The sequence below is a fragment of the Nomascus leucogenys genome, chromosome 9 (genome assembly GCF_006542625.1).
Source record: "Nomascus leucogenys isolate Asia chromosome 9, Asia_NLE_v1, whole genome shotgun sequence".
Lineage (NCBI taxonomy): Eukaryota > Metazoa > Chordata > Mammalia > Primates > Hylobatidae > Nomascus > Nomascus leucogenys.
Genome location: NC_044389.1, coordinates 831,762 through 903,850, shown reverse-complemented (window position 1 = coordinate 903,850; position 72,089 = coordinate 831,762). Strand labels below are relative to the sequence as shown.

General features: G+C 36.3%; 2 long non-coding RNA genes across 2 annotated transcripts; one reads left to right on the top strand and one right to left on the bottom strand.

Annotated features, from left to right (window-relative positions):
* Positions 1-3,554: 3,554 nt before the first annotated feature.
* LOC105738778 lies at positions 3,555-17,187 on the bottom strand. Its single transcript, XR_001114630.2, has 2 exons — positions 17,076-17,187; positions 3,555-5,552 (listed from the first exon to the last, which is right to left on the bottom strand). It is a non-coding gene; the product is annotated as an uncharacterized LOC105738778 (long non-coding RNA).
* A 22,214-nt stretch (positions 17,188-39,401) lies between these two features.
* LOC115836702 lies at positions 39,402-51,095 on the top strand. Its single transcript, XR_004031721.1, has 4 exons — positions 39,402-39,471; positions 48,325-48,369; positions 50,310-50,414; positions 50,787-51,095. It is a non-coding gene; the product is annotated as an uncharacterized LOC115836702 (long non-coding RNA).
* Positions 51,096-72,089: the final 20,994 nt, after the last annotated feature.

Sequence of the window (72,089 nt, the reverse complement as noted above, 5' to 3'; positions counted from 1 at the left end):
AGAAGCACTATACATTTCAAAAATAAGACTGAGGTGTATAAGGAAACAGCTGGAACCTGCTGTTTGGTGAGCCAATCAGAATGCTTTGCATTGTAAAGGAAGAAGGATTCTCCAAGAGAAAATCCACATTCCTGCACGTCATGGCAAGTACTGTGTATAAGAAGCTGTATGCACTGCCCAAAGAAAGAGGAAAAATCTCAGGGGCTTCCACTCATTCCTGAACAATCTACAAAGCATGAGAATGATAGTTGCTATTGTTGTTTCTTTCTTCTTCCCTCCATCCCTCCCTCCCTCTCTCCTTCCTCTCTTCCTTCATTCCTTCCTTCTTTTTTTCCTTTCTTTCCTTTGATTTGTTCATTCATTTGCTTTTAGACGCACTGTTAGAGATCAGTTATAGAATTAGTTAATAGAATTGATATTCAATTAATAGAATCAATATAAACTAATGAAAACTACATTTCACACTTAAAATAAGTTCAACAAAATTATATATGATTTTGTAAGATTTTGATATAAAATTTTATATTTGCTCATCAAAGAGTAGGTAAAAAGAAAGTACTTTATGTTTATGTTTCTCTTTTTCTTATCTAATGAGCTCTGCGAAAGATTTTGTATGTATCTTAGTCTTGTCCCACATTATCTTTGCTGACTCTTGCTTTTTTATCTCAAGGTCTTTCCTCAGACTCTGCTCATGAACTTGCTCAAAGTTCAATTTAAGAGTCTACCGTAGAGATTTGCATCCTTTGATTCCATCCAGCATTAGTCATCTGCTTTAATCACCACATGACAATGCTTTGCCACTGGTTGCTCAAAGCTGTGTCTCTTCTGACCAACCTGGTGTTTGGGCTGTTCCCCTTTGATTTGCACAATTCATTAAAATTCTATATTCTACAGTAATGTTGAGAGTAAGTTTTAAATTCCTTTTGCTAAGAAGTATAACTTCAAAATCACAAGTATCTCACCATTATGTGTTACTGAATAACAACAGAATTTGACTTCGATTGATGTGAGTTGGAAAAAAAAATCAGCATTTTACAGAATCAGCAGGAGGCCTCGTAACATATGCTTTATGTTACATAGCTGAGAACAAAAGCCTAAATCATACACAGAATTTATCTGATGAGGAAACATAAATATTTCAGTTTGCACTGTGGGCCCTGATGCTCTGAGAACTGTCACTGTAACATAGACTCATGACTTTACACTTCTCTGGCCCCAGTGAGCTCCCAATTCCACTTGTGGAACAGGTGAATGTGATTATTAGAGTTTCAATGCCTAGTGCGAAGAAGGATGGAAAAATGAGCATCTCTAGTTTTCTGTTTCTATAATATAAGGTTGATTCTGCTCCCTCTAAGACTCAGATCTCTTAATACTATTCCAAATATAGGCAGAGAATTCAAATACTGAGCAGTCAAAAAAAAATGACAAATGTCTACTACAGCATCTGAGTTGAAAATTCTTGCCATATTGTACAGAATCAAAAATGCCAATACACTGCCAGACTACCCAGTTTCCCAAGTAGCATAAACATGGATTCTTATTTAGCCATGTTCTTGGCCAGTTTCCCATGGGACACACACACGCATACACACACACATAACACAAGGAAACTGAAATCGCAAAGATACTTGCTCCTAAACTGCAACTGGAGCACGAATTTGTCTGAATGCTTAACTATTCCATGAAAAATAAAATATGACTAGATATTAATCACTTGGGAGTATTTTTAGTATGATTTTTGTTCATCTTGTTTTTTCGCTTGCTGATGACAGTTTTGTATGCCACTTCAGGTTAATTTTGAAAAATAAATACTGGATTAAATGCATTAATATACTCTTATAACCATATCCCTGGAAAGGGTTTTATTATTGTTGAATAAAATCAACAGAAATATAATGAGTTTATGAGTTATAACCTATGCAAAATACAAGGCACTTTTTTTAAATATGAAAAGCTTAAATTATTAGACATAACTAAGCAAGAGTATACAGTTTTAGTATACATAAACTAGAAGTGTTACAATTTTATATCCATGAGGTAGGATATTGAATCATGAGCCCATATAAAAAGGAAAACTCAATTATCATTTTCATTTTCTCCTTTTGTAAATATTCACATGGTACACTAAATTGTCAGACATTTTGTTTTATTTTGTTTTAATTAAGGGATGTAGTCTCATTCTTTAATTTAATTGTGTTAAGCAAACCAAATAGTTGAAATAAATCTAATGCACCATTGTCCAAAACCTCTACTGTTATATAGTACACCAGCACACTCTATTGGACACATAGGATAATAAATGTGGTCTCCAAAGCAACCTTTTAATGTCATTAAATTCTGCTAAGTATTCTTTTTTATACTTACTTTATAGAATAAGCAGAAATTACATGATATTCATGGAGAAATTCAGGATTTTGATATAGACGAGAATAAAAAATGTAAAAATTATTGCCATTTTCGACATACATACAGCTTGACCCAATCAACTGCGGGACAATGGGATGAGGATTGAGAAATGCCTTCAGATCAGGAATCATCCTGCAGAGCAGACAGATCAAAACTAAGAAATTACCCATTCAACCAACATTTTTTGAGCGCCCACTATCTGTAAGATGGGCTAATCCTGTGTATACAAAAATGGCCAAGACATAGGTCTGCCCTAGCACTCTAAAAAAATTGTTAGAGCCAAAATATTTATAAAGTATTTCTGGTCCTACATGAGCAAAATATGGATACAGCTCAATTTTTAGATGTCCAGTGCCGTAATTCTTGGTATTGTGAGGAATTTAAAATTTTGTTTTCAGAAGTAAGATAGAGAAGGTGCCAATTTAAGACCATGGACTCTGGGGCACTTGTACCCACATCTGCCTGTGATTTTCTTTGGTATTTTAAGTAAAATGATTCTAGACTCATTTAATTATCTATAGATTGTAAATGTCACTTAGGATGACAGTAAAACTGAGTTTTTTAGTGCTTATAATGTGCTAAGCTTTTTTCTAAGGGCTTAGAATGTGTTTTCTCATTTCATCCTCACAGCAACCCTATCAAATATTACTATTTTTTCCCACTTTGCTGATGAAAAGACTGAGGCATGAAGAACTTAAACAAGTATCTGAAGATTACACAGCTTTTTAAAATAAATGACAAAGTTCGGGTTCAAACCCAGGGTGTGTGATAGGAGGGCTCTTTCTCTTAGGGTATATCACAGGATATTTCTGTGATCAATTTATTTCATTCAAATGTGGGAAGGATAGCGAATGCTCCGCAGCAGCTTTCAGGCTTTTAGAATATCAGGGATCTATACAGAAAAGGGGGCATCTGATTGTCTGTGGCTGAGGACTCATTATAATAACCCAAACTAATTGGTTTGTAACTTGTAGCCATTTGAGTGATTCTCTTACGATATGTCAGTAAGATCAAGATTGCTGGGACAAAAATGGATATGTTGCAGCCAATGATAATCATGTTTCCGCCCTCAGTCGTCACCATGTGTACCATATTTTATACATATTTTCTTACTCTCAGGCATATACATCATTAAAATAAATAAAATAGTCGATATCCTCATTTTTAATAAAAAAGAAAAAGGATATTTTAGTAACTACCATAATAAGTCAAATGAACTCTAATTCAGCATCAATATAGAATGAAGTGCTATAGTTCATCTGCATTCTTATTAATAAATTCTGTATGATTCACATGCCTATTAATTTAGGTCTTGTATTCATCTAATTTGCTTACTTGTCCTGCCTATGATTGCAAAAATGTTGATGGTTTGGATTTTATTTTATGAGTCAGTTACTTATGCAACAGTACCAAATGTTAAATGTGGAAATTAAATGCCCTATAGTCAAAATAATGATAATTATTAACAATACAAAATAAACTGCCAAAAGATGCTTACTCTAATGACAAATATGCTCGCTTTAATAGAAACAAGTTGTTTCCTAAGCAGCTGTCACTCCTAACTCATTGAAACTGAAATGATTATGACCTGACACAAATTAGAAATTCATACACACACACTTATAATATTGTAAGCATAAGGCATCTCAGCAACAATTCAACTTATAAAACCTGCATTACACTCTTTTAATTAGGCAATTAAGAAAGATACAAATGGGTACAAAAATTAGAAAAAAATTATGGCAGAACATACATGTCATTATCTTGGAAGATTAAAACTAACCAAATGGCAATAGTTTCTGTTTTGAAGTGTCTTTTGGGTGAAATCATTAATAAACATGTTAAACCACTAGTTCCATGATGATAGAGAAAGTAATATTTCTGGATTTAAATATGAACATGATTATAATTATTCAGCCTTGACTTCAGTTCTGACAAAGGAAAAAAAATGATATATAAGCTATGACTCTCATGTTTTACAGCAAATCTCTAGGCTCAGTCGAAATGGTTCAAATCAAAATCCCTTATAATTCAGAGTGCAGATGAGGAGTTGTTTACACTAATCAATAACTATTATTTGAAGAATGTTGCAACTGGGATCTTAAGGAATCTTAAGACTCATTCATTCTTGGGAAAACTTTTGGTGGGTCTATAGTGCCCGAACATTCCGTGGGAATATCAAACTTGAATTAGTGAATGTTGTATTTTTTCTCACTCAATATTAAAATTAAAGCACTGATATGGTTCAATTTATGTCATGCTAAAAACAATGAATTCTAAACAAACTTTTCTGATGTTACTTGCAGATAAAAATACATTGCAGAATATGTGATTGATTAACACAAAGCTGGAGAAGAAGTTACATTTGGGATATAGACCAAGGAAAGGGATGTATTAGTGAGGAGTACACAGAAGGCTCAAAAGATACTGAGAGTGGGTGCTATATTTGTTAATTTTAGCAGTGGTCATATAGGTGCTCGTTTCATCCTAATTTTTAAAAATTGTTCATGTGCAATTATCTGTATTATATTCTATGTATAGCATAGTCCAAATTTTAAAAATTAAAGACAAATGATTTTTAAAACTGCTGGATGAGTTCGTCATCCTACATATACTTTTGTTAGCTTATCTATTTATGTTCAATAATTACAGTGCTAAATTATTTCATAAGTTTTTTGATGCAATGAAATACCTTAGGTTTACTAAATTTTAGTTCTTAATTTGTTTTAGTTAGAATAAAATACTGCTTCAAGTAAAAGAAGAAAAAAATAATAGTTGATTAAAAATATGAAGGTTTATTTATCTCACATTTAAAAATGTCTTGTAGGCAGGCAATCCAGGAGTGACATGATAGCATTGCTCAAAAAATTCCTTGGGGACACAGGCTTTTTCCAGCTTTCTATACCAGTAACTCTAGTGGACTATGGCCTTTCCCCTCGTAATATGAGATGGAGTTTCAGCAGCCAATACAAGTTCCAAGAAACTGGATAAAATGCACAGATGAAGAAGAAAGGGGGAGGTGCAATATATTTGTATTCAGATTCCACAGGCCAGATCTCAGCCACATGGCCATATCTTCCTGCAAGGCAGGCCAAGAATGAAGTCTTCATTCTGAGTGGCCATGTGCCCAGCTAAACATCTTGTTACTGTGGAGGAAAAGAAACCACACTGAAAAGTACTGAGCAGGCTGAGAAGCGAGGCAATCTTAATCAGAAGAAATAGTGTCTTTCTAATGATTCTGTTTACATTTTAAAACATCCTCTTTTAATTTCAAGTTTATCAAATTAGAAGCTTCTTCTGTTGATCTTTGTCTTTTATCTCTTTAGATATTCAAGTTCACAGACTGAATATGTTTGTAACGACCATTCAGTAAACCCTGTTCTTTCCAAAAATACTAAATTATGTTTTAACATAATACATTAAAATAAAAATATAAATTAAATCAATGTGTTGTCAACTTTTGTTAAATTATAATTTCTGTAAGTTAAAGACTACTACTTGGATGAATAAAATTGCCAGTTTCCTATCATTGATTTGTTAACTATATTGAGTATTTTATTGTACTTCATATTGGTCATATGAAGGTAAATTTTAATATAAAAATACTAAACATAAGTTACAAGTGAAATTTTTTTTTCTACTATTATCATCATTTGACTTTCATAACACATTAAAACACTTTTTAAGTTCTATATTTCTTTTAGTAGTTCATCTAAAACAGCATATCAGAATGTTAATTTTAGAACATTTCAAAGTAAAAATGCTTTTCCTTATCCATTTACATATCTGAGCCAAAATTCTAAAATATTTTTAAAATACCCATTTAATAGAGTGTGCTTCTTTCTGAGTTTACTTATAACCACTGAATGCATCATCTTAAAAATAAACAACCAAAGAAAAATGTTGACTCATCCCTCTTTCTGAACTTCAAATTCTAGTGATAAATCAAATCCCGTTTTGCAAGCAACGTTTTAACTTTTCTCACCCATGTCAACAAAGTACTATATATAATGAACAATATTTGATAGTCAAACCAGAAAAAACAATGAGCAAATAGAAACTATAAGAAACAAAAATATAATAGAAATGCATTTGCTTTTAGAAATGGCTGTATCTGGCTGTTCCATAAACTGACAACTCTTGATTAGCAAAGGGAAAAATGTCATAGGTGTAAGTGGTGATATATAGATGTGATATAGAAATCTTCTCAAACATGAAGTGCTCCCATACAAGTTGAATCAGCAAACATTTTATTGACAAACCCTCATGGGAAACCTGCTCAGAAAGTCCTGATGCTGAATTCTGCAGCACCGCTAGCTAGCACCTGACTTGGAGATTCCCTATCTGGTGTCAAAGTCTCCCATTCTGAGATTGGGATTTTGTTGTTGTTGTTGTTGTTGTTGTTGTTTTTTTTTTTGAGACGGAGTCTCGCTCTGTCGCCCAGGCTGGAGGGCAGTGGCGCGATCTCGGCTCACTGCAAGCTCCGCCTCCCGGGTTCACGCCATTCTCCTGCCTCAGCCTCTCCGAGTAGCTGGGACTACAGGCGCCCGCCACCACGCCCGGCTAATTTTTTGTATTTTTAGTAGAGACGGGGTTTCACCGTGGTCTCGATCTCCTGACCTCGTGATCCGCCCGCCTCGGCCTCCCAAAGTGCTGGGATTACAAGCGTGAGCCACCGCGCCCGGCCGGGGATTTTTTTATGGGTACTCAGCTTTCTATCAGATTCAGCACAAAGAAATGGTTAGGAGTTGCTTATCCAAATGGAAGAGTACATAGAGCTAAAAACAACTTCTTTTTTGTGTGTGTCTTTACTTTTTGTCCCTCTCCCTTTGTGTTATTTCAGATGACCTCCCTAGGCTTGAATACCCCACAGGGGGTCACAACTTGGAATGTCTGTCCACAGCCTGGCATGGTGACAACACCTGCTCTGCACTTGGCAGGGTGGCTGTATGTAACAGCGGTTTACCACTAGGGCTATTCAGTCAGGGTGGTTGGGTTCAAATCCTAGCTCAGGTTAATTAACCTCTCAGTGCTCCATTAATCATTTGTATCATTAGTATGATTATGGAGGTGATGTATGGAAACAGGTAATATTTGCAAAGTATCGTGTATCAAGTGCTCAAAAATATGTATCATCATATATTTTACATTATATAGAGGTATTATAAATATATGCATAAAGATGACATTTTAAGAAGGGAATTGGGTAAGGGCATTGGAAATTAAAATTGCTCAATGCCAAAATACTAGGAAGAAGAAAGAGAGTCATTTAAATGTCGATCAATCTCTTGAAAAATGTTATGATACTATGGTGCTGTTTACTCTTTGTTCCACCCTTGATGATTCTGATTACCTGCCAGGTCTGAGTTGTAATCCTAGGTCTATATATAATTTTTAGTTTTCCAAGCAATAATATATAGCCAAATTGGAGAATGCCTTGATCAGAATATCCTCATCAGTGATCAATATTTCTGATTATAACCCACCCTCCTTCCTTCCTTCCTTCCTTCCTTCCTTCCTTCCTTCCTTCCCTCCCTCCCTCCCTCCCTCCCTTCCTTCTTTTTTTTTGACAGGGTCTCACTCTGTTTCTCAGGCTGAGTATTAGTGGTGCAATAATAGCTCACTGTAGCTTCGAATTCCTGGATTCAAGCACCGTCATGCCTCAGCCTTTCGAGTAGCTAAGACTACAGTCATGTGCCGCCATGCCTGGCTAATTTTTTTATTTTTATTTTTTCTAGAGGCAGGGTCTCACTATGTTTCCCAGGATGGTCTCAAACTCCTGGGTTCAAGCAATTCTTGAGCTTTGCCCTCCCAAAATGCTTGGATTACAGGCTTGAGCCATTGTGCCCAGCCTCCACCCACCTCTTCAACTTTTTATTTCACTACTACCCTCTCTTCTCATCCTACCTTGTTGTTCTCTAAACACACCATACATATATATATATAGGAAATATATATATATACACATATATATGTAGGATATATATATATATACATATATATATGTATATATATATATATATATGTGAGTTTGCATGAGCTACTACTTCTACTTAAATAGGCTTCCCCGGAGTGCCTCTTCTACTGGCAAAGGCTTGCTCCTGTTTTAGTACCCAGATCAACCGTTCTGCCCTTCCCATGCTGAGCAAGATCAGTGGATCTCTTCTATGAATTCCCCAAGACTGCTGCAGCTCCAATCCCACCTCATGTGAAGGTCTTAGGTCCCCAGAAGGTCACTAGACTATGAGTTCCTTAATGACAGAAGTTTACATATTTTGTTTTCTCCAGTGGCTTTAGCACACTGCATAATGCAAAGTAGATACCTAAAGAATGATGGCAATGACTGAAAAAACTCAAGCTGCATACAGAAGGCTGAGGCACATGTAAGTATCTTTGTTCAAGGGCTTGACTCTGAGAATAAGATACTGTTAATGTAAAATATTATAGAAACTCAGAAGAAAGAGCAATGAATGTTGCTCTATTCGCACACAAGGACATACCAAGATATTTCTTGTATAGAAACACTGTTTTATATTGCAAAGAAACCACAAAAATTTGAAATCTGATTTTTGCTTCATTAAATCTGCAATCAAAGTGGGGCAACAAGACAAGTACTGTGCAATTAAGAGATGAAATTAAGAGGTTTATGGAAGTCTAGTGATGGGGAAATCATACAAAGCTACATGAACATAAGCAAAGATAACTTTCTTGAGAAGGTAAGACTAGCTCTTGATGTCAAAAAAGACAGTGTTTGTACAGAGTAGGGGAAAAACAGATGGTTTTTTAGAAGTGTGAAGTAACGGGAGGAATAGGGAGGCTGGTGTGTTAGTTAGGAAACTGTTGAAACAGAGCCCAGATTACATGTTAGGAAGTAGTGGGAAATAATGGGAGATCGGTAGGTTGGGCCAGATTATAATGAAGCTTTTAAAGTAACTAGGAACTAAAAGTTTGAGATTTTTCTGCTAACTGAAGCAAATGATTGATTGATGAAAAAAACACTGTGTTGATTAAATGTTGACCATTATAATTTTCAGTGCAACAGCTGCTACTGAAATTGCAGTAATTCAAAATGAAAAATAGACACTGTTGTTCTAAAATAGCTTGGACTATTTGGAACCCTGTAGCATGAGTTTATGCTATGTCGTTTTGCTAAGAACATGATGGGGTGCAGGGTTTTCTTTTTTCATTTTATCGTAATTACTTGTTCTAAGGATGGTGAATTCAAACTGAGCAACAATTTCACAGCCAGAGTTGGAGTGTGGGTTGTATAAAGTTGTCGAAGCACTTTCCAAAGGTATAAAAACTCCTCTCAACTACCTAATTACAATTTCTAACTGAAATGGTATTTAAAATATCTAACTTGCTTAAATTATTTATCTGTTAAAATGCATGTATTATAAACTCATTATTTACATTGTATTATTTGCTCACAGTTTTTCTCCTGAAAACTAAGTCCTTAAGTTTGACAGTAGGTATTTCCCCTCAAGATAAATATTTTAAAAACTAACCATACTATGCAAACTACTGAGGTAGGAATAATCCATGAATATAATTTACATCGCAACTCATAGTTACTTATTTTTTATTGCCCAAGATAAACAATTTATTTCAAGACCATCATTTTATCTTCTTTTGGATTAGTAATATCTATAACATCAAATAAATCAAGTTGCAGTTCAACATTACTATTCTAGGCATCCTTGTTTATTACTAACACATCATCTCTCTGTACCTCTAATTTATTTTAGGTTACTTTGTCATATCGAGACATTTGGACATCATCCCATAGTAGGTATTTGAAAACCGGGAGACACTGAAAAACCTCAAGCTGTATTTTGGAAAGATAACGCTGGTAGAAGTAGGAGGATAAATTAGAGGGCAAGGGAAGAGACTTGAAGAAAAGGGGACCAGCTATAGGATAAATGGGAGGAGCTGGCTGTGTGAGGAATAGAATAAACAGATTGAGGAAGCATTTTAGAGGTTGAATGGAACTTGTTACTCTACAAGAATTAACAGGTACATAATAAAATGACCTATCAGTGTTACAGTCACAGACATGCTTAGTTAGGTTGAAAATGGAGCTCTGGGTACTCCAAGGAGGCAATGGCAGAAGGTTTGCAGAAACAGGTTGCTATAGCAACAGTAGCCTGTCAAGTGCAAATAGAGCCCATTCTCCCTGCCAGTGACCAATAGAGATTTTCAGAAGGCCAAGATGTAATTAGCACGCTAGACCAACTGCTACTTTGATATGGAAAAGTGATCATCCAATGGATAAGGACCCTACACTTTCAAATATTTATGGTACTGAAACCAGACAATATTTATCCAAATTTAGACTCCTTATCCCTTCTACTCCCGGCAAGTATAGCTCTTTAACATCTTTGTGGTCCATATTCCTCATCTATACGGCAGAATAATAACTGTGACTATAAACGCATGACACTTTGAAGGTGCATGGCACACATTAAGTGAAATGCAAATATTAGTCATTATGATTATCGCTGTTATCCTCATCATCACATAAGTGGGTAGCACAATGCAATGCTTAAAAGCATGAACTCTGAAAGCAGAATGCTTGTGTTTTGTTGTTGTTGTTCTTGTTGCTTAAAAATATAGCACTTTGTAGCTGTGTGAATTTGGGCAACTTATTGAAACTGTCTGCATTTCGGTTTCCTCACCTACAAAATGAGAAATAATACCTGCACCTACTTCACAGAGCTGTTATGTGGGTTAAATGAATTCATATTTGTAAAGTGCTTAAGGTAGTGTCTGGCACATAGTGAATATTAGAGTATTTGTTAAATAAACAAGTAGATGAAAATGTTTGTGTTAAATTCCTCTTAGTGGTTTTGATGCTTCCATAATAGCTAGTCTTTTTTAGTAGCTTTTAAAATCTAAACTTGCTTTTATGCTTTTCCACGGCTTTCAAATTTAAAGAAAGCAAAAAGGGGCCAGGCGTGGTGGCACAGGCCTGTAATCCCAGCACTTTGGGAGGCCGAGGCGGACAGATCAAGAAGTCAGGAGTTCGAGACCAGCCTGGCCAACGTGGTGAAACCTCGTCTCTACTAAAAATACAAAAATTAGTCAGGTGTGGTGACACGTGCCTGTAATCTCAACTACTCAGGAGGCTGAGGCAGGAGAATCGCTTGAACCTGGGAGGCAGTGGTTGCAGTGAGCCAACATTGCACCAGTGCACTCCAGCCTGGGCGACAGAGCGAGACTCTGTCTCAAATTAAAAAAAGAAAGAAAGAAAGAAAGAAAAACAAAAAATCAGAAAGTAAAATGAAAAACACTGAACTAAAATTTATTGCATTTCTACTTCATTGCAGGCCTTCTCAGAGGCATTATATTATCTCATTTAATCCTCACAAAACCCACATGAGCTACAGATGAGAAAAGAGAATAAGAAAATGGAAACAATCCAAATAAATTCCCACAGGTGGTAAATGTTAAATCTAGAATTTAATCCACATATCATTAATTCTAACATTTTCTTTAAATTATTATTATTATTATTATTTTGAGACAGAGTCTCGCTTTGTCGCCCAGGCTTGAGTGCAGTGGTGCAATCTCGGCTTACTGCAACTTCCGCCTCCCAGGTTCAGGTGATTCTCCTGCCTCAGCCTCCCAAGTAGCTGGGATTATAGGCACCCACCACTACAATTGGCTAATTTTTTGTATTTTTAGTAGAAACGGGGTTTCGCCATGTTGGCCAGGCTGGTGTTGAACTCCTGACCTCGTGATCTGTCCACCTCAGCCTCCCAAAGTGCTGAGATTACAGGCGTGAGTCACTGTGCCTGGCCAATATTCTTTAAATTATTATTGCACAGTATTTCTTACATAAGTTTAAAGTAAATAATAGTTATTCCAAATAATTATTGATTATGATAATGTGATAAATAATTTTATTACTTTATTTTTATGAAACCTTATGTCTTTAACAGTTAATGTTTTTCTAAACATAGTAATATTTATTAAATTATCAACCTGTTACATCACTCCTGGGTGAGATATAGCATTCTGCTTAAAAGACAAACTAATGGTTAATTTATGGTTGATTGACTCATTAATGATGGGTTCAATGGAGAATATATTCTATCCCATGATTTAAGAGCCCACTATAATATTTAAATATAGGTAATTTTTATTAAGACAATATCATTTCCTTTTTCAGACTACAGTACACTAATCTTTATCTTTTAAAAATCATTTCTAATATTTTAGATTTATTGGGTTTTGAGATTATGGTAAGATTCCTTTATAACCTTCAGCAAAAATGCCTATTAAAGACGTTTTAAAAAAACTGTTGTCTACGCCCAACTTATGAATTTATCATCTATGAAGCAAAAACGTAGACTCCACCATGAACTGAAGATGAGTTAGGCCGAGGTGGGTGGATCACAAGGTCAGGAGTTCAAGACCAGCCTGGCCAAAATAGTGAAACCCCATCTCTACTAAAAATACAAAAATTAGCTGGGTGTGGTGGCGGGTGCCTGTAATCCTAGCTGCTCGAGAGGCTGAGGCAGAGAATTGCTTGAACCCAGGAGGCAGAGGTTGCAGTGAGCCGAGATCATGTCACTGTACTCCAGTTTGGGTGGCAGAGTGAGACTCTGTTTCAAAAAAAAAAAAAAAAAAGAAATACACAAAATCCATCATTGCAGTTTTCATTCTTACCTAATTTACACTTAATACAAATGACTTCGTGTGTTATTTTCTAGTTAATTTTCAGTTCAGCATTCTGTTAAATTATATTTATTGCTAGCACATCCACAAGTACACAGAAGCAGTGATTTCTGCATCAGGGTTTAAAGGAAAACAAAAACACATTCTCAGATAGCAAAAAAGAAAAACAATTACTGCTGTTAGTCACTCCTCAAGGACAAAAGAGAAAATCGCAGTGAATTTAGGTGTGGATGAAAAGGTGAAATGAGCTTCTTTTTTTGTCGCTGCTGTGGATTAGTTACAAAGCAACTTTAAATGGATTCAGACAGAATAGATGGAAATAAATCTAATAAATTGTATTGGAATTCATTGAGTGGAATGCCATAGTGTGTTTTCTCTTTACATATTCAAGTAACTCATCATGTCCATTTCCTCATTTTAGAACACCTGTCTAAGATGTTTTCACCTACAAATTCATTAGTGGGGAGCTAATTTTTTCTGTTCATACCATCTGTATATACCCTTAAAATTAATGTATTCGTAAAATTGTTTTCAACAAGTGAGAACAACAGCAAATCTTCAAAGGCAATTAACCTTTTAAACTCATCTAAACAAGTGCATGATTTAATGTACACATGTTTATAAGTCAACTATCATTCTTTGGTTTGTTTGTTTGTTTTGTTTTGAGACACAGTCTCGCTCTGTCGCCCAGGCTGGAGTGCAGTGGTGCCATCTCCTCTTACTGCAAGCACCACCTCCTGGGTTCACTCCACTCTCCTGCCTCAGCCTCTGGAGTAGCTGGGAGTAGCTGTGACTACAGATGCCTGCCATCATGCCCAGCTAATTTTTTGTATTTTTAGTAGAGACAGGGTTTCACCGTGTTAGCCAGGATGGTCTCGATCTCCTGACCTCATGATCTGCCCACCTCGCCTCCCAAAGTGCTGGGATTACAGGTGTGAGCCACCGTGCCCGGCCTAAGTCAACTATCATTCTGAAAAAACAGAGCATCTCTCAGTCCCCACAAAAATAACCCACACCCCAGTTTAATATATGTGTAAGCTAGTGAATGCAGTTTTTTGAAAAAATAATAGAAAAACTAATCCCTAGGAAATTCATAGGTATATTTTATGCTATGAAATGTCATCAAGTGTGTGATAGTGAAAACTTTCTTAAAACTGACTGCTCCATGAAATTGTTTTAGAAAACTTGGAGCAAGTCCAGCATTACTTATGCCTCATGTAGGAAAACAATAAAATGTAGCTGAAATATTCAGCATGAAGAATGGAAGTTATGTGTCTTCAGTTGTGACCGAGTAGATTTTTCTTGAAGGGAAGTATGCCTCTGGGAGGATTTAAATTTGTTGTAAGGTAAAACATTTTTGACAAAATGAATGTTGAGTGTGCAAGAGATTTTCCATTTTCCCTCCATATTCACACTCCATTTTTCTCCAACTTGCTCTGCGACCTGGGAAGGAAAACTTGAATTGCACATGCTCCCTCTGACCTCCATTGGATTTGGTCTATGGAAAGGAATAGCAGCAGATCTACATGTGGAAGGACATGTGATCAGAGTATTTATTCCCTGGCTAACCTTTGCCAGGCTGCAGGTTGGCAATGGTGTGTCATTCCATCAAAGGCTGAATCACATATTTGGCATCCTCCAGCTATGACCACAGCTATTTCTAAAGCAATGGCAGCATTTCTTTCCAGGTTCCAATATCCATTCCTCTTCAGATCTAAGATGGAAAGAGCTTCCTGCTATTGCTAGTCCTTTAGTGTGCCATCCCTTGCTGGTTTCCTCAGCCAAGCTCATGCCTTTATAAATGGTTTATTTATTAAACTATCCTTAATTACCCCCCTTTAAGTGTGCTATCTTCCTTGCTGACAAATACCTTCAGCAAATCAATTAATTCCAAGTATTAACTTCTAAGCCTCTTCCTCGAGCTATTAGAGAAATTAAAATGTCTTTAAAGCAATGTAAATGTTTTCGCAGGCACATAGATAATAGACTACTTCATTGAGTTCGGTATAGCTGGTAAATTGATGATAATTTAACATTTAATTTAAAGTTTAAGGTTTAATGTTTCTCTAATGGGAGTAGAAATGTCTTTCCACAACTTGATAACTATTTCAAGAGACACAAACTTAGGCGATTTTATGGAACATCAATCATGAAATTATGAGGTTTTCTTGTGATGCATTTTCTGATCAAGTATTGTTCCATACTTTTAAATCATTCAAATAATCTGCCCTGACATTTTTTTCTCAATTTTAAACAGGTTATTTACATACCACATCATCATTTAGACAAACGCAATAGTTTATGCTATTACTATTGTATTTGGGTCTTTCATTAGCCTTTTGATATTCATATAGGTATTAAAGAATGTTTTGGTTTTAGGACTCACGACAAAAAAGCCTCAGACATAATCAATATAGGCAAGCTCTAGGGAAGACAGAAATTTTCCTACACAGTTCATTGTTAAAATTAGTTATTTCACATCTATCCCAACTGCCCAGTACCCTTTTTACCACATCAAAGCATAATTGCTGAGTCAATCAAGTTCAAAACAGATGAACTGGGAGTATTGGCTGGTGGTTGTGAATTCCTTGGTTCTCTCACCGTAGTTTAGTTACATTATTAAAGTGCTGATTTTTAAAAAATTGTAATGCGTGACTCAGAGTCTGAAACTTTAAGAGCAAGAGAGCCTTAAAGAATGAGAACAGAAGGCTGCAACATATATTGTTCGTCTCCTTTCACAACTCTTCTTATCAAATATGTACACCTGCATAAACACGCTTTACTTGCTGAATTCTACCAAGATATGTTTATTATTTGCCCAAAAGACAAACATAAAAAAGACAACATTTTCCTACTAAATTCTCTATTAAATTTAATATGATAATGAAAAAGCTAACTCATCAAGCTTAATCCCCCCGTTGATCACTCAGTACGTTTCTCAAATGTTTGACTAGTTCATGTTTGAACAGATTTTACGCTGTAGACATATATAATTCACAAGATAATACCAATATACAAATTTTAAAGATGATGAAATAGAAATTCAGAAAATATGATTTTCTCAAGGTTACAAATTACCAGTAAGCTATAGAATATGACCTTGAATTGGCCTTCCAACTCTGGTTAAATGCTTTATCCACTACACCTTGACAACATCTTTTGATGAGATATAATAGAAATTATTAAAACACTAGATGCCCAAGTTAGGATAAAGAGAGAGAAAGGACCTGCTGAGATCACTGAGAGGAAACATCCCCAAGTTCAGAATTTTTCCTAGGACCAGCTTTATCTGAGGGTAGAAAGGCCCGAGAGAGGTGCACTCAATGAAGCGTCCTGGTCACTTCTATTTATCTCAAAGGTGGAGTCCCAGGAGACATGCAAAAAAGGACGGAATGCAAAAATGTCTTTTCTCAACATTCTCTTCTGGTATCTCCACGTTACTCTCCTCAAGGTGGAGAATTAAGAAATGAGTCAGAGAGAGGGATGCATTTTGGACAGTGTTGTCACGTAAGACCTTTGGACAGTGTGCAGGCTCCAGGGACCCAGTATCGCAGCAGAGGTTCTTCACGTTCACAGTTTACTCCTATTCTATTACTGCAAATAGTGCATGAGAAAGTTGCTTACCAAATTCTCCAGAAAGACTTCTGTCCCTGGATAAATTAACATAAAGCATCGCATAGTTTGATATTAAATAACCGTGGGTGCTGATTGCTGGTTATTTTGTTAGTGTGGCATTCACTTTATTTGTGTGCACCTGGCCACCCCAAAAGCTAATGGATGTCTTAAAATGTGACTTGCATATTTGTTTTGTTTTGATTTTTGATTCTCAGAAGAAATTACCTCCTAGAAAAAATACTAAAAATAATGATTCTCTTCCTAGATCAACCTGCATAATTTTACTGAGCTCCATAATTTAGCAAGGAAGAAAAAATATTTTCATAATACTAAGAGTTCAACTAAGTAGAATATTAACTAGACCGAATTACCTTGAATGTGATGTTTGAACTTGTGTGGGTTCTATTGATTCATTCAGCTGACATTTGTTGAGCGACTCTCCTGTGACAAGTACATAGCAGGGATTTCCGAAACAAAAGACAAACTTTGCAGGTGTCAATTGCTGTTGAGCTAACAGAAGAGCGGGAAAGAATGAGGTACAAGTGTTGCCACCCTTTCAGTCTGAACATCCTTTGATTACAATTCCAGTCACATTTGCATAAATACTACAAAGTCTGGCACTCGGAGTTCCGCCGCATGATAGCAGGACCTGGTATTTTCTCTCAGGGAGTTCTTGAATGGTAATATCTCTTGTCCATCTACCCCACTGCTCATGCCACAGGGTTCCACTTCCCTTTGTTTCCACTCATTCCTTCTTAAAGTCCCCGTGGACCATACTGCCACCACCATTCTGTCTCAAGGGGCTTGGGCAAAGAGGAGTCCCCTTATTATACAATGAAATTATATTATCACTGTATAATAAGTACAAGGCTGACTTCATGGACATGTCCAGTGCAATTGCACAAGACCCCACTTTAGAAGGCTTTGCACTTGAACATTTGGAGTTGAATGCTCTCCGGTCGCTGTCTTGAAATGTTTAATAGTGTTATCTTTGAGTTTATGTTTTGTAAGTGAAGTCCAGTGGGTCAGTGGAACATGTGCCGTGGACTAGGCACCTCAGCCCACACATGATGCTGCCTCCAGCCACCTCCGTGACTCCATGGGAGGAGCTCTGGGCAGCCCAACCTCCATCCTCTGTGGCCTTGGGACATGCGCTGACTCCCTTTCTTGATCCCACTCTTTGATCGCTGACCCCTGTATCTAGGGCAGTAACCAGGTCACATCTGTCCAAAACGCCCTGCATCCTCTTGACCTCCACCTCGCTGGGGGCCCCGACAGGGGTCATGGGAAAAGTCAAGTTCTCTGTGTGTTTCCTGCAGAGTCTAGAGAAGGAGCATGGTGCTGGTCATCTCATGCCTGTGTTGGCAGTGCCACAGCATGTTTCCTGGGGGCAAATGTATCATTGACAACTGATCCAGGTTCTGAGTGTATGCCAGTGCAGAGGTTTGCCATTTCTTGCAGGGTCACCCTGTCAGCTGTGGGTTGGGATGGCAGCCCATAGGAAGGAGAGATTGACTTCCCTGTCCCTGCTGGGGTCCTGCATTTCCATTTTGCACTGGGCCTGGCAAAATTAGACAGCTGACCCTGCACAGGTAACATACATTATACCCCTGGATAGTATTCTGAACAAAAGAATAAACTATGTTACTGTTCCCTTTAATATGACAGTGTACACTGGGAAAGAGGGACTTTAATCATGTTAGAATAACCTATAATCAGAGGAACTGCAGCTTGGGTTAAGGGGGAGGAAATGACCCATGTGGTTAAATAGTTATATGCAGGATATAAAAATTAAGTGAATATATTGATAATTACAAGACCTTGAATTCTTACTACTTGGGGAAATATAAATATAGAAAGGAGGAAGGTGAAAATAAATCCTGAAGTGTTGAGTTGGAAACTGTAAACTCTTGGTTTTTAAACATGTATAGATGGATGGGTACAGACAGAGATGCAGATTACATGGGCCTACACGTGCGTGCGTGTGTGTGTGTGTGTGTGTGTTCCTAGTTCTTCCTGCTGAGTAGGTCTGGAAGCCTAGTAGCAAGAAACACACTTGGCACCCAGATCTTGGATACTAAATACTCCACTAAATAAAATCAAGACTCCAAGGGAAAATGGGTGATTCCAGAGCAGGGAAAGTGTAAGATGGGACTGGAACATTTTGCAATATCACAATGAAAAGAAGGAATCAAAGAATATATAGATATGTCAAAAGAGCAGAAGAGCCATCTTGAAGGGGCTGTTATTGTCCAAACTTGGGACAATTAGAGCAGCAAATAAGTAACGATAATAATAAAATATAACCCATGGAGTAAAATGAGAATCCATGAGTCAATGCTGTTATAGATATATAAATGAATGAACGAATGAGTAAAAGAAATTGGAGAGAACAGATTGCTCTACATTATAGTAAAGTATAAGCAATAAATGTAGAAAGAATTATGAACTTAGAATATCACCATTTGGCAACCACTGCAGTAAAAAATGATTTGGGGTATGATTATCAATAGATGTTTTTAAAAATAAGTGAAATTTTGATAAGAAACAATATTTACCTAAACAATATCTACATACTTTCAAAGTAGCTCCCCACTTACTTAAAAATACTTGATTGATTTAAAAATTAAATAAGTACATTATATACTTACATAAATAACCATTTTAATTAAAATATTCTTTCAAAAATTAGTGAGACGATTAACATTGCTACATTTTTTGGAAATCTTATTAACATGAGGATTAATAGAAGACAACTGGATTTTCATATCTGCTTCTGCATTTAATCTGATGTGACATTTTGTTTTGGTTGAAGTATGTAAAGAAAATCTAATCTCACACAAATATGTAGTTTGAAAAGGAAAGGATATTTTAATAGTCTTCTCAAATAATGGTGGATATTCTTTGGTACAATAGCATTTTTTAAAAATTGTTGTGGGTACTCAGTAAGTGTACATATTTGTGGGATGCATGAGATGTTTTGATACAGGCATGCCATGTGAAATAAGCACATCATGGAAAAATGGGGTACCCATTGCCTCAAGCATTTATCTTTTGAGTTACAAACAATCCACTTACACTCTTTAAGTTATTTTTAAATGTAGAATTGAGTTATTACTGACACTAGTCATCCTATTGTCCTATCAAGTAGTAGGTCTTACTCATTCTTTAACTATTTTTTGTACCTGTTAAACATCACCACCTCCTCACCAGTGCCCCATTACCCTTCCCAGCCTCTAATAACCATCCTTCTACTCCCTATATCCATGAATTCAATTGTTTTGACTTTTAGATCACACAAATAAGTGGGAACATGTGATTTTTGTCTTTCTGTGCCTGGCTTATTTCACTTAACAAAACGATCTCCAGTTCCATCCATGTTGTTGCAGATGACAGATCTCATTCTTTTTTGTGGCTGAATACTACTCCATTGTGTAAATGTACCATATTTTCTTTATCCATTCATCTCTTGATGAACACTTAGATTGATTCCAAATCTAGGTATTGTAAACAGTGCTGCCACAAACATTAGGAGTGCAGACATCTCCTCAATATACTGATGTCCTTTCTTTTGGGTATATACCCAGCAGTGGGATTGCTGGATGATATGGTAGCTCAATTCTTAGTTTTTCAAGAAGCCACCAAATTGTTCTCCATAGTGGTTTTACCAATTTACATTCCCACCAACAGTGTGCAGGTGTTCCCTTTTCTTCACATCCTGCCAGCATTTGTTATTTCCTGTCGTTTGGATGTAGCCATTTTAATTGGAGTGAGAGGATATCTCATTGTAATTTTGACTTGCCTGTCTCTGATTATTAATGATCTTGAGCACCTTTTCATATTCCTGTTTGCCATTTGTATGTCTTCTGTTGAGAAATGTCTATTCAAATCTTTGATCAGATTATTAGATTTTTTTTCCTATAGAGTTGTTTGAGTTCTTTATATATTTTGTTATGAATCCCTTGTCAGAAGGGTAGTTTGCAAATTTTTTCTCTCATTCTGTGGATTGTCTCTTCACTTTGTTGACTGTATCTTTTGATGTTTAGAAGCTTTTTAACTTAATGGAATCTCATTTGTCCATTTTTGCTTTGGTTGCCTATGCTTGTAGGTTTATGCTCAAGAAATTTTTGCCCAGACCAATGTTCTGGAGATTTTACCCAATGTTTTCTTGTAGCAGTTTTATAGTTTGAGGTATTATATTTAAGTCTTTAATCCATTTTTATTTGATTTTTGTATATAGTGAGAGACAGGGGTCTAGTTTCATTCTTCTGCATATGGCTTTTCAGTTTTCCCAGCACCATTTATTAAAGAGACTGTCTTTTCCCCAGTATATGTTCTTGGCACCTTTGTTGAAAATGGCTTCACTGTAGGTGTGTGGATTTGTTTCTAGGTTCTCCATTCTGTTCCATTGGTCTATGTGTCTGTTTTTATGCCAGTACCATACTCTTTTGGTTACTATAGCTTTGTGGTACAGTTTGAAGTCAGGTGATGTGATTCCTCCAGTTTGGTTCATTTTGCTTTGGCTATTCTGGATCTTCTGTGGTTCTATGTAAATTTTAGGATTGCTTTTTCTATTTCTGTGAAGAATGTTAAGGGTATTTTGATGGAGATTATATTAAATCTGTAGATTGTTTTGGGTAGTATGGACGTTTTAACTATATTGATTCTTCTAATCCATGAACATGAAAAACATTTTCCATTTTTTAGTGTCCTCTCCAATTTCTTTCATCAGTGTTTTATAGTTTTCATAATAGAGATATTTCACTTCTTCAGTTAATTCCTTGGTATTTAATTTTATGAATGGATATTATAAATGGAATTACTTTTTAAAATTTCTTTTTTACATTGTTCCCTGTTGGCATATAGAAATGCTACCAAATTTTTATATTGATTTTTGTATCCTGCAACTTTACTGAATTTGTTTATCAATTCTCATAGTTGTTGAGTTTTCCAGATATAAGATCATATCATCTACAAACAAGTATAATTTGACTTCTTCTTTTCCAACTTTGATACCCTTTATTTCTTTCTCTTGTATGATTGCTTTGCTAAGATTTCCAGTTCTATGTTGTATAACAGTGGTAGCATCCTTGTCGTATTCCAGATCTTAGAGGAAAGGCTTTCAGTTTTCAGCATTAAGTATGATACTAGCTGTGGGCTGTCGTATATGGCTTTTATTATGTTGAAGTGTGTTCCTTCAATCCCCATCTTTTTAAGGGTTTTTATCAAGAAGGAATGTTGAACTTTATCAAATGCTTTTCAGCATCAATTTAAATAATCATTTGGTTATTATCCTTCATTCTGTAGATATAATGTATTACATTGATTGATTTGCATATGTTGAACCATCCTTACTTTCCAAGGATAAATTCCACTTAGTCATAATGAATGATCTTTTTAATATATTGTTTAATTGGGTTTGCTTGTACTTAGTTGACAATTTTTGTATCAATATTCATCAGCAATATTGGCCTGCAGTGTTTTTGGGGGTAGGTATTTTTTTTTTGATGTGTCTGTCTGATTTAGGTTTCAGGGTAATACTGGCCTCATAGAATGAGTTTGGAAGAATTCCCCTCCCCTCTATTTGTTGGAATAATTTGAATAGGATTGGTATTAGTTTTTCTTTAAATGTTTGGTAGAATTCAGCAGTGAAGCCATCAGGTCCTGGGGCTTTTCTTTACTGGGAGACTTTTTATTACAGCTTTGATCTTATTACTTATTAGTCTGTTCAGATTTTTTATTTCTTCCTGGTTCAATGTTGGTAGGTTGTATGCATCTAGGAATTCATCCATTTCTTCTAGATATTCCAATCTATTGTCATATAGTTGCTCAGAGTAGCCACTAATGACCCTTTGAATTTCTGCAATATCAGTTGTAATGTCTCCTTTTTAATTTCTGATTTTATTTATTTGGATTTATTATCTTAGTCTGGCTAAAAGTTTGCTAATTTCGTTTAACTTAAAAAAACGTTTTGTTTCACTGATCTTTTGTCTTGTTTTATTTCAATTTTTAAATTTCTTCTCTGATCTTTATGATTTCTTTTCTTCTACTAATTTTGGGTTTGGTTTGCTCATGCTTTTCCAGTTCTTCAAGATGAATTGTTAGATATTTATTTGAAGTTTTTCCCCTTTTTTGATCTAGGTGCTTATAGCCATACAATTCCCTCTTAGTACTGGGCCAGGTGCAGTGGCTCACACCTATAATCCTAGCGCTTTGGGAGGCTGAGTCGGGCAGACCACCTGAGGTCAGGAGAATCACTTGAGCCCAGGAGGTGGAGGTTGCAGTAAGCCGAGATCACACCACCGCACTCAGGCCTGGGTGACAGGCAACAGAGCAGGACCCTGTCTCAAAAAAAAAAAAAAAAAAAAAAAAAGGAAGAAAAAAGAAAAAATTCCCTCTTAGTACTGATTAACTGATTTTGCTGTATCCCATAGGTTTTGGTATATTGTAATTCTGTTATCATTTGTTTCAAGAAATTTTTCAGTTTCTTTCTGAATTTCTTCATTAACCCACTGGTCATTCAGGAGCATATTGTTTAACTTTCATGTGTTTGTATAGCTTCCAAAATTTCTCTTGTTATTGATTTCTAGTTTTATTCCATTGTTCTCAGAGAAGATGCTTGATACTATTTCAATTTTTTTGACTGATTTTTTTTTTTTTTTTTTTTTGAGATGAGTCTTGCTCTGTCACCAGGCTAGAATACAATGGCATGATCTTGGCTCACTGCAACCTCTACCTCCCAGCAAGCAATTCTCCTGCCTTGGCCTCCCAGGTAGCTGGAATTACAGGAGTGAATGTTTTAAGACTTGTTTTGTGACCTAAGATATGGTCTATCCTTCAGAAAGATCCATGTGCTGAGGAAAAGAATGTGAAATCTGCAGCTCTTGAATGAAATGTTCTGTAGATAACTATTAGATCCATTTGGTCTATAGTGCAGATTAAGTCCAATGTCTCTTTGTTGACTTTCTGTCTGAAAGATCTATCCAATGCTGAAAGTGGAGTGCTAAAGTCTTCAGCTATTATTGTATTGGGGCCTATCTCTCTCTTTAACTCTAATTAATATTTTCTATATATATGTATGTATATCTGAGTGGTTGGGTGCATATATAAAATTATTTTCTCATCTTGTTGAATTGACCCATGTATCATTATATAGTGACCTTCTTTGTCTCTTCTTACATGTTTGTCATGAAATCTATTTTGTCTGATGTAAGTCTAGCAACTCTTGCTATTTTTTGGTTTTCATTGGCCTGAAATATATTTTTCTATCCCTTTATTTTCAGTCTATGTGTTTTTATAGGTGAAGTGTATTTCTTGCAGGCAACAAGTCAGTTGGTCCTGTTTTATTTTTCATCCATTCAGCCACTCTTTGTCTTCTGATTGGACAGTTTAGTCCATTTATATTCAATGTTATTATTGATAAGTAGGTACTTACTCCTGATATTTTGTTATTTGTGTTCTAGTTGTATTGTGGTCTGCTCTTCCTTCTTTCTTTCCTTCCTGTCTTCCCCTAGTGAAGGTGACTTTCTCTGGTGATATGACTTACTTTCTTGCTTTTTATTTTCTGTGCCTATTGTATGTTTTTTTAATTTGAGGTCATTATGAGCGTTGCAAATACAATCTTATAACCCATTATTTTTACCTGATAACAATGTAATCCTATTTACAGAAATAAATGAAAAAACAAGCAAAATGAAACCTAATTAAAACTCTACACCTTAACTTCTTTCCCCTTCTTAACATTTTGTTGTTTCTATTTCTATTTTATTGTACTGACTATGCCTTGAAAACTTGTAGTTCTTATTTTTGGTTGTCTCATCATTTAGTCTTTCTACTTAGGGTAAGAGTAGTTTACACACCACAGTCACAGTGTTACACTATTCTGTGTTTTTCTGTGTACTTATATTACCAGTGAGTTTTACACCTTCAGGTGATGATTGCTCGTTAATGCCCTTTCCTTTATGATTGAAGTATTACCTTTAGAACTTCTTGTAGGACAGGTCTGGTATTGAAATTCCTCAGTTTTTGTTTGTTTGGGAAAGTGTTTCTTTCTCCTTCATGTTTGAATGATTTTTCTTTGGCGTTTTAAATATGTGACGCCACTTTCTCCTGGCCTGTGAAGTTCCCACTGAAAAGTCTGCTACAAGATATATCGGAGCTCCATTGTATGTTATTTGTTTCTTTTCTCTTGTTGCTTTCAGGATATTATCTTTATCTTTTACCTTTGGGAGTTTGGTTATTAAATGCCTTGAGGTAGCCTTCTTTGGGTTAAATCCGCTTGGTTTTCTATAACCTTTTTGTACTTGGATATTGATATATTTTTGTAGTTTTGGAAAGTTCTCTGTTACCCTTTTGAATAAATTTTCTACCCCTATGTCTTTCCCTACTTTCCTTTAAGGTCTATAACTCTTAGATTTGCCATTTAGAGGCTATTTTCTAGATCCTCTAGGCATGCTTCAATGTTTTTTAATCTCTTTTCTTTTGTCTCCTCCTCTTTCATATATTTTCAAATAACCCGTCTTCAAATTCACTAATTCTTTCTTCTGCTTGATTAATTCTGATTTTTAAAAACTCCAAAGTCTTCTTCAATAACCCAATTGCATTTTTCGGCTCCAGAAGTTCTGCTTGATTTTCTTTTTTATTTTTTTAACCTCTTTGTTAAATTTATCTGACAGAATACTGAGTTCCTTCTCTGTGTTATACTTTCTCCGAGTTTCCTCAACACGGCTATTTTAAATTATCTGTCTGAAAGGTCACATATCTCCATTTCTCCAGCATTTGTCCCTGGTGCCTAATTTAATTCATCAGTAAGGTAATACTTTCCTGGATGGTGTTGATGCTAGTAGACATTTTAGGGTGTCTGGGCATTGAAGAGCTAGGTATTTAGGAATTTATTGTAGCCTTCACTATCTGGGTTTATTTGTAGCCATCCCTTTTGGAAAGGCTTTCTTGATATTTGAAAGGACTCAGGTGCTATGATCTAAGATGTATCTGTTTTAGGAAGCACCCCAAGCCCAATAATACTGTGGTTCTTGCAGACTCATAGAGGCACCACCTTGACAGTCTTGAACAAGATTCAGGAGAATTATCTTGATTACTAGGCAGAGACTCTTGTTCTCTTCTCTTACTTTCTCCCAAATATAGTCTCTTTCTCCATCCTAAGCAACTTATAGATGGGAATGGAGTAACACAAGCAACCCTGTGGCCATCATCACTATGACTGCACTGGGTCAGACCTGAAGTCAGCCCAGCACTGGGTCTCACCCAAGGCCTGCTGTAATGACTCCCTGGCTACTGCCTATGTTCTAATAGCAAAACTTCGTATGTGTTTGTTTTTTAAAGGTTATGGGCAATATGGAATCAAAAATCAAAATGGTGTCAATGAAATTTTCATTGTTAAATTTCAACTGTTTATGTAGTTTTTTAAATCAATAACTTTACTTTTAAGAATTTTAGATTTACAAAAATGTTGAGCAGATAATGCAGAGTTCTTAAATATACCCCTTCCCTGCACACAGCCTCTCCTATTATTAAAATCTTGCCACTATGTGGTACATTTGTTACAATTAATATATCACCACTTATACATTATTATTAGCTAAAGTCTATAGTTTACATTAAGTTTTGCTGTTTGTGTTTCACAGTTCCATGGGTTTTGGCAAATATATGTGCTGTATATCTCATTACAGTATCATATGGAATAGTCTCACTGCCCTAGAAATCTTCTATGTTTCATGTATTCATTCCTCCCACCACCCCCAGTCCCCAGGACCCCTGGCAACTATTGACCTTTTTACTGTCTTCACAGCTTTTTTCCCTGCAGAATGTCATAGGGTACTTAGTCTTTTCAGACTGGCTTCTTTCACCTAGCAACATGCTTGTGAGGTACCTCCATTTCTTTTCATGGCTTTGGAACTTATTTCTTTTTCTCCTTGAATAATATTCTGTGTTATAGATGTACCATGGTATTTTTATGCATTCACCTATTGAAAGACATTTTGGGCTGGGCGTGGTGGCTCACGCCTGTAATCCCAGCACGTTGGGAGGCCGAGGTGGGTGGATCACCTGAGATCAGGAGCTCGAGAGCAGCCTGACCAACATGGCAAAACCCCATCTCCACTAAAAATACAAAATTAGCTGGACATGGTGGCACATGCCTGTAATCCCAGCTAATCGGGAGGCTGAGGCAGGAGAATTGCTTGAACCTGGGAGATGGAAGTTGCAGTGGGCCAAGATCGCACCATTTCACTCCAGCCTGGACAGCAAGAGCAAAACTCAAAGAAAGAAAAGAAAAGAAAAGAAAAGAAAAGAAGAGAAGAGAAGAGAAGAGAAGAGAAGAGAAGAGAAGAGAAGAGAAGAGAAAAGAAAAGAGAGAAAGAGAGAAAGAAAGAAAGAGAAAGAAAGAGGGAGAGAGAGAGAAAGAGAGACGTTTTGGTTGCTTCCAGATTTAGCGAGTAAGAATATAGCTGTAAACAGATACAGGTTTTTGAGTAAGCATGTTTTGAGTAAGCAATTCAGTTGGGTAAAATCTAAGAGCAGGATCACTGGGCAATACGTAAGATCTTGTTTGCCTTTGTAAGAAACTTCCAAACTGTCTCTTAAAGTACCATTTTATATTCCTACTAGCAATTAGAGTTTCTATAGCTCCACATTCTCTACAGCATTTGATATTATCCGTTTTTTTCTAATTTTAATTAGCTTAATAGGTGGTAGTGGTACCTCACTGTTGTTTTAATTTGTAATTCCCTAATTACATATGATGGTGAGCATTTTTTAATATGTTTACTTGCCATCTACTTTTCTTCTTTGGTAAATAGAAAACATTTTTCTCATTTTTAAATTGGGTTTTTTTTGTTTTCTTGCTGTTGAGCTTTAAGAACTCTTTGTACATTTTGGATAACAGTCTTTTATCAAAAATATTTTTTACAAATATTTTGTCCCAGGATCTGTTTTCTCTTTTCATTCTCTTAAGAGTATCTTTCACAGAGCAGAAATCTTTACTTTTAACAAACTTCAACTTATTTATTTTCTTTCAAGGATTGTCTTTTTGTTTTTGTATTTAAAAACTCATCATAAAACCAAGGTTATCTAGATTTTATCCTATATCTTATTTTGCTAGTTTTATAGTTTTTCAATTTATATTTAGGTCTATGATTCATTTCAAGTTAATTTTGTGAAAAATAAAAATGTGTATGTGTGTGTGTGTGTGTGCACACAGGCGCATGTGTTTGCATATAAATGTCCAATTGGTATGGCACTATTGTTTGAAAGAACTATCCTTTCTCCATTGAATTGCCTTTGCTCCTTTGTCAAAGATCAGTTGAACATATTTGTGTGAGTTCACTTTTAGGATCTCTATTCTGTTATAATAGACAAGTACAGTCTACTTGTCTATTCTTTAGCTAATATCACACTTTCCTCGTAACTGCTGCCTGATAGTAAGTCTTGAAGTCAGGAAGGGTCAGTCCTTCAACTTTGTTCTTCTTTTTCAATATTGAGTTGGTTATTCTGGGTCTTTGACTCTCCATATAAACTTTAGATCTAGTTTGTTGATAGCCACAAAATAACTTGCTGGAGTTTTGATCACATTGTATCTATAGAATATGTCAGGAGAAATTGACATCTTGATAACACTGAATGTTTCTACTCCATGGATATTTCATGAACATGGAATCTTTCTCCATTTAGGTAGATCCTGTTTGATTACTATCATCATAGTTTTATAGATTTTCTCCTTAGAACTTGTACATGTGTTGTTAGATTTAGAGCTAAGTATTTCATTATTTGGGGAATAATGTATAGTGTTTTTAATTTTAAATCCCAACTGTTGTTAGTACATAGGAAAGCTGCTGAGTTTTTGCATAATAACCTTGTATCCTGCAACCTAGCTGTAATCACGTATTAGCTCTAGCTCTGTTGATTATTTGGGATTTTCTGCATAGACAATAATATCATCTGCAAACAAAGACAATGTTACCACTTATTTCTCTCTCTATATATATACCTCTTATTTCCTTCTCTTTTTTATTGAACTAGCTAGGACCTTTGGAATAACATTGAACACAAGTTGCATTCCTTGCTGGTGAACTAATCTTGGCTTTGATTCTCTATATTAACCTATCTTTCCAAATTTCAGGGTGGTGATTTTCCCTGTAACTTCCAATCTCTGGTGGATATAATAATAACTGTTGAGTTTCTGTTTGTTCAGCATTTTCCTTGTGAGGATCAAAGTGATGTCTTCCACGTTCTTTACATGTCAGAACTCCCCCCTTACTTTTTAATAAATACAAACACTGATCAATTAGCTTATAATGAACCATACTGTGAACACCATCACAACTAAATTATACAATCCAACATCTCCAATTATGAGAAAGATTGTTGTCATGTACCCACAAATAATACTATGCACTGATAAAAACACAGCATCCCTTGTAAGATTTTGTCAAAAATGTATAACCTGAAAACAATGGCAAGGAAACAAAAGAAAAATCCAAATTGAGGTCATTTTGCAACGAATTAAAATATATTCTTTAAAACTGCTACGGTCATGAAAGGAAAGCATAACTAAGAAGCTGTTTCAAATTGATGGATAATAAAGAGACATGACAATTAGGGGCCATTTTTGACTCTACATTGAATCATACACCAGAAATAAATGGGTAATACAAAAGACATTGATAGAGAAATTGGAGACAATTGAACGAGACCTATCCATTGTTTTAAAGTATTGAATCAACATTTATTTCCTTATTTTCATGAAAACGTATAGGCTGGAATTGTTATTTTAAGGAAATATTCTCTGATGTATATAGGGATACTATGACACTACGTCAGAAAATGACTTTCTATGAAATGTATAATATATATAATAATACTGATATTTATATAGAGTGAATAAGACAAATACGGTAAACTATTAACAACTTGGACATCTGGATAAGGGGTATACAAGAATCCTTTATCACTTATCATTATCTGTGTGACCTTGTGAACACTATTTTACATCTAGGTGCTTTAGTTTTCACATGTGTAAAACAGTGATAATAGTGGTACTTTTAGACATAGTGTGACTATTAAGTGGAGTAATGTATATAAAAACATGCAGATGATCTGGTGTATAATGAACACAGGAAAATCTGTTTTTTAGAATAAATGCAATAAGTATTTGTTATATCATTTAAAATAATATATAATTTCAAAGCTTCTGGAAGTTCTATATCCTACTGAAGGCATATATATGGGATAGAGAGTACTTTTATTTAACAAAAATTAAATGAACCATCCTGTGAACACACCTTAATGGGTTTTTTTGGGGGTTTTTTTTGTTTATTTTTTTTTAGCCAGTCTGGGTTCTGTGTATAATATAAAATGCCACTTATGGATGGGGAAGTATTTAGAGATTTTTTTTCTTCAAGAATATATTTATCTTGTACACATTTTCTAAGATGTTTCTGAGGATCTGTGTGTATAAGTCCTGTGCACACTCGTGCATGCTTAGGCAACAAGAAGAGTGGCAAGGTGTTTTGTCATTTTACCTGGTGGAAAAACCTCAGATAAGAGTGAACTTGGATTACTTGTATTCCCATAGAACAATTCTCTTGGACTTGAATTGACAAACACACCATGGAATGTTGGCTGGACTTTAGAAAAGCCCACCTGGGCATTCTGTTACATTATCTCCCCAATTCAATAAGTTATTCTTGCCTAATCAACCTAAGTTTTGGCAGCTGCACTATAAAAGTAGATTACTGTAGGTTATTGGGTGTTCATCAATCCTCATGGAAAGAAGTCATCCAGATTGAGAGAATAAACCATGCCCTCCTTGGTAGGAGATAGAATATTTCTAAAAGGATCAATAAAAATTTGTACTGTAAAAAAGAAATAGGGAGGAAAAAATAAAAGCTGACCTTCAAGGTAAAAAAGGCTAAGAATTAGGAAATTCTCATTATTCTTTTCTCTTGGGCTCTTAATATTTTGTCATTTATTTTCGTTATACCCAGATTTTCAGGAAAGACTATACCAAAAAAGGAGGCTGTGTTTTGGGTGCTTCATGAAATTGAAGACATAGCTATGAAGTCAAAACTCATTTTTTTGGCTTGGTTTTACTGTGGTTTTCATGAGTATACAGTAAATACTCATGAAAGTTTCAATAATTGTGTGAATGTGTTATTACTAAATTATAATTATTAATACTTACTAATTAGTGAATAAATAACAAATTCGTATTGATGTACTTCTTGGAAACTCTGAAATGTTAATTGAATCAAACTCAATCACAAAAATAGCAGATTCCAATATGAGTGAATATATCCTATGCAAATCTTGAGGTCACGACCTAAGACAGTAGAAACTGGTAATCATATCTGATCTCTTATTGCACATGAAATAATTGAAATACATCAAAAATTGGTATACAATGCTCATAAGTGGAATAAAATTTCTGCTTAAATATATGTGCAGTATTGCATTAAATAATATTGTCTGTGTTGTGCCATAAACACTTTACCCAGGTTTTCAAATATTCTCTCTCTATAGTTTCAGAATTTTATTGTTTCATTATGTTACATATTCACATTGATCTTGTACTCCTTTTAGCTCCTTTCCCCATAATATAATGTTTCCTAATGTTTTCTTATTGTTATGCATTCATTAGACTAATCTATTTCTTTAAGTTTTTTTGTGACATTGTTGAGTTATTCACTCTACACAGTTTCATTGAGTTTGGATGTTCTTACAGGCTATTCCTTCTCATCTAGAGAATATAATGTGCAATATAATTGCAATATATTACATTCAATAATACATGTCAAGCATCTGGTTGCTTTTTGCTTTGCCTCATATAATCTCTCAAAGAGAGCTCAAACATCAAGATTGAAAACATTTTGTTCCAGACAGCCATGAAGCTCTACTGAAAAGAAACAGAATCAGATAAAATATATATTTCACCTGACATGCAAAATATTTTCTGGCTCAAATGTGTTTACTTAAGGGAAATGTGTGAATTCTATTGATTTTTGGCTGGCTTTAGGGGGAAAAAAGGAGGAAGAGCAGAGTGCTATGTGGTGTTGCCAAGAGCTGCCATATCAAATTTCAGTAAGCATATCAAATAAAAACATTTTCTAATAAGCTGTAAGAAACTCCCTTAAAAATCCATATAGAGATGACCTTCTACAACAAAAGTATAAAACTAGAATTCAAAGACTTACAAATATACTGAAAGTTATGGTATGGTTGTTTTCCAATAAAAACCAGTTAGTTATGTTGCTATAACTTTTTATAAAGTTTACCCAAGTTTAATTTCTAATAGATCGTGTCAATTTATTGGGATCAATTTTATAACGACATTTCAAATATGTATAAAATATTAACATCCTGAAATGTTCACTCTTATTTGATCTTAGAAGTTAAGCAAAGTAGGTCAGGTGAGCACTCAGGAATATGGGGTACAGAGAAATTTGGGTAGCTAAGAAAGAATGTGAGAGCAATGGGAAGATTTTCCCCCTCAAAATGGAAACTACAGGAGCATGTTTCTCTATTGATGTAGCAATGGAAAGGCGGCCTGGGTCTACCTGGGGTAGGGTTTCCTGTTCTCTGAGTACCATGATGGCCTCAGGGTTAGGCTCACTTAGGCAACACAGGATGAGAAACTCATTGATGTGTGTCTGTGTGTGTGTGTGTGTGTGTGTGTGTGTGTGTGCATGCTTGGTTTTTGTTGTTGTTGTTGTTGTTACTTAAGAAGCAGCTAAGTGTATAGAAAAAAAAATGAGATTTGGGATCAGGAGTATATCAGTTCAGGAAACACCAGCCCAGAAGACACTACTTAAGAAGTAATAAGGCGGAAGGGGTCCCAACACTGAAGAGGAGCTCAGTGGCAGTGGTCTCCTCTAGGCCTGGGCTAATGATCAGAGATGTTATTATAGAACTGGACTCCCCAGTAAAATTGGGGTGCTAGGAGAGCCCACATTGATGGAGGCCTCATGCAGCATATCTACTCTGGCCCTTCCAGCTCTATGGGCCTTTTGGTCTCTTCATCCATCATCTACGATGGCAGTTCTAGCATTTCTGCTTCACTTAGCATGAGCCTTCACTTTCCAACTGTCCAAGAGACAACCCAGCACTGGATTAGCACCATTCCTTGAGGTCCTTTTTAGAGCATTTAGAGTAATTTTATTTCTATAAACTCTCCCTTACCCAACTTCATATTCTATCCCCCTTGCTTCAGCACCCTCTGAATTAAGTCCACATACACTCCTCTGTTCACGTTTAAGGCTCTGCAACTTCTCTCAGATAGAGTTCCTTTTCCTTCTTGCGAAGCCCAGCACTTTGTTGAATGGGTTTTACTGTTACTTGGCCCTCCTCATTGGTCTGGTTGTCAGGAGGGGAGGTAGAAGTCAATCCTCTAGGGGCAGCACACCTGATCTTGAAAGGCAGAGTGTTCTGTTATCTTCAAGCAGGGCTGGGGATGGGGGAAGTTACGCAGACCAGAAGCTGTAGAGGTAACCTGGGTTGCAAGGTTTTCAAGTGAGTTGACTGAAATGTCACATCCCAAGTTTGAGGTTTCACTCATCCCAATCTCAGCTCTAATCTTGACAGAATGGCCTTGTTTAAGTTGCGGATTCAAACTTCACTGCAGTTCAACTACCCTTATAATAAAGCACTGGGCCTCATGCCCAGGATTTTCTGTAGAGATGTGCTGCCAAGGGGCCCTTGACTTTCACCCTCTGCTTTAAATTGGTGATTACTCACCCCCTATCTTTCACAGTAAGAACCATCTCATTCAATTGTTTTCATACTAACTAATCTCCCCTAGCTTCTCCAACACCTGAAAGACTGCATCAGCGAGTGCATTCCCTTCACTGTAACTTGTTTGTTTTTTGTTTTTGTCCTCAACCCTACTGCCATTTTGATGGGTTATTTTTTTTTTTTCTTGTGAGGGGCAGGGGCCCGTTCTGTTTAGCACCATCCCTGGACACTACCTGCTAGATGCCGGTAACACCATCATCCCCTCTCCCTCAACACACATACATCATCTCTATCAGAATTGTCTCAGGCTTCGACAAGCGTTTCCAGAGAGGGGAGCAGTATCGCACCACTGAGAAGAGCACTAGCTCATCCCAGTTCAGCGTCGATGAGAATTTTATCAACTGCATTGCCACAGCACACCAGGCCCTGTCCTCACTCCACCTATTGTCAATGATCACTCTCAATAGGTCACGGGTTATTCAGTTCAAATTCTCTTTTTAGATTATTCTTTTCTGGAGTGCTCCTGGCACCAACTGCTGTGTATCAGGTCCCCAGGACAGCAGATCTTGGGATGGATGTTTGTATACAGAAAGCTTTCTGGGGACTGCTAGGGGAACAGCATCTGTTGGGGAGTGGCCAGAGGAAGAAGTTGAGCTGTTACGCAATTGAAACAACTTTTCATCTTTCCCACAGAGAGCACTGGAGCTAGAATAACCCTTCAGAGATGTCCAAGTCGTATCACTAAATTAGCCACCATTGGATGCAGGCTGCCTCCAGCTTCTATTGATGGAGGGTAATTCCTAGGAAGTTTTCAGCTATGAGCCATCAGCAGTCAGAATTACTGGCTCCTGGGGAAATGAGTGCTTCACAAAGGCTGTGCACCATGACATCCACTACAAAGACTGAAATAGAAAATCTTGCAAATAATTCATTTTCAAATTGGTCAGTAAAAGACTTAAATTTTGCTGTTAAAGAGAACTTGGTAATGCCATGGCATCTTGTGACCATCCAGTCATTAAGTTAACAAATATTTACTGAGTGCCAAGCACTATTCTGGAAGCTAAGCAGTGCATTTACGTACATGAAGAGTGATGTTATTTTGTCATAGCAAAATCAACCCTATGAGGAAGAATAAAAATGGGATGTGATACTATGAAATGTATTCTATACATTGATTGCTCATTTTAAACATATTACCGATAAAAAGGGGCAAGTTAGTGTATTCAGTGCCTCTCAGGGGTTTCATGTGGACTTGTCATTTACAGTCCCTTTGGTGAACATAACAATATCTCCAATGCATTTGGTTGATTGATTTGTTCATTTTGAACAGAAAATCAAGCTTTAGTGATAATTCTAGAAAAGCAACGAATCTTCTTAATAGGTCTGGATTTTTTTTTAATTATTTGGCTTATTTTTGTGGTGGCCAGTGAAGGGTGATAGAATTAAGTGTCTCCAGGGTAATAATATTGGTGGTTGTCCTTAAAACATCCCCCATCGATGAGGTTTGATGACATCTTTAAATGTCCGTCATCTCAAGGAAATGGAGTCATGCTTTAAGAAAGGAGCTGACAAATATTTTAGGAAATATGTATGGAGCAGATAACATGTTATATAACTATTCAAATTCTAAAATATAAAGCAATGCTTGGAAATATTTTTATTATACTGACTTCAGGGGTGTGTTGGGAAGGAGGACATGCTAATGGCATCTAGTTTGTAGAAGCCAGGGATGCCGTAAACATTCTACAATGCACAGGACGGTCCCCAACAACAAAGAGATCTCCTGTCCAAAATGTTAATAGTGCCAAAGTTGATGAACCCTTCTATAAAGAGAAATAATGTGCTCTGTACTTAGCCAGTTATTATTTTTGAATATTTTGTGAAAACTATGCAATGTTCTATATACTTCAGTTTCATACAAAATAATAGTCATATTGGCAACCTTTAAAGAAAAATTATGGCAGAACATATATGTCATTATCTTGGAAGATTAAAACTAACCAAATGGCAATAGTTTCTGTTTTGAAGTGTCTTTTGGGTGAAATCATTAATAAATATGTTAAACCAGTAGTTCCATAATGATAGAGAAAGTGATATTTCTGGATTTAAATATAAACATGATTATAATTATTCAGCCTTGACTTCAATTCTGACAAAGGAAAAAATGATATATAATAAGCTATGATGAAACGTCTTTAGAGCATACTCTCATGTTTTACAGCAAATCTCTAGGCTCAATCTAAATGGTTCAAATCAAAATCCCTTATAATTCAGAGTGCAGATGAGGAGTTGTTTACACTAATCAATAACTATTATCTGAAGAATGTTGCAACTGGGATCTGAAGGAATCTTAAGACTCATTCATTCTTGGGGAAAACTTTTGGTGGGTCTATTGTTCCTAAACATTCTGTGGGAATATCAAAATTGAATTAATCAATATTGTATTTTTTCTCATTCAATATTAAAATTAAAGCACTGATATGATTCAATTTCTGTGAAATACTTTTCAGACTCTTCACACCTGCATCTTTTCCAGAATTGAAGTCAATCTCCCAACTATAGTCTGACTATTAACTAATGGGTCATGACAGATGAACTAGGAGATAAATACTCAGGAGATTGCTGACTTTTGGCCCCTGAATTTAGACATTCTCTTCCACTTTCTATAGAAACTCTGCCCCCTGTAGCATTTTGAGTGCTGTATTGTAATTGCTTCTTTATAGGTCTCCTTTCCCAATCAGGCTGAGAGCTTCCCCAGGAGACTGATTTTTCAGCTATAACCTACAGAATAGTGTATGGAACACAATGGACTTTGAAAAATATTCAGTAAATAACAAAATGCCTGATTGAAAATCCCATTACTACCCTTAGTCTTTGGCCAGTGGCTGCCCTTCTAGGTTTTAGAATCTAGTGTCAACTGTAACACTAGTACATTTCCTCTGCCTCTGCCCTGTTTAAGTGCTGGACTCTGCGGCTGTGTTCTGTCTGCCCTCTCTTTTGTGCTGATATGAATAAGTCATATTGTCTTGAGCTTGTGTAATGCACAGATAAGTCACTACCTAGTAATTCAAACAAATTTTTTACAGGATTGCTTTAATGAACATCTGAAGAACTGGTAATTACTTTAATCACAGGCATTTCTGTGGCTGCAGCAGTAGAGACCATTAATACCAAAAGGCCTCAGGCACCTAAACTGGTTTAGAGAGAACAGAGCTTCCTTGTAAGTAAATGACTTTTAATCAGAGGCTCCAAAGCTGTCACTGGAACTGTGGCAATTTACCCAGACACAATTAAAGCTTCTACTTTAAATAAAGAAATAAGAAAAAAAGAATATTTTACAGGAGAAAAATGAGAAATGGATTAGCATTTACATAGACATGACATTCCAGTGAGTGAATACCAATGCTAGAAATGATGATTACGATGAAGAAATGCAGAATTATATGCATTAAACCTATAGTCTGAACAAAAATGATCAGGAAAGAATGGGTCTATTATCCAAAAATTATACACCAAATAAATGGAAAAAGATTTATAGCAGAGCATTGAAATGGAATAATACTATAGGGATTTTTTAATACTATAAATGTATGTATTATAAAGATTGAAATGCTTTGTAACTACTATTTTAGAAAGGATTTGATCCAGTTATTTGGACGAACATATGAAAATAAATATTTACTATTTAACATTCCTATGCCTTTGATTTTTGTTTTTTGGCTATAGAAGCCTCCGAAACTTATGAGAATACAATTGCATCAATCGTTTTAAAAAGTTTGAGTAAAAGAGTCTGAGATTACTACATATGTCAATCAATTTTTACAATGAAAAATACAAAATAGAATTAAAGTTATTTGTGATTAGTGTTTCCAATAAACAATATAATCATTCTGTAAGCACCTAGAGATTTAGATATCATGCATGCTACACAATTAAAGAATGGCAGCATAAAGAGGCTGTTACCCAGTGGAGCCAGTGTTCAAGAATATTTAGTGATGGTTTATTGTGCTTGAATGATGGACCTCAAGTGAAATCTCTTTTATGTATATATAGCTAAAATTTCATCTTATTTATTTATAAATCACTTTGTTTCAAAATTGAGCCAGCTACATTAAATACTCATAATTCAAGATAAGATGTAATTCAAAATGGGATGGGATAATTTCCAAGCAAGATCTCAAGAGGCTGAATCCTCTCCCTGCAAGTGAGGATGATCATTCTCTGTCCACCACTCAATGCCTATGATAGTGCCTGGAACAGAGGCGGTACTCAAAATTATCTGCTGAATGAACTGATGTGACTCGAATGCCCATTTTAAATTCCTCCTCTCCTAGACTTTTATTGAAATAGTCACCAGGACAACAAGAATAGAAAGACTTTTAATTTGTTTAATTTGTTTAATATAGATAAGGTCTTGCTCTGTTTTCCAGGCTGGAGTGCAGTAGCTTGACCACAGCTCACGGCTCAGGGCAGCCTTGACCTCCCACGCAAAAGCGATCTTCCTGCCTCAGCCTCCCGACTAGCTGGGACTACAGGCGTGTGCCACCATGCCTGGCTAATTTTTTTTTTTTTTTTTTTTTTTTTTTTTGTAGAGACAGGGTCTCACAAACCAGGCTGGTCTCAAATTCCTGGGCGCAAGTGATCTTTCTGATCTCCCAAAGTGCTAAGATTACAAGAGTAATCTTACAAAACGCTTGGCCGAAGAGTTTTGTTTATTTTGTCAGTGTTAAATCAATCTGGAAGAGAGTAGTGTTTACTACAAAGTAGTACATTTCTGCTAAATATAGTACTGGTGGGGCTGGAGAAAAAAAAAATAATTAAAAAGCTGACCTGACCACATGGGAAGGAGTAGCCTATTTGAGAAGTAAAGCTAGACCATCATCCTCCAATTCAGAATGGCTTGGGCTGGAACTGGCAGCCGGCTGGTGGGACAATCAGAAGCATGTCTGATTCCCATTAGCTTCCTCTGGGAAGAATGCCAAGTACCAAAGGCGACATCTATGGAAAAAACATAGAATCACTTTTAACAGGCTCATGGCACAACACAAATGGCCGTGCCAGGCACAGAATAGCTGCCATACTAAATAGGGGGTTGAAACTCCAGCTTTTCCATTTCTCAAGCAGTATGTCATTGAACTGGCAGAGGAAAACTAGAGTAAATCTTAAGTTTTTCATCCTCCTTTATTTAGAACAAGATGGTTAAATAATAATGTACACAATCTTGGAGAACAACCATCTCATCTTTTAATATTAAGCACTGAATTTTGTGGTAAATTCAAGCAAACTGTACATGATAATCATAGCGATGATAATGATAGGCCCAAAGAAAACATCAAGTTTATTTTCTTCTGGAAAACAAGGTTTCCTGAGGCTTCCAATCAACCACGCTGTGGTCTGGAGATAGACTACAGTGTGCATCTGAAGTACCTGGAATGGGTGTGATAGGGAAACAGATTCTGTTCGTGTCTATCTACCATGGGTGAGCCAGTGCAGCCTCCTCACTCTGCCCTACACGGAGATCTCTGGGGCATGTCCCTAAGAGCATCTCCCAGCCACTCTTTTCAGGGCTGATACCTGTGCTTGCCATTGGGATACACATGGGCAAGCCAGAGGCTACAGCTCTGCCCAATTGTGTCCGGCCTCTTCCGCGGAACACCAGGCACCCCACTATCCAGCTCTTCACCTGAAACAACAGAGAGCATGTCACAGTAAACAGATCAGGGCCATATCCTCCCTGTTGTGCAGTAAGTAGCTGGCTCTTAGATGTCATCTATTGGCCTGTAGGTTGAACCCAATACAAAACCTGCTGCATAGGACTGTAGAAGCAGAGCCAAGACAGCCTGCCCACTACAGCCATCTCCAGATGAGAAGGAACCAGTGTAAGAATTCTGTTTGAATATTGTGACATCACCAAAGGCTCATGGTAGCTCTCTAGCAATGGTCCCTAGCTAAAAAGGAGGCACAGAGATGCAGATGGAGAATTCAGAGCATGGATTGCAGGCAAATTCAGTGAGATTCAAGGTAAGATTGCAAATCAACACACAAACAGAAAAAAACTTCTAAAGCAATCCAGGAAATAAGGATAGAGGAAAACATTTTAAAACAAAATCAATCAAAGCCACTGGAACTGAAAAACTGAAGGGATTTCAAAATAGAATCGAAAGCATATTTTTTAATAGCATAGACCAGGCCCAGAAGAAAGAATTTCAGAGCTTGAAGATCAGTCTTTCAAACTAAACCAGTCAGATAAAAATAAAGAAAAAAGAATTAGAATAGATGAATAAAGCCTCTGAGAAATATGGGATTTGAAAAGCAACCAAGCCTATGAATTATTAGCATGCCTGGGAGGTAAGAAGAAATAGTAAACAACCTGGCAAACATTATATTTGAAGACAAAATTCAAGAAAATTGCCCTAATCTTGATAGAGAGTTAGACATGCACATTCAAGAAATCCAGAGACCACCTTACTGATACTATACAAAACAAACATCACCAAGGCATATAGTCACCAGAATGTCAATGCTAAAGAAAAATATCTTAAATGCAGCCAGAGAAAAAGGTCAGATCACATTCAAAAGGAACCCCAACAGGCTAAGAAAAACTACTCTGCAGAAACCCTACACGCTAGAAGAGAGTAGGGGCCTATTTTCAGCATCTCAAAGAAAAGAAACTCTGACCAAGAATTTCACACCCTGTCATACTAAGCTTCATACATGAAGGAGAAATACAATCTTTTTCTGCCAAGGAACTGCTAAGGGAATTCATTACCACTAAACCAGCCTCACAAGAGATCCCTAGAAGAGTTGTGAATATAGAAATGAAAAACAATACCTGTTACCAGGAAACCACAGCTAAGTACACAGCCCACAGACCTTTCAAAGCAACTGCACAATACAGACTGCAAAACAACCAACAAAAAACTTCATGATAGGATCAAAACTTCACATATCAATATTAACCTTGAATGTAAACAGTCTAAATGCCTTATTTAAAAGGCATAGGGTGACAAGTTAAATTAAAAAAAAAAAGACCCATCCATCCCCGATTTTTAAGAGATCCACGTCACATGTAATGACATCCATAGACTCAAGGTAAAGGCTGGAGGAAGATCTGTCACACAAACAGAAAATAAAGGAGCGAGGGTAGCTATTCTTATGTCAGAGAGAATAGACTTTAAACCAACAACAGTAAAAAAAGAACAAAGAACGGCAACCACATAATGATAAAGGGTTCAATCCTACAAGATAACCTAACCATCCTAAACATATAAGCACCCAACATTGAAGCAACCAGATACACAAAACAAATACTTCTACAACTACAAAAAGATGTAGACATCCACACAATAACAGTGGGGGATTTCAATACCCCACTGACAGTGTTAGATTACTGAGGCAGAAAACTAACAAAAGGAATTCTGAACTTAAATTGGATACTTGACCAATTGGACCTAATAGATATCTACAGAACACTCTACCCATCAACCACATAATATACATTCTTCTCATCTGCACACAAAACATACTCTAAGATTGACCACATGCTTGGCCATGAAGCAAGTCTCAATAAATTTAAAGAAATCAAAATCATACCAACCATACTTTTGGACCACAGTGGGAAAAAAAATATAAATCAAGGTCAGGCACGGTGACTCATGCCTGTAATCCCAACACTTTGGGAGGTCAAGGTGAGCAGATCACTGAAGTTCAGGAGTTTGAGACCAGCCTGGCCAACATACTGAAACCTTGTCTCTACCAAAAAATGCAAAAATTAGCCAGGCATAATGGCACATGCCTGGAGTGCCAGCCACTCCGGAGGCTGAGGTGGGAGAATCCATTGAACCTGGGAGGTGGAGGTGGCAGTGAGCCAAGATCACATCACTGCACTCTAGCCAGCCTCAACAACAGAGCAGAACCCTGTCTCAAAAAAATAAAAAATACTAATCAATACCAAGAAGATCTCTGAAAACCACACAATTACATGGCAATTAAACACTTGTTTCTGAATGACTTTGGTGTAAACAATAAAATTAAGACAGCAACTTTAAAAGTCTTCGAAATAAGTGAAAACAGAGACACAACATACCAAAATCTCTGGTATACAGCTAAAGCAGTTTTAAGAGGAAAGTTTATAGTGCTAAATGCCTATGTCAAGCCATTAGAAAGATCTCAAATTAACAATCTAACATCACACCTAGAAGAACTAGAAAAACAAAAAAGTAACCCCAAAGCTAGAAGAAGGAAAGAAATAGCCAAATCAGAGCATAACTGAACAAAACTATAAGCAAAAAATTCATACAAAGAATTAGCAAAGCCAATAGCTGGTAGTTTGAAAGGATAAGCAAGATTGATAGACTGCTAGCTAGATTAACAAAGAAAAAGAGAAAATCCAAATAAGTGCACTAAGGAATGACAAATAAGATCATAGCTGATCCCACAGAAATACAAAAAACCCTAAGAGACAATTATGAAGACCCCTGTGCACACAAACTAGAAAATTTGGAGGAAATGGATAAATTTCCAGAAACACACAACCTCCCAAAACTGAGTCAGAAAGAAATCAAAGCCCCAAACACATCAATATTAAATTTCATAATTGAATCCATAATAAAAAATGTACCAATAAAAAAAAACCCTGGATCAGACGGATTCACAGCTGAATTCTGTAAGACATACAAAGAAGAGATGGTCACAATGCTACTAAAACTGTTCCAAAATATATAGGAGGAGAGACTCCTCCCTAACTCATTCTACAAAGACGTCATCATTGTGATACCAAAATCTGGCAAAGACACAATGAAAAAAATGAAACTACAGGCCAATATCCCTAATGACCAAAGATGCAAAAATCCTCAACAAAATATTAACAAACCAAATCCAGCAGCATATCAAAAAGTTTATTCACAACAATCAAGTAGGCTTTATTCCTGGGATGAAGGGCTGGTTCAACATACATAAATCAATAAATGTGATTCATGACATCAACAGGATTTAAAACAAAACCACCTGATAATCTCAAAAGCTGCTGAAAAAGCTTTTGATAAAATCCAACATCCTTTCATAATAAAAACCTTCAACACAACAGGAACATACCCCAAAATAATGAGTTATCTATGACCAACACCCAGCCAACATCATACTGAATGGGAAAAAGCTGGAAGCATTTCACTTAAGAACTAGAACAAGACGATGATGCCCACTCTCACCATTCCTATTTAATGTAATACTGGAAGTCCTAGCCAAAGCAATCAGGTAAGAGAAAGAAATAAGAAATAAAAGGCATCCAAATAGGAAAAGAAGAAGTCAAATTATCACTCTTCATTGATGATATGATTCTATACCTACAAAATCCTAAAGACTCCAACAAAAGGCTCCTAGAATGGATAAACAATTTCAGGAAAGTTTCAGGATATAAAATCAATGTACAATAATCAGTAGTATTTTGACACGCCAATAACATTCAATCTGAGAGCCAAATCAAGAATTCAATCCCATTTAAAGTAGTCAGAAAAAAAAATAACTAGGAATACATCTAAGGAGATGAAAGGAATACACCAAGGAGATGAAAGATCTCTGCATGGTGAGCTATAAAACTGCTGAAGAAATCACAGGTGATAAAAAAAAAAATGGAAAAAAAATCTCATGCTCATACATCGGAATAATCAATATTGTTAAAATTGCCATATTGCCCAAAGCAGTCTACAGATTCAATGCTATTCCTATCAAACCACCAATGACATTTTTCACATAATTTTAAAATACTATTCCAAAATTTATATGAAACCAAAAAGAGGCCTGAATAACAAAAACACATCTATGTAAAAGAATAAAGCTACAGACATCACCCTACCCAACTTCAAACTATACTACAAGGATACAGTAACCAATATAGCATGGTACTGGTACAAAAACAGACAACATAGGCCAATGGAACAAATTAGAGAACTCAGAAATAAAGCTGAACACCTAAAACCATCTGATCTTTGACAAAGTGAACAATAAGAAGCAATGGGGAAAGGACTCCCTATTTAATAAATTGTGTTGGAAAAACTGACTAGATCTATGCAGAAATTAACTCAAGATGGATTAAAGACTTAAACGTAATACCCAAAACTATAAAAATCATAGAAAAAAGCTAGTAAATGTCATTCTGGACATCCGACTTGGCAAAGAATTTATGACAAAGTCCCCAAAAGCAATTGCAGCAACAACAAAAATTGACAAGTGGGACCTAGTTAAACTAAAGAGCTTCTGCACAGCAGAAAAAAAAAATTATCAACAGATTAAACAGACATCCTACAGAATGGGAGAAGATATTTGCAAACTGTGCATTCAACAAAGGTCTAACATATAGAATCTAAAAGGAACTTAAACAATTCATCAAGAACAAACAAGTAAACCCCTTAAAAAATAGGCAAAGAGCATGAACAGAAATTTCTCAAAAGGAAATATACATGTGTCCAAAAACTACATGAAAAAATGCTCAGCATCACTGATCATCAGAGAAATGCAAATCAAAAGTGAGATACCATCTCACAGCGGTCAGAAAGGCTATTATTAAAATGTCAGAAAATAACAGATGTCGGCAAGGTTTTGGAGAAAAGAGAATGCTTATATACTGTTGGTGGAGATATAAATTGCTTCAACCACTGTGAAAAGTAGTGTGGAGATTTCTCAAAAAAAAAAAAAAAAAACTTGAAACAGAGCTACCATTTGACCCAGCAATCCCAATACGGGGTATAGAGCCAAAAGGAAAATAAACTGTTCTACCAAAAAGACACGGATGTGTACGTTCATCACAGCACTATTTTTAATAGCAAAGACATGGAATCGACCAAGATGCCCACCAGTGGTGGACTGTATAAAGAAAATGTGATGCATATACACCATGGAGTACTACGCAGCTATAAAAAGAATGAAATCATGTTCTTTACAGTAACATGGATGCAGCTGGAGGTCATTATCCTAAGCAAATTAGCACAGGAATGGAAAACCAAATATCACATATTCCGACTTATAAGTGGGAGCTAAAAATTCAGTACACAGGATATAAAGGTGGGAACAATAGACGCTAAGCGACTACCAGATGGGGAAGGGTGAGGTGGTGGCCAGGGTTGAAAAGCTTCCCATTGGGTACCATGCTCACTACCTATGTTACAGGATCATTTGTACACCAAACCTCACTAATATGTAATTACCAATGTAACAAACCTGCACATCTACCCCCTGAAACTAAAATAAAAGGTGAAAAAAAAAGACAGATACCTGAATAGGCTAGATCTTTACTTCATAAATATATTTTTTTAATTCTCAAAAAAATCCATCTGGTAGAACTTCCATGAGAATACTAATAATCACATTATAGAATATTTTTCTTTTAATTCAACACAAATGAAGATATGGTAGTGTACCACAGAACAATCTCCAATAAAAATTTTATCAAAACCAAGATAACACTTGATGGTGAAAAATTGCAACTATTTTTAAAGTCAGAAACATTAGGAGTGTATTTCTTTTACCAGTCTTATTAAATGTATATTATCAAGACATTATAATCGATGCAATAATAATAAATAATCCAGGCCAATAAATAGCAGAAAAAGTGGTAAAATTATCATAATTTTCACATTATGTTATTGTCTACTAAGGAAAACTAAGAAAACCAACAAAAACATGATTAAAACTCGAAAGTGAACTCAGAAAAATGTCCGATTTCCAAACTTCATGGTGTCCTATGTACTGATAGTAATGTTTGAAAACAGTGAGTAAAAATACTTTTTTCATAGTAACAACAAAAGTTATAAATAGATTATAAAAAATTTTTAAAGAAATGTGCAGAATCCAGACAAAGTAAACTACAAAAAGTTTATTGTGGCATATAAAAAAGACTAGCAAATGAAGACGCGTACTATAACACTGGAGCAGAACTTAATGGTGTAAACATACTCGTCCTCTGTAATTAATATGGCCTAAATGTAACATAATTATAATAAAAATAGCTGAAAATGTCTTGAGAATACAAAAATGTTATTGAAGCTTGTTTAATTGAAAAAAATGGGGCTAAAACCTTCAAAATAAATGTAAAGGAGAGTACACTTCCAATTATTACGATGCATTAAAGTGCTTCAATAATTAAAGTAAGATAGCCCAAACTGATTGGAAGAAGTTCAAAGGCTGGAAATAAAAGAAAAACTCCAGAGAACAAAGGTATAAATGGCATCTACATATTTATATTTTGCGTAAAAGAAGTCTGGAGGTGGATGGTTTAGGGCTGGCAAGACAGCTCCAAGTTCGTCAATAAATGAAGCTTTCCACCTGGATATTTTTGGTGTATAGTTCCATCCTACGTGTGGCTTCCATCCTCTGGGTTATGTTTTAGTCCAATACATTTGCTGGAACCCATCTATCACTTCAACACTGCAGGGCAGAAGGAAAAGTAAAGCCAAGGGAGTAAAAAAGGAATTCCTCTTCAATGAATGAGTTCCCTTTAATCAGCCTTCCCCCATGGCCCACTTGGTAATCTTGATGGCATTTCATTGGCCAGAACCTAGACATGTGACCACATCTTGCCGTAAGGAAGGCAGGAAATTATAGTTTCATTTTACGTATTTGCCTAGCTAAAAATTAACACTCATATTTCTAAGAAGGAAACGAGAAATCAGTGTTGGACTAGATAATGCTAGCATCTGACAAATGACAGGAAATTAGTCTATAATAAAGGTGGCATTTTACATTAACAAAGAAATGATGGCTTTTTTCAAAAATAATTCTGAGAAATTAGATATGTAGAAAAATGTTAAGTTTACTCTTTCCCTATAGTATTCAGAATTTTAAATTATGTATTATTTAAATTTCTATAATTTTAACTTTTTTCTTATTCAAAATAAATAATTGAATGCAATTTAGGAAACATAAAACAGTATACCAAGCATATCTATAATGTCATTACCAGAGATTACACTGATTAATGTTTTGAACCTTTCTTTGTATATAAACATCTGTATAGATTTATGTAAATGGATATACTTTATATATAATATATATGTATATTTAATAAATGTACATATGTGTGTGCACGGACAAACATATGTATATGTATAAACACACACAATCATACTCAGATACATCATATTGTATGATTCAGGGTGGTGTGGCTGAAAACATTGGAAACCGATCCTAACACATAAAAAAGTCATGCATCACTGAATGATGAGGATACCTTCCAACAAATGTGTGGTTAGGGGATTTGGTTGTTGTGTGAACATTATAGAGTATGTTTACACAGATCTAGAAAGTATAGCCCACTACACACTTAGGCTATATAAGCCAATGCTCCCAGGCTATAAACTTGTAATAGCATGTTACTGTACTGAATGCCATAGATAATTGTAACTGTATGGTAAGCATTTGTGTATCTAAACGTATCTAAAATTAAAACGCTATGGTAAAAATAGAGTATTATAATGGGACTACCATCATTGATCAAATATTGTCTTGCAGTTCATGACTGCATTAAAAAGTAGCTCAGCAAAAATTAGAAAAACCTACAGAAACAAAAGGAAAACATCAAGGACATATTATAGTCAAAAGTTAGGTTACTACAAACCATCAAATCCTACTTAGGTTTTACAGAAGAATCAGCAATATGCCTCTACGCCTTCCAGAGATATAATCAGTGATGTAATCTACAGAATCCATAAGATATAAACAAACTCTTTCCTATTATAAGAATGGAAAGAAATTTAAACCTTAGGTCCTAATGCATAACAAGCCATGCAATATAATGCATAGGAATTTCAACAACAAAAACAAGGCTGTTTCTTATCTCTCAGTGTAAACCCATATAATCTTGGCAATGTGCAGTTCAATAAAAGCTGTTCAACAGGAAGCCAGAACAATTTTGTGCAGCTCTGTAGCAGTCTGTTTTTCTGAACAATTCAATGAGAAAATTGAGAGTCACTATAGCAATGGTTTTCAAAATGTGTTCTAGTGGAGGATCTTGGCTTCCAGGCAGAAAGCAATCAACTTTTAATTCTTAGAGGCCTGCATGAAGTTTGCTTGAAAACAATTTTTAATTAAAAACAATAGTAAGTCTTTAAAATTTAATTTTAGTGTAATTGGTGGTCTGCTTTTTCTTTAGTCTTCCATAAATACTAATTCTCTTAGTTGAGCTTTCGGTATTAACTAAGGACATATTAAGCACTGACCACTAGAAAAACGGGCTCAAATAAAACTATTCAAATTGCTGGCTAAGCATAGAATGCACGCGTAAAGAGCCAGAAAAGCTGGGTATAGCATTGACATTCTCTTGCAAAGGTTGCAGCCTTACAAAGGCACACATCTGATTAGAAAGTCACCCATACAAAGTTTGGGATGGGAGAGCATCCAGAGGCAAAGCTGGGATTGTCCTCCAATATTGTTGTGGTCTGCACTAATATTCAGACATAATATTACAGCTCGTAGTGTAATATTATGACCCCCAAAGGGCCATACTCCAGGGAAGAAGCTTTGTACGTATTTGAGTGTATTCTCAGGGGCCTACTAGATATCAGGAAATATATCAACTGGCCTTATCATTTCAAACAATTAAATGAAGGTAGAATAAAGAAGTGTTATTATGATAGTGGCAAGATCATAGTTAGAGAAGTCAAGAGTTTCAGAACCACCTAGACAACCATTCACTGAAGAACAATGCAGGTCCAGGTGACAAAACAACTAAATTTTTATTATTTGCTGAACAGCAGCCCCACATACCAATGCTGAGATTTGAAGAGCTAAGCCTCTAGGATGCACCCTGGGAAAAGCCTTGTGCAATGCAGTTCTAGAAAAACTAGAACCAAAGCTGGACAAATGATCTTCTTTGTGTATTCACAGCTCAAAGTCTATAAAAGACTGTGCCCAAGAGCACCAGAAAAACAAGTGGATGTGTTTAATTAGTATAGATATATTAATAATTCTCCTTATAAAATTTTATTCTTAGAAAATATAGTCAGTCAGCCCATGTTCTGACATCTAGATCTCTTCTTGGTGAAATTAGGCAGGTAGGAAGACAAAAGGGGTTAAGTGAGGAGAAAGGTATTATAGAATTCCTTTCCTAGAAACCAATATTCCCTGGGATGTTGTTTGTATATGGTTCACTAGGAACACAGCTATTCCACTCAAGTAAGATCAATGGAATATAGTACTAGAGAAGTCCCACTGAAAACTTTGTCACTTTCTCTTTCTGTCTATATATCTTCTTGGGACTAGTAAGATACAGACATACACACATCTTCTCCAACTGTTATGAATGACTCTTAATTATTTCCCCTGAAAGATTATCCAACGGGTCAAGGAACAATATTCTTTTATTCCCTTTCTTTTTCCATTGAATTCCATCTTCCTAAGAACTAAGGGGCATGTGGAGGTCAAAGCTTTAGAAAGAAAGTGGTATGTCAGCAGTTCCTGAAGAGGGCTCACGAGAGCTGTCCAATACTAGCAGAGTTGAAACCAGACCTCACCATGGCCCTTGGGTCCTGAGACCCGATAGCACTTACAGAGCTTTGGTTTTCTCCTTTGTAAAAAAGGAAGGGCGTTGACTTTACATCTATGATTTGTTACATCTCTTCAGCCAAAGTGATTCAACTGAGCCACATTCTCAGACCCTTTTCCCATGACCCACGTACTTACGCAGTGCTCAGAGAAAGCCTGAGACAAAACCGCAGTATGTTCTTTCTTTTCCATTGCTGGTCAAGAACATTTCCAATAAAGTGGAGATGGTGCATGAATAACAGGGGGTGACGTTCTGCGGTTCTGGAGGCTGGAATTCCTAGATCAGAGTGTCCGCACAGTCAACATCTGGTGAAGGTCCTCTTCTGGGTTGCAGACTTCCAACTTCTCTTTGATTCCTCATGTAACAGAGAATGCTGAGCTGTTCCTATTCTAATTGTAATGTCTTAGTACCTACGTTCTTTTATAACATTCAGCTAAGTTCACAAAACATAATTTTATAATGACTGTTAAATCAGAGTTGAACCCATATGCTACAGTGCCAGCAACATGATACAGAGAAAAATGTTCACCTTTCTTTAATAAGGTATCAGTACAAATGCTCTCCAGTTATTAAGAATATTTCTATCCTACAGAGAATTTAAAATCCCTCCAAAATTTTTCACCCTGAAAAATTAAAAATGTGTTCAAAAATAGATTTTTTTTCTGTCACTGGAACACTTGAAGCTCCTTTAGAGTATTTCAACCCCAAGTTTTTAGTGTAACTATCCCATTTTCCAAAGCTAACAAAAGTCAATCATCATTTTTATAAATTGTTGCTCCAGCAACACCAAGTTCAGTTCTAAATGGGAGAATTTTAAATTTTATTATATTAGGGTAACCTTTTTCACAGCATCAATATAATGTAGTAATAAACTGTTTTCTTACTATGTCAGTGAGAACAGGTTTGAGAATCCATCAGATTTCTATTGGTTCAAGGAAAACTAATCTCCTATCAAAGGATCAGTCAATTAAATGTCCTTGGGAGGGAGTCTTCTGACCATGCATTAGGGTTGCATTAGGCTGCACCATAACATTGTGAGACAGTCATCATGCCTATTTTAATTTTTCTCCTTGAGGATTTCCACTCAGCTTCTTGTGCCTAACATGTGTGATTCTAAATTGAATCAATGGTTATAAGTTGTTTATTTCAAGTAGCATTTATAGATTTGGCAAAAACACTGAACTTAGCAAGTTGCTAATTAATTAAAGCTAATTGCTCTTACCCCTTAACTGTTCAGGTGATTGTAAATTAATTTTCTTTTATTGTTGCTAATCCACTATTTGGATAATTGTCTATACATATGTTCAATGTGTTTCCTATTTTATAGCATAGGAGCTGAATTTCCTACATTCGAACTACTACTCTTCACTTGATCTTAGCCAAAAGGCTTAGAGATGATCTCTCCAAATCACTCTTGTCAGAATCTGCCTGGGTGAGCCTTTTTGATATATATCTCCTCGGCTCCTTCTCTCCTCTAGACACCAACAGAGTTTATCCTGAAGGCCTAGGCCCAAAGCTCTCATCTGTTCTGTATTTTGTTATTTAATATCCACAAGGCTTCATTGCTAAATCCTCTACTTGTTCCCTACCATCAAGTTGTTGTTGTTGCTGTTGTTATTGTTGTTTGAGATGGAGTCTCATTCTGTCGCCCAGGCTGGAGTGCTGTGGCATGATCTTGGCTCACTGCAACCTCTGCCTCCAGGATTCAAGCAATCCTCCCACCTCAGCCTCCTGAGTAGTTGGGATTACAGGCATGCACCACCATAGCTGGCTAATTTTTTTTTTTTTTTTGTATTTTTATTAGAGACAGGGTTCCACCATGTTGGACAGGCTGATCTCAAACTCCTGACCTCAAGTTATCCGCCTGCCTCAGCCTCCCAAAGTGCTGGGGTTACAAAGATGAGCCACCACACCTGGGCCCCTGCCATCTTCTTTACCTTCTTTTTACTCTCTCAATGTATAGTTTTCTCCTTTCTAATTATTCCTAATAGGAATGTTTCATAATCTACAAATAGTGATTCTGTTATGGTTTGGATATTTGACGTCTTCATATCTCATGTTGAAATTTGATCCCCAGTGTTGGAGGTGAGGCCTCCGTGGAGGTGTTTGGGTCATAGAAGTGGATCTCTCATGAATGGGAGTGAGTTCTCGATGTATTAGTTCCCTTGAGAGCTGGTAGTTAAAAAAGAGCTTGGCACCTCCCATCTCTCTTGCTTCCTGTCATGCCATGGAAGCAGGCTGGGGCTTTCATCAAATGCCCAATCTTCTAGCCAGAAGAATTGTAAGCCAAATAGACCTCTGACCTTTATAAATTACCCAGTTGCAGGTATTCCTTTATAGCAACACTAAATGGACTAAGACAAATAATCAGCATTAAAAAAAAGTGATATGTCAGTAAATCCACACATAATATCATATCATGGGTAAAGCCTTACTATAAAATGCAATGATAATATAGAATAATCAAGGGCCAGCATTCATGGTTTACACAATAAGTGCTGTCAAAGAAAACAAGCTGTGCATGGTGGTGCATGCCTGAAGTCCCAGCTACTCCAGAGGCAGAGGTGGGAGGATGACTTGAGCCCAAGAGTTCTAGGCTGCAGGGAGTTATGATGGTGCTACTGCACTTCAGCCTGGGTGACAGAGAGAGACCCTGTCTCTAAAAAACAAACAAACAAAAAATTTTCCAAAGAAAAAGAAAGAGAAGAGATACATGTTGGGAGGTTAAATGTCATTAACATTATTTTCTTCATGGCCTTTGCAGCAACATGGATGGAACTGAGGCTGTAATCCTAAGCAAATTAACACATGAAAAGAAAACAAAATACCACATGTTCTCACTTGTAAGTGGGAGATAAACATTGAGTATACAAGGTGTGTTAGGGTTCTCTAGAGGGACAGAACTAATGAGAGAGAGAGAGGGAGAGAGAGAGAGAGAGAGAGATAAAGGGGGTTTATTAAGTATTAACTCACACACAAATGAGGTCCCACAATTGACTGTCTGCAAGCTGAGGAGCAAGGAGAGTCAGTCCGAGTCTCATACCTGAAGAAATTGGAGTCTCATGTTGGAGGGCAGGAAGTATCCAGCACGGGAGAAAGATGTAGGCTGGGAGGCTAGGTAAGTCTCGCCTTGCAGGTTTTTCTGCTCCTTATGTTCTCGGAGAGCTGATTAGATTCTGTCCACCACATTAGGGGTTGATCTGCCTTCCCCAGCCCACTGACTCAAATGTTAATCTCCTTTGGTAACACCCTCACAGACCCAGGATCAATACTTTGTATCCTTTAATCCAATCAGGTTGACAGTATTAACCGCCACACATGGACACAAAGAAGGGAACAATAGACGATGGGGTCTATTTGAGGTAGAGACTGAGAGGATGGTGAAGATTGAAAACTACCTATTGGGTATTATGCCGATTTCCTGGATGACACAATTATTTGTGCACCAAACCCCTGAGACATGCAATTTACCCCTGTAGCAACACTGCACAGGGACCCCTTGATTCTAAAGTAAAAGTTGGAATGAAAATAATAATAATAATAAATGTTTTTTCAAGTGAAAAAAATCCATTATTCTTTGTAAAAAAAAGCCAATTTTCATTTTTTAAAACTTCTATAAACTAAACTTAAGGCAGACATACATGCAAATTAATTTATTCATTATATCATAACAATATTGCTGATTTAGTTCTCTTTTTCATCTTTAAGTTAATATGTGAATTGATTTTAAATATACAAAGATGAAATACTATTAACTATCAAGAATCTGATTTACAGAGGATTCAAAACAGATTAACCTAAAATGCTTATTAATCTAAATAAAAGAGAACTATAATGTATTTTTCCCCAGGAAAGCAATAGTATTTAATAGAAATATGTCCAAAGTATTTCATACATTCATGAGCCAAATGTGCATGGAGGGAAGCTGATAGAGAGATCTATAAGGAACCAGAGACTTGTCTTTTAAAAAACTGTAGATCTGAGAATAACAATCAGATAAAATATAACTTAAAAGTTCCAAGAAGCCCTGATTTTATACCTTAATGAGATGATTGTAAGCCAGATATTTTTTAAACTTCTCAAAGATTTTCAAATTGCTGCCTGTGGAATATGTTATTATATTAAAATCTAGGAACCATTCCAACTACTTTAACAACATTTTTAAGTAAATACAAGATTTGGAAATTGTATTACCCATGCTATTTACAATTATATGTGAATAAAGGAAAAGAATCATGTTGATTTCTATATACCTTCTGTAGATCTGTAAAAATTTGAAAGAGAACAGCAAAATCCCACACCTAATGTGCCTCTCTCCTTATTTAGGAGAAATAATTACAAATTTCTCTTCCATCAATATAGAACTTCCATGAAATGTTCTAGTAGTTGGGCTGCCCCACAACGTAACTTCCACAAATCGTTTGCATCATATCTGACTTTAGCAGCTTTCTTAGGCAAATTCAGCTGGTATATTTTGTCATGTAAAATGTATAATGTGTGCATATATGTATATTCCACATCTATCCACATTCATCACCTCTATATCACTTTAGTTTTGCAGTGTGAGAATGTGATAACATTTCCACATTAATCTTCACTTAAATAGAGTTTCTTTGGGCTTTTGCTGTATAAACCAATGTTCTTACTGCTTTTGTGTTTGGCAGCTATAAATATTTCATAAAACATAATAAGGCTCAGCCGCTTTTTATTTCAGAGGAGTAGCAGTTAGGACTGTTAGTTCAGCATATGTCATTAACATTTTCATATCTTGGAACTGGAACCCATTTATTAAGAATAAAGGTCCACATAGCTTGGAGAAGAATAAAGAAAACTGAGTTCACCATATCTGTAGCTTTAGATATTGAAGGCATAGTGCCATCTGGCGGGAGAAAGAAATTTAGAGGAGAGATACGAAGCACAGTGTCCCCACAGATCACAGGACACTGGGGAAAAGACAAGCTCAGATACACAAAGCAGAGATAAGGTGTCCCTCCTTTATTATAATTTTTTTCAATTTTTATTTTAGAATCGGGGGTGCATGTGCAGGTTTGTTACAAAGGTATATTGACTGTTGCTGAGGTTTGGAGTACAAATGAATGTGTCACCCAGGCAGTGAGCATAGTACCCAACGTTAGTTTATCAACTCTTGCCCACCCCTTCCTCCCTCTTCTTATATTTCCAAGTGTCTCTTGTTTCCATCTTTATGTCTATATGTACCCAATGTTTAGCCCTCAAATGTCAGTTATGAATAAGGACACAGTGCTCAGGGGAGAGTTAAGGTCTTGCTGCAGGACTGTAGCAAGCCAGGTGCTCACTAAGATATCTCAGATAGGAGAAATGGTCAGATCCTCTCAATCTACATGTCTTGTTTCATTCATTCACTTTTCATTCATTCTTTCATCTCTCTGTTCATTTAACATCTATCTGCTCAGCACCATTCTAAGTGCTGAGGATACAGCTATGAATAAAACAGACAACATCCTTGGCATCATGAAGCATACATTCTGGTGGAAGGACATGGACTATAAACCAATGTATCAAGTGACACATTAAATGCTCTGGAGAAATAATTAAGCCGAGTATGACACTCGAGGGTTGTCTCCGGGAAGGGTAGAGAAGAGGTGCTATCTCCTGTAAAGTGGCCTGGGAAGACCTCTCTAATTTTGCGACATTCAAGCAGCTAACTGGATCAAATGTAAGAGCAAACCATGAAGATACCTGAGAGAAGAGCATCTCAAGTAGGAAGAAGAAAAAAACGCCAAGGCTCTGAGAAAGGTGGCTGGATTTTCAAGGAACAGGTGACTATGGTAGGGTGGAGGGAGCGAGGGGAAGGCTCGGATTCGGAGAGGTTGGAGGAGGGGACAGGACAGATTGTGTCCTGCTCTTGGCACATTGTTTACCCATCCCGGAGACAATGCCTCCAAGAGTGCATGTGTAGACCCCACAGAAGAGAGTGCTTACTACTTTCAACTGAAGGAGGGCAAGAGAAATTCACCTCATTTATACATTAAGTAAATATTCATGAGTGCCTATTATTTGCTATTCTTTGTGCAGAATGCTGAAAACATGTAAATAAATATGATGTTCTGAATTAAGTCAGCCTAATGGGAGAGATAAGTAAAATAACAACTAGAATAAACTACCACAAATACCATATAAATATTATGGGCTATATATTTATGGGGCCATAACATAATAACTTTAGGTATAATTCATGACAGTCTTCTGAAAAAATATGAGATTAAGATGTATCTTAAAGACAGGTGTGCCGGGCACAGTGGCTCATGCCTGTAATCCCAGCACTATGGGAGGCAGAGGCGGGAGGATTGCTGGAGGTTAGGAGTTTGAGACCAGCTTGGCCACAATGGTGAAACCCTGTCTCTACTAATACAAAAATTAGCGGGGCGAGGTGGTGTACACCTGTAATTCCCTCTACTCAGGAGGCTGAGGCACAAGAATCACTTGAACCTGGGTGGCGGTGGTTGCAGTGAGCTGAGATCACGCCACTGCACTCCAGCCTGGGTGACAGAGCAAGACTTTGTCTTAAAAAAAAAAAACAAAAAAACAAACAACAACAACAAAAAAAAAACAGACTGAGGTGTATCTTAAAGACAGAAAGAAAAAAGAAAAATACCATTCTGACAAGAGGGAACATGATATTCCATGATGTTAACATTTCTGATATGTTTGATAGCGTGCCAGGTACTGTTCAGTGTGCTTCAATAGATTAACTTATTTCCTCTTAACAACAACCTTATAACCTTTACTAGTTTCATTTTATATATGAAGAAACTGAGGCTCAGAGATATTAAGGAATTAACCCAAGTGTATGGAATTCTTGTCATGGAACTGGGATTTGCACACTGGCAGCTTGGATTCAGAGTTTCTGTTATAACCCGTATGTAATTTTACCTTAGTAACAGACTCTGAGATACAACAGATGACATGTTTCTAAGAAAGGCAAGAAATGTACTTAAATAAAGAAAAAACATGGAATAGTAGAGAGAGTGGGGATCGGAACAAGCAAAGATAGACAAATGACAAACTTGTAAAACTATTTTCTACAAATATCCAGTGATCTTGGGAGTTCTTCTGTCCTACTTTAATATGGTACTCAAATTCCCATGGTGATTTGTATGGGGCCATGCCCATACTACAATTAGAAGGTACCTAGTTGCATCCTTTCAAGAGGCCAGTAGAGAGAGGGCTGGAGGTGGTGCTCTTAGTTCCCCCGCCTGTATGACAGGGAAGAGATCCAGAGCTGCCTGCATGCTACGGCAGGAGCCAAGAAAGAGATAACAGTGGCCTTCAATTGAGAGAAGGTGGAGTCCAGGCAAGAAAGGTACGGAAGTCAGGACCAACATGAGGGGCTAAGAATGGGACCAAAGATACCAGTGATGGATGCAGTTCCCAAGGACATGTGAGTCCTAGTAGAGCGGCCACACATGCTGTCAGAACAGAGAGCAACAGAAAAGCCCATGTGAGAGATACATCTCAGTAGTAAGAGAAATGATGACAGACACCTCACAGCGGCTACCACAGTGTTTCCCAACATTTTTTCCTTCCCCAGAAAGAGGAAAGGAAAGCCCTTGAGAAGAGAGTCCTGAGTTATTAACGAAGTGTGTGAAAAATGGTTTCAAGTAGAAAAAGAGGTATTTAAGTGACCAGATGGCCTTTTCTGCCATCTGTGCAAATTTAACTCATGAGAATGTTAAATTTCTGAGTTAAGCACTTGAGTTGCTCTGTAAATTTCAGGTTGACTTCTTATCTATGGCATCTTTTTATAAGAAGCAACAGAAAGAAAACTATAATATCACCGAGAATGGGTAATACTCAGATAAATATTTTATAATAAAATCATACATTGAGAGTAGTTTGCATGTGTATGTGTGTGTGGTAAAACTTCAGCAAAGTAACATGTTATTGTGCTTTCATATAAATTCTATTTAGAAACAATACATTATTTAATTTTTTTTAGCTTGGTTTGAACAAGTTGTCAAACTTGAATCTGATTTTTTAAACCACACTGCTATTTACTGGAAAAACACAAAATGATGAAGAACCTGCAGTCTAGAACCAAATTCTGTGTGTCCTCCATTGTGGAATCCTCCAAAAATTCTAGCACCTCCATTTTTCTATATATGTGACTTTGGTAAAGCTAATTTCTCTTTGTTTCAGTTTCCTCATTTGTAAAATAGAAATAATACCTACCTCATGCAGTTCTTAAATGGATTTGATATATTAATATTATAAAAGGGTTTGCAGTAGTGCCTGGCATATATTAAACTCTACATTAAGTTGTAGCTGTTGTTAATATATCTTTAAGGATGTCTTATTCAAGAGATCTTTTTAAAACATAAACAGACTAGGCTCTTGAATAACAAGTATAATCACCAGTGATCAATATTACCCACTTAAGTTAGCTCTATGGAACAACAGTGATATATCAATGATATTAAATTTATAAGCCTCTAAACATGATTCACTATTCTTCTTTTTTATCTTGCTGCTTTTCCAGTGCCTGGAATAGCTGAAATGTCATATTGCTTCCTTGTTCTGATATTTACAGAAACAATCCCCAGTAAAGAATGTACTATTACCCAATCTTTAAATGTATTTTATATCTCTGATATCTACACTAACGATTTGCTTTTCAAGTTTTCATCTTACAAGCTTTCTCAATGAGAATGCAACACAAGATTAAAAGAGAAATCATTGAGAATACAGTTTCTTTTTTTTTTTTTCTATAAAGAAAAGAGGTTTAATTGACTCACAGTTCCACATGGCTGGGGAGGCCTCAGGAAACTTACAATCATGATGGAAGGCAGTTCTTCACGGGGCAGCAGGGGAGAGAATGAGAGTCGAGCAAAAAGGAAAGCCTTTTATAAAACCATCAGATCTCATGAGAACTCACTATCACAAGAACAGTAGGGGGAAAACTACCCTCATGATTTAATTATCTCCACCTGGTCTGGCCCTTGACATGTGGGGATTATTACAATTGAAGGTGAGATTTGTGTGGGGACACAGAGCCAAACCAGATAAAATATTTTTAGTTATATGAAAGTTTTGAATGAGAATGAAAATGGCTTATTTGTGTTTCCTTGTCTTTAACCAAGTGCTGATGGTACTTCAGGAAGAGTCTCTAAAATTGTAAAAAAGAAACTTCAAGAAGAGGCTCAGATGGTTTCTACTCTGCCAAAATTGCTGGGCTTTAGATTATCCAAAATGAAACTTGCATTTTTGGCCATGGATGATTTGACTGAGGACTCATGCCTTCACTGCCTAAGGCAATTACGGATGGATTTGGTACTAGAGAAGACATCCACTTCCACCTAGTCTGGTTGAAACTCCATACAATAGGAGTGCCTCTTGTGAACAAACCAAATCCTCTTTTTAGGGAAATATAAATTATCGATGAAAATGGAGATATGTCTCCTTTGGTCTGGCCATTATGGAAATAAAACTCAGTAAACTTATCACCTGTTCAAGGTAGCACTTATTTGCTCCCTCGTAGCTATCAGATAGCTGTACACAATTTAAAAAATATATTTTACTGATGTTTTCTAGTTTTTCCCAGTGTGAAGAAATGGTCTGTAACATGCTAGTCTTAACACCACCAGCAATGGACATTCTGTCATAGGTGTTTGTTTTTTTAAGTAAAAAAAAAAAAAAAGAAAGTAAAGTGATACAAAATTCAAATCCAGCTTTGTCATCTGTTAAGTTTGAAAATTTTTGTGGATTTCTTAGTAAATCCTCCAGTTTATTTGTTTAATTAGGATAAAATTACAACATTTTACATACCATATTATGTCTTGATTATCATAACATATATTCACATGTTATACTTATTTTACTTATTTACTGTATTCATCTTTTCTTTATGGCCCTTCGAAATTTCATAGTTTTTTTTTTTTGAGATGAGGGCTTTCTATGTTGCCCAAGGCTGATCTCAAACTCCTGGGGTCAAACACTCCTCTTGCCTCAGCCTCTTGAGTAGCTGAGACAAGAGGAGTGCACCACCATGCCTGGCTCCATACAAATATTATAGCTGTCAATTTTTTTGAAAATATTTTTTGCAACTTTACTTGGAATCACTTGAATGTACATACTGACGAAAATAGAGGTGATTTTCTGAGAATACAATTTCTAAATAGAAAATGGGAGGATTATGAATAATTTTAGTATATTATCACATCCATAAAGAGTATCACTGACTAATATAATTATCTTAGAGCTTATTTATGACTAGGTCCATCCATCAACAGAACTCAGGATAAAAGAAACATATTTTGAATAGTTTTTGCTTGTTGAATTATGGGCTTATTTGTTCCTTGTGCTGTCCATGCATTTATATGGCACATCATGTAAAGAACATGGCATCTGGAGTCAGGCAGCCTAGAAGTGAGTTCCAGCTCTGACCACTGCTTCTGATGGTGTAAGGGGAAAAAAAAAATCACCTCTTGTGGCTATCTTTTCATCTAAAAGTTACATTAAAGTTTCACACTACATAATAGTTAAGACCGTGCTTTTAGAGTTAGAAAAACTTGAGTTTTAATCCCAGCTGTGTTTCATCCCAGCTGTGTGACATTGGCCAAATACTCAACCTGTCAATGCTTTAATTTCTCCATTTGTAAAGTGAGAATAATTTAACATAATAATTATATAATAACAATTTTAAATGACAGGATAACTGTGAGACTTGAATGCAACACTGCATATAAAATTCTTAGCACATTATTGGGCAGACTAAAAAATTTTAAAAAGTTAACTCTTTTTTTGGATTACATTGTGGCCTAAGGGATAGCACTGCATGCTATGGCCACTCAAAAACAGTGCAGCACAATGCTAAGTTAGCATTGGTGTGATTACAACAGCATTCCAACAATATCACATATGTACACAAAACATATACTTTATATTCACCAACCATCAAGATCAAGCTGTAAAGCTAAAAAGTATATTTACAAGAAATACAGTGGCTCATTAATTCTTAACTTAGGGAATGTCCTAGTTCATTACTTAAAAATAAAAATAAAAGCACACAAGCAAGTTTACAAGGATTTTAAGAAGGGCAACCTCCATGTCAATTTCTCTTAAAATAAGGTGGGTGGGGGCAGCTGACCACACATCTACAGTATAGATGCTTTAACAACAGAGGCTTTCCCCTAACTCTCTACTCAGAGAAGCCCCTCTACCAGTCATCATAGAAGACCAGCCATTTAGAAATTAAGACCTTAGAAAATGGTTCCTCAATCTTATCTTAATATTCATATAGTATTCATCTTCCATTTTTCAGTCTCAATTAACCTTCATTATTCATAGCCTTGCTTAACTACTTAATATTCTCAAGACCACATGTACTTTGGACTTTTTCCCCCTCTACCTAGAACATTGTCGCCTCCTCACTACCCACCACCACATGCCCATCTGACTCATGACCTCCTATATATAATCAAACTTTTCCTTTAAATTTTACCTCTTCCTGCTTGCTTTCCTTGGTTCCCACAGGGGAAACTAAGAACTTAATCATCTGTCTTTAATGCTACCTATATAGCTCAGCTATATTTCTTCTTGAATTTTGTTTTGTGTTTCTGCATATCTTTGTTCCCTCACCAGACTATAAACTAGAGGATCAGGGGCTCTTGCCTATTCATTTTTGTATTTATGTTTGTTTGCTTGTGTATTTTTTCTTTGAAGTATGTGAAATACTTGCTTCATCAACATTATTAAAGTTGAATTTTCTCCTGCATGCATTTTAATACACAGCCATGTGCGGCATAATGACGTTTTGGTCAAAGAAGAACCATGGGCCGGGCACGGTGGCTCACGCCTGTAATCCCAGCACTTTGGGAGGCCGAGGCAGGCAGATCACGAGGTCAGGAGATTGAGAACATCCTGGCCAAAATGGTGCAACCCCGTCTCTACTAAAAATACAAAAATTAGCTGAGCGTGGTGGTACGCACCTGTTGTCCCAGCTACTCGGGAGGCTGAGGCAGCAGAATCACTTGAACCCAGGAAGTAGAGGTTGCAGTGAGTCGAGATTGCACCACTGCACTCCAGCTTGGTGACAGAGTGAGACTCAGACTCAAAAATAAATAAATGAATAAGTAAATAAATAAATGGGACCGCATGTATGACAGTGGTCCTGTAAGACAAAAAATCCTATCCCTTAGTTACGTAGTAGCTGTCCTAATGCAGTGGCATAATACATTACTCATGTGTTTGTGGTGTCGCTGGTGTAAACAAACCCATTGCACTGTCAATGGTATAAAAGTACAGCACATACAATTATGCACAATACAGAATACTTGATAATGCTGATAAGTGACTATGTTAATGGTTTATGTATTTACTATATTATGCTTTTTAATCATTATTTAGCATGTCCTCCTTCTAATTATAAAAAAAGCATCAAACAGCCTCAGGCAGTTCTTTCAGGAGGTATCCAGAAGAAGGCATTGTTATCATAGGAGATGAGAGCTCCATGGGTGTCATTGCCCCTGCAGACCTTCCAGGGGGACAAGATGTAGAGGCGGAAGACAGTGATATTGATGACTCTTACCCTGTGTAGGCCTAGGCTTATGTGTGCATTTGTGTTTTAGTGTTTAGTAAGAAAAGTTTAAAAAGTAAAAAATAACAAAGGCTTAAAAATAGAAGAAAGCTTATAGGACAAGAATACAAAGAAAGAATTTTTATACAACTGTATGTGTTTCTGTTTTAAGCTAAGCATTATTACAGAAAAGTTTAAACTTTTTTAAAAATTCAAAAGCTTATAAGGTTAAAAATTTACAGTAAGCTAAGGCTAATTATTTTTGGAGAAAGAAAAATATTTTTGTATTGAATAAATTTCGGGTAGCCTAAGTGAACAGTGTTTATAGAGTCTATCGTAGCGTACAGTAATGGCCTAGGTCTTCACACTCATTCAGTAATGGCCTAGGTCTTCACACTATTCAGTAATGGCCTAGGTCCTCACACTCATTCAGTAATGGCCTGGGTCTTCACACTCATTCAGTAATGGCCTAGGTCTTCACACTCATTCAGTAATGGCCTAGGTCTTCACACTCATTCAGTAATGGCCTAGGTCTTCACACTCATTCAGTAATGGCCTAGGTCTTCACACTCATTCAGTAATGGCCTAGGTCTTCACACTCATTCAGTAATGGCCTAGGTCTTCACACTGATTCACTACTTACTCTCTGACTCACCCAGATCAACTCCCACTCTCCTGTAAGCTCCATTCCTGGTAAGTGCCCTACACAGGTGTGCCATTTTTAACCTTTTATATTTTAACTGTACCTTTTCTATATTTAGATATAAAAATTCTTACATTGTGTTACAATTGCCTACGGTGTTCAGTAAAGTAACAAGCTGCACAGGTTTGTAGCTTAGAAGCAATAGGCTATTCCATATAGCGTAGGTGTGTAGTAGGCTATACCACCTAGGTTTGTGTAAGTGCACTCCAAGATGTTCTCACAATGACAAAATCCCCTTGTGATGCATTTCTGAGAATGTATTCTCATCATTAATAAACTGGAAAAATACAAATGATATCACATACCTAATTATTGTTTCTCTCTATGACATTTTGAAAATATATAATTGGATTTTTTGCTAAGTATAAAATAAGCATAACAGAATATAAAAGTATGTGTTTCACTGACACCTTAAGAATGGAATTTGAAGTAGGGTTTTTCTGGAACACTCTGTGCAGAGACCAGCTATCAACAACCAGCACTTATTCCCAACTTCAAAGTAAGCCCCCTTCCCCTTCGGCTGGAAGGTAGCAACATGAAGCAACCTCAGCTTTCCAGCTATTATTCGTAGTCTTCAAACATGGTCATTTTAGGCAAGCCCTATATGGAGTACAAGCTCTTCAAAGGAACCAGAAGCATATCTAGGCTTAAAATGTCACTCACCAGAAAGATAAAGATGCTTTGGCAAGGTTGTGTCATTTGATCGTTAGTTCTTTCATAAGTGCCATTAAGTACCTCTTTGGCCAAGTGTCAGATTTAACAAACAATGTGTAATTCAAATCCCCAACGAGATTGGGCAGGAATGTGTGCTGACTAATCAAGGTATCGGCAAAATGAGAAAGCAAAGCACTTTGGCCCGGCACTGGGCTCCACCTGCCTATCACTAGCACAGTGATAGTGTGGGGCTGGTTCAAGCCAGGACTGTTTTATATACAGCATTCGAAAATAGGAAGGAACGAGCCTCAGTTTGCTATACCTGATGTGATCATTATGATCTTTCTTCACAGAAATTTGACCAAATTTAACACAAATTAGAATAACAATTAAAAATTAATATATAACTGGATGCCAGTGAAAAGCTAATAGCCTTCTGATGACCTTAAATAAAACATTCCTAGAGGGAAAGAAACCACTACTGAGCATCTCCAATATGTCAGACTCAACCCTAGGCCCTTTATGTAAAGGCATCTGCTTTAATTTTTGCAATAATCCTAGTCATTTGTATTGTTATACCTACTTCACAGATGAGGAAACTGAGGCTCAGAGAAGTTATGTAACTTTTTTTCAGTATCTCATGGTGAGAGAGTATCAAAGCCATCATTTGCACTCAACAAAATCTAATTTCCATTCCATAACAGCAAACACACCTCTACTTTACTCAAGATGTCAATATTTCTTTGTCTTAAGCCCCCCCTTTTATATTTTTATTGCTGTCTTCTATATATACTTCTTTCTATGGCCTTTGCCCTTAGACTTTCTAAAACCTTAAGAAAAATAATCATTCTTCATTACATGTTTCCCAAGATTTTGTCCATAACTTTAAAAAAATTCAACCAGGTTCAGATAAAATTCTAGATTCCTATTCTCTGATAAACGAACACTTTCTTATACAAGAAACTCAGTTTCCGAACTAACCAATCAACCATGTTTCAAATGGACTCAGAAAAAATAAAAGGCACTGAACTTTGTGATAGCTGCTTCATTGGAAAGAGCAGTTAAAAGAAACGCTCACGATTAGCAATGGATGAAAATGAGTCTTGGTTATATTTTGCTTACATTCATGCATAAAAAGTTAAAACTTCATCGTGTACCCAGACAAAACCAGTTAACCCTGGTTTTGTGCAGAAAGCAAATACTTCACTCAACTTTCAGAGGATGTTTTTTCCTAATTTTATTTTTCAGACAAGTGAGTGATAGCAACTAGAGAACAAATTGGTGGCAAGGTTTTAAATTTCTGGAAATGTTTTCCAATTATATGTTAGTTATATGAGATCATTTATTTTCAGATATGTGCCAAGACTTGAAATTTCAGATTTTTGGATTTTAGATTAAAGATAAGCCACAAATGTTTATAATTGAACTAAGTATTTCCATTAGCCAATCAGTCTCACCACCACCTCCTCACACCCTTCCACACACAGCACTTCATTCCAGACTTCTATACCTGCTGTAGTGTCTTTCTACCCAACCCCTGTTATCATCCGGCCAATGACATCATCAGTGGCAACCCATATGGTCCCGGAAAGCCAGCCTCTTGATTTCCAAGAGTCGTCACCTCCGTCCCCCATTCCATTACAGGTATCACTGATCATAGCCCTAACTAAACCAGCTGACTTATCTTCCAGAATGCACTTCTTCATAATTCTCAAATCCAGACTAATGACAACCTGCTACAATCATGACTATCTCTGTCAATTATTCACACTACACCAATTCTTCCACCACTTCAACACCTCTGATTTTGCTATCTCCAAACCTAAGAGTGTTTACCTATCTTTACTTTCTTTTATGTTTTTAATTTTACTTTGAGCTCTGGGATACATGTGCAGAATGTTCAGGTTTGTTACTTAGGTATACATGTGCTATAGTGGTTTACTGCACCTATCAACCGGTCATCTAGGTTTTAAGCCCTGCATGCATTAGGTATTTGTCCTAATGCTCTCCCTCCCCTTGTCCCCCACCCCCCAACAGGCCCTGGTGTGTGATGTTCCCCTCCCTGTGTTCATGTGTTCTCATTGTTCAACTGCCGCTTATGAGTGAGAACATGTGGTATTTGGTTTTCTGTTCCTGTGTTAGTTTGCTGAGAATGATGGCTTCCATCTTCATCTATGTCCCTGCAAAGGACATGAACTCATTCTTTTTTATGACTGCATAGTACTCCATGGTTCCATGGTGTATACGTGCCACATTTTCTTTATCCACTCTATCAGTGATGGGCATTTGGGTTGGTTCCAAGTCCTTGTTATAAATAGTGCTGCAATAAACATTCATGTACATGTGTCTTTATAGTAGAATGACTTATAATCCTTTGAGGTTATAGCCAGTAATGGGATTGCCAGGTCAAATGGTATTTCTAGTTCTACATCCTTGAGGAATCACCACACTGTCTTCCACAATGGTTGAAATAATTTATCAACAGTGTAAAGGTGTTCCTATTTCTCCACAGCCTCACCAGCATCTGTTGTTTCCTGATTTTTTAATGATTGTCATTCTAACTGGCATGAGATGGTATCTCATTGTGGTTTTTATTTGCATTTCTCTAATGACCAGTGATAATGAGCTTTTTTCCATATGTTTCTTGGCCACATAAATGTCTTCTTTTGAGAAGTGTCTGTTCATATCCTTCGCCCACTCTTTTATGGGGTTTTTTTTTTTTCTTGTAAATTTGTTTAAGTTCCCTTTAGGATGGGAGAAAATTTTTGCAAGCTACCTATCTGAAAATGTCTAATATCCTATATTTACTTTCTTCAATTCAACCTGGATTCCAGAGCAATTACATTTTTCACTGGCTTGCCACTTTCTCCAACTCTCTTGCCCTACTCCCATTCACAGATGCTTGCGAGACCCCCACTGCCAATCTCAAGGCTTCCAGGAACAGCCTGGAAAATAATCACACAATGTCCTCTCAGGAGAGTTTTTCTCCTTACCTATGGGGGTAGGGTATTTATCTGAACCAGGCCTTTAGTTACCACCCTTTCCTGACCCAGGAAGTTCTCCTTTTCTCTAGAGATGTTCCCTCAACCTTGCTTAACTTTCTAGAACTTACTAGCTAACCATCTTCTCCTCTCCCACACTTTATTTATTTGAGAAATATTTATTGAACACCTACTACTTGCCAGATCCTAATCTAAGCACATGGCCTCAAATCCTAATTGCAAAGAAAAGGAAACTCATTACAGAGGTAATTCTTCACATTTTTTGCCATGTAACGTACTACAGACTACCCATCTTTTCTTTCTTTCTTCTAGAGAAAAGGATTCCCACCCCCTCCCTACTGAAGATGCTTCTATCTTTCCACTGGTGCTTGGCTTTGCAATTTCTTCCAGCCTGCTCTCTTTTGCCCTCAACCTCTTGCTTTCCACTGGTTCCATTTAACAAGAAATGAAAACATTCTCAATTTCTCTCAGTATAAACAAAAAAACCTCTCTGGCTGTACCTTCCATTCCAGTGACTATCTTTTCTTTTTGATCCACTTTCTCACCTCCCATTTACTTCTTAGCCTTGTATGCTTCCTTTCCCACCACTTATTATGTCATTATACACGAAGATTTCCAGGGCTCTCTTGTTGCTTTAGCCAATAGACTAAATAAATAAATAAAGAGATGCTCTTTAGTTTACCTTGCCTTTCTGAAATGTGTGATGCTCTTGACCATTCTCTCTCCCTTGATGGCAGAGACACCTTGTACTTTGGTTTTCTTTTTATCCTCTTGGATATCTTCTTGATGGGTTCCTTATTCTCTCTTCCCTTTGTCTTCAGGTTTAAGTCCACATCCACTAACCTGCCAGACCAGCCCTTCAAGCTTTACCTTTTCCTTTCCCCAGGGGCTCCTGATCTCTTCATTATAACACATAAAGTTTCACTTTTCCTTCTTTCCAGCACCTTCCCTTTCTACTATTGTCTGGCAAGGCCTATTCAGTCACAGACATTGCCTTCTTTAAGCCTCCTCCCCATCCAGTCACTAATAACACTGAACTGAAATTGCCTGTGTCCCCACTGGATGGTGAACTTCTTAGAAGAAAGGGTTATGAGGCATATACCACTTCATCTTCAACATAGGATCTAGCAAACATATGTTCAATTATTTTAAATTTAATTTATGAATTCTGGACATTTGCGTCTTTTCCCTGTACCTAACTCTGACTTTCCTTGATACTATATTCTCCCATAACATTTCTCAAAGATGTAGGTTACATATTTGATGCTCAGACATTAAACAATTGCTCTCTTAAGTTTAGTGTTAGAGGTACACATTATTAACTTCAAAATATTTCAGTTGGCCATGATATTATGAGTCAATAACGTGAAGTCAACCTACACTAGAGTTTATTGTTGTTATAATAAATTCTAGTTGAGCTAAAATATTCTCTTAGGTTTAAGGAATTAAGTCACACATACAACAACATGCCACAAAGTCTGCCATTAAAATAGTAAGGTATTACACATGAACAAACAGATAGACCAATGGAGAAAAACCAAAAATTCTCAACATATATGTGGACACTGTATTGATTTCCTATTGCTGCTCTAACAAATTACCACAAACCTAGTGGCTTACACCAACACAAATGTATTATCATACAGATCTGTAGATCAAGAAGTCCAACACACATCTCACTGGACCAAATGAAGGTCTAGCCACGGCTGCATCTCTTCCTGGAGGCTCTGTGGAAGGACACATTTCCTTGCCCTTTCCAGCCTCTGGAGGCTGCTATACTCCTTGGCTCATGGATCTCTTCCTCCATCTTTAAGCCAGCAACGCAGCATCTCCTTGACCCTTATTCCATCATCACATCTTTCTCTGACTATAGCCAGAAATGGTTCTCCTCTTTTAAGAATTTCTGTGATATGATTGGGCACACCCAGATAATTTAGGATAGTCTTTTATTAGATATATAATCACAAATCACTGGGAAAAAATGATTTATTGATAAATGATGTTGGATCAACTAAACAGCCATTTGGAAAAAGCTAAATTATATTTATATCTCACACTATTCACAAGAATAAACTCCTTAATTTAGAGCTGTAAGTGTAAAAAAGTGAAATCCTATACATATACCTAAAAATTAGAAAACAAAAAATAAATACATTTGACTTTATGATAAAATGTGAAAATGTAAATAACAAACTATGACTATATTTGCAGGGTTTGTTTTTTTTCTTGCAGTTTTAATTAGGAAGAAAAAGGGGCTAATGTCCCTGAGATTAAATGAGAAAAATAACTATAGTCATGTGTCCCTTAATGACAGGGATGTATTCTGAGAAATACATCCTTAGGTGATTTCGTCATTGTGTGAACATCATAGGGTGTACTTGCACAAACCTATGGTATGGCCTACTTCACGGCTAGGCTGTATGGCATAGCCTATTTCTCCTGGGCTACAAACCTGTAGGGCATGTTACTATGCTGAATACTGTAGGCAATTGTAACAGGATGGTAAGTATTTTTGTGTCTAAACAGATCTTAACATAGAAAAGGTAATGTGTTTCACTATAACTTTACATCACTAAGCGCTAGGAATTTTTCAGTTCCATTATAATCTTATGAAATCACTGTCATTTATATAGTCCATCATTTGCCAAAACATTGCTATGTTTCACACAACTAAATAAAAAATAGAAAAGAATACTACAATTTTTAGTAAATGGGCAAAAGAAATGAACAGACAGTTCATGGAAAAATAAAAGCAAAAATCCCTGCACATATGGGAAAAAAGTATCTATCTCATAATCAGGAAATTGCAAAATACCACTATATTATGATACTATCTCTCACCTATTAGATTATAAATATTGAGAAACTTGACAATAGACTCAGTGATGAAGCATTAGAATTACAAACACTCAAATATATGCAAAGGGAGGTACAAAATGATACAAACACTATGGAGGGGATTTTTGTAATAGTTTAAGAAAATTATATATACATATACCAATTAGCCAAGTAATACCATTTTTAGGAGTCTACCTTGAACTTTACAAACCTGAAACACTTATGTATAAGTTTATTGATTAAGGATCATTATGTGTGGTTTGAATAAATTATCATATATACAGGAGCAAAGTTGTATGCAGACATATGAAAGAAAAGGGATGGTGTCTAAGAGATAGTGGAGCATTTTTAGGAACACATTATTAATTATATTTAGTAGGCTTCATTTCATGTGAGACTGAAAGGGAAATAAAAATTTTATATTTATAAAATGCATACAAACACCTATATATGTACATATAAAATTTGCTTAATTTTGTTAAAAGAAACACAGGTAGCATAAATAGAAATTAATGAAAATGGTTAACTATAGGATGTAGATAGGAATCTGATGGAGAAAATAAGGAATGAAATAAAATCTTTTTAAAGTATACCTTTTGATATACTTTTAAAAGTATATTAAATATACTTTTTAATATAATTTGGACTTTTTAACTATTTATATGATTTATATATTAAAACATTTATATTAAATCAAAAAGAAAAAACTGAAACAATACAAATGAAAAGAAATGAACCTTTCTAGATACAGCATTGTTAACATTAATGCACAGAGAAAAGAATTATAGGAAACTTTTGAACATAGTACCCTGTAGATCTCTAGGGGAAAATATTCTGAGGACAATAATAATTGCAAAGAAGTCTTAAACGTGACTCTGTATATTTAGCGATAGTGGTGCTATTGGTATTGTGATTTTTAAAATATTAGAGTTGTATTATAGCATTGAATAAAGCACATAAGTAAATACCTTAATATTATTAGAAATCTTGATTTCTAGTGTAAGAGAAAGAAGATACAAAGAAGTTTAGAAATAAAACTATGTTGTTAAATTTTAATTGGAAATAGCAATATAAGCTCATATTTTTTGAAAAGTAGATCTCTAGGCTCTATTCACAGAAAGATCCTAGAAGCAGTGACACATCAGTGGCAATGAGTATCCCTAACACCCAGGTTTTTGTTTGTAATTGTTATTTGCATTAGTTCAAGTCCACTGTGAAGCAGACACCAAAACTGGATTCCACGTGCAAGAGGTTTGTTAGGAGAAGGAGCAGAAGAAGGTAGAGAGAGTCCTCAGATGAAGGTGCAAACCTGACATCTGTGGAAGGAGGAAGGAAGGGAAGAAAAGAGGGTGGGGAGAAAGTGTGTCAGGCTGCTGCACATTTCTGAGAAAAGTTCAGCTGGGCCAACTGAGAGCCCTGATGTATAAGTCCTGCATCTTTCCAGAATGAGCCTGTCTTTATAGCCTTGCCATGCTCAGTTATGGCTGCATGCAACCATGGGAACTGTAGGCTCTGCATGAGTTTGATGGTGGATACAGAAAAGCAGCTTCTGGTGCTGTCAGTCAGTTATGCTTTCCACAGAAGGAGATCTGAATGGTCCATTTCCATGGCTATTACACCACTCCTTGAAAGAAACCAAGGCTCCTTGGAGAAATAACTCATTGCAGGTCTGCACAGGGAAGGTATGAGGTAAGTCTTTTACTTAACTCTGGACTTCTTCCTTTCACCATGTATAAAATTAACTCAAGATGGTTTAAATACTTACATGTAAGATCTGAAACAATAAAAAACCCTAGAAGAAAACCTAGGAAATACCATTCTGGACATCAGTCTTGGCAAATAATTTATGACTAAGTCCCCAAAAACAATTGCAACAAAAACAAAAATTATCAAGTGAGACTTAATTAAAGTAAAGAGCTTTTGTACAGCAAAAGAAACTATCAATAGGGTAAATGGACAACCTACAGAATGGGAGAAAATATTCACAAACTATGCATCCAATAAAGATCTAATATCCAAAATCTATAAATAACTTAATTCAACAAACAAAAATCAAATAACCCCATTAAAAAATAAGGACAGGACAGGAACAGACACTTCTCAAAAGACGGCATACATGCACCAACAAACATATTTTAAAATGCTCATTATTACTAATCATTCAAGAAATGCAAATCAAAACCACATGAGATACCATCTCACACCAGTAAGAATGGCTATTATTAAAATGTCAAGAAACAACAAATGCTGGCGAAGTTGCAGAGAAAAGGGAACATTTATGCACTGTGGGTGGGAATGTATATTAGCCCAGCCACTGCAGCAATCAGTGTGGAGATGTCTCAAAAAACTTAAAACAACTACCATTAGACCCAGCAATCCTATTACTCAGTATATACCCAAAGGAAAATAAATCATTCTACCAAAAAGACATACACACATATGTTCATTGCAGGACTATTCACAATCGCAAAGACATGGAGTCAACCAAGATGCCCATCAGTGATGGACTGAATAAAGAAAATGTGGTCATAAACACCATGGAATACTATGCACCCATTAAAAAAAGAATGAAATCATGTCCTTTGCAGCCACATGAATGTGGCTAGAGGCCATTATCCTAAGCTAACTAAGGTAGGAACAGACAACCTAATACCACATGTTCTCATTCATAAGTGGGAGTTAAACATAGAAAACACATGGACACAAAGATGGGAACAATAGCCACTGGGGACTGCTTGAGAGAGGAGGGTGGAGTGGGGGCATGGGTTGGAAGGGTTCCTATGCAGTACTAGGCTCACTACCTGGGTAATGAGATCATTACTATGCGTCAGCAACATGTAATTTGCTCATGTGACAAACTTGCACATGTACCCCTCAACCTAAAAGTAGAAAGAAAAAAAATAGGTATACTTTTTTAGAAAACCAAATAAAGCATGTCAATTTATACAATATTTTCAATATTTAAGTAAAAATCAGGCTGGGCGTCATGGCTCACGCCTGTAATCCCAGCACTTTGGGAGGCTGAGGAAGGCAGATCACCTGAGGTCGGGAGTTCAAGACCAGCCTGACCAACATGGAGAAACTCCATCTCTACTAAAAATACAAAATTAGCCTGGTGTGGTGGCACATGCCTGTAATCCCAGCTACTCGGGTGGCTGAGGCAGAAGAATCTCTTGAACCCCCGAGGCAGAGGTTGGGGTGAGCCAAGATCATGCCATTGCACTCTAGCCTGGGCAACAAGAACGAAACTCCGTCTAAAAATAAATAAATACATAAATATAAATAAATAATAATAATAATTTAAATAAAAATCTTCACTTTCTCAAATATTATGATTCTCCGAGATAAATACATAAT